Source organism: Ochotona princeps, chromosome 29 (genome assembly GCF_030435755.1).
Source record: "Ochotona princeps isolate mOchPri1 chromosome 29, mOchPri1.hap1, whole genome shotgun sequence".
NCBI lineage: Eukaryota > Metazoa > Chordata > Mammalia > Lagomorpha > Ochotonidae > Ochotona > Ochotona princeps.
The window spans coordinates 16559904-16628535 of record NC_080860.1 but is presented as its reverse complement, the minus strand read 5'-3'; the positions used below and the strand labels follow the sequence as shown (position 1 = coordinate 16628535).

Below are 68632 nucleotides of genomic sequence, written 5' to 3'. Positions count from 1 at the left end.
ATATATGTGTATAGGAATGCGTATGTTCATGTAAAGCATATAAGCATACGCTGACATGAAACTTATGTATTTACTGGAAAGGTAGAATGGCAGAAAGGTTAATTTTTTTCTTTTTTTCAATTGGAAAGACAGATTTATAGAGAGATCTTCTGTCCGCTGGTTCACTCCCCAAATGGCTGATTCATAGCCAGGAGCCAGGAGGTTCTGGGTTTCCCACATGCGTGTAGGGTCCCAAGGCTTTGGGCCATCCTCTACAGCTTCCCTGGCCACAAGCAGGGAGCTGGATGGGAAGTGGGGTCGCCAGGATTAGAACCGGTGCCCACATGGGATGCTGGTGTTCGTGGGCTGAGGATTAGCCAGTTGAGCCATTGGGCCAAGTCCAGAAAGAGGTTAATCCATCTGCCATTATCTTCCCAGATGCTTGATTAGGGAGCTAAGTTGAAAGTGGAGTATTGGCCTCCCAAGGGGAGGTGGCATCTGCTTTGGCACACACTGGCCTCCACTGCTGGTCTTCCAGGCTAGATTTCAGAACCGTTGTGACATCACAGGCCAGAGGGTTCTTTCGTGTGTGAGAGAGAGCTGTCCTTTGCTTGGCAACCCTGCAGAGCCCTCTACTCACTAGACGCCAAGTGGCACCCAAACAGCTGCACATGGCCATGGGTGTGGCTGAGTTTTTCTCCCTTCACACATATCAAGGAAGTAAAAACATCCCTTTGGAAGCCACACCTGCCCTTGGTGTTTAAAGGGATGCACATTGTGACAGAGCTGCATGTGGCCCCTGGGGGCCTGGGGAGCGCTTCCAACACCCAGCTTCTTGAAACAGCTGAAATGCATCTTTTGTGTCCCAGATACACAATCAGCAAATGTCTAAAGGAGAGGTGTGCTGGGCCCAGCAGTTAGGATGCCTGAATGCCACTCAGTGCTGAAGCGCCCGGGTTGTTACCGGACCCAGCCTCCTCACCAGCGCACACCCTGCGAGGCAGCGGTCTTGGTTAAGTCACTGGGCTCCTGTGGGAGATCTGGATTGAGTTCCTGGGGGTGAACACCCACTGTGGTGGACTACCTTTCTCAAATGTACCAGTGCTCTCTGCATTTTCATCCCCGCCCCGTCCCACCTCTCAAATACGTGAAATAATTGTCTGAAGGAAAAGGTGAATGAAGGTTGCATCTCAGGGTTGCTCATACATAGCCGTCTGTCATGCGGAGCGGCAAGTGTGGGGTGGCATGCGGGAACCTGCAGACCAGGCCTCTGCGCTGGCGCCCTCACAGCATGCTGTGTGTTCAGCAGGGGAGAAGAGGGCCTATAGTACACATTTTCTTCTCCTTTTACTTAAGATTGATCACTTTATTTGAAAGGCAGAATTAGAGGGGGGAGCAAGCTTCCTTCCCTCCACTGGTTCGCTCCCCCCACCAAATGATTGCTGTGGCTGGAGGTAGGCAGGTTCGAAGCCAGGAGCTTCTGCCGTATCTCCCACGTGTGTGGCAGGGGCCCAAGCACTTGGAAAGTACTGTTTTCCCTAGGCCATTAGCAAGGGAAGCTGGATGAGAAGTACAGCAACTTGAACCAGGTGCCTACGTGGGATGCCAGCATTTCAGGCAGCAGCTTTTCCTGCTGTGCCCCTTGGCAGACATATTCAACCAGGATAGTATCAACCCCAGGAGAGCAAGATTAGCTTGAAGGCCCTTCTAGGTGTTTATGCTGGTTTGTGGTGCATCCTGGGGGACCACAGTGGATACATGGGTTAGCAATATACACGAAAGTTAGCAGTATTTCACAGGGCTGTGAGGAAAAAGGGTGATGCTAAAGACTAAAGTCTGGTAGTGGTGAGGATGTGAGAGACTGAGAATATTGGCTTCACAGTTAGACACTCAAGCTCTGGGTTCGAATCCCAGCCCCAGTTTTTAAGAACGCTGTGTGACTTGAAGCACGTAATTTCACTGAGCCTGTTGCCTGCCACGGAAGATAGGGGTTCTCAGTGGTCTCCATCTCACTGGCTGTAGCCCAGCAGGCCAGCTCCCACCCCTAGAGCACTGCCCATCCCAGAAGCCCCTCGGCCACCTAGCGGGAAGCCTGCTGAGGTTGACATCCCTGCCTGCGGTCATCACTCATGGACAGTTGGTTTTGTTTCGCTTCCTTCCCCAAGTATGAGCGGGGCTCAGCCACCAACTACATCACTCGGAACAAAGCCCGGAAGAAGCTGCAGCTGAGCCTGGCTGACTTCAGGTGAGCTGAGACGAGAGGAGGGCGTAGGGGTCGTAGGGGTCGCCTGACAGGGTCCAAGCTGCAGGGCTGTCTGGAGTTCTTGCACTCTTGCTCGTTCTCACCCGGCTTTGCCTTAGGGGGGAGCTTCCTGTGCCAGGCATGGCCTGAGGGGAAGTGGGAAGAGAGCTGGGGCTAACAAGGTCAGGCTGGAGGCCCCTGGCCTGGCCGTCCCAGTCCCTGCAGCCCCATCTGGCCCACTGTTAGTCTTTCCGACACACCCAACGATTTGCAAACACATGGCCTTTTCTGCCTGTCCGTGGGTTCTTCTACCTCTTACATGGTGAGAATGACCACCTCTCCCCACGGCCTCCCCCATCTCCCCTGCCTTCCCCTGCCTGTTGTCCCCCGCCAGCCTTCCTGCCTCTTTGCTTTTTGGTGCTCGAGAGAAGCCTGTGTTAGGTTTTCATCAGGGAAGCTTGTGGCCAGCGGACTCCTGTGTTAGGAGGGTTCCGGGCACCATTGCTGGCCAGAGTTCTGTCCCTTTGCCAATGGCATGAATGGCTTCTGCCCTCTAGACGTCTGTGCATCCTGAAGGGTATTTATCCCCATGAGCCCAAGCACAAGAAGAAGGTGAACAAGGGCTCCACGGCGGCCCGCACCTTTTACCTCCTCAAGGACATCCGGTTCCTCCTGCACGAGCCCATTGTCAACAAGTTCCGAGAATACAAGGTGAGGCCTGGGCCCTGACCTCTGGTGGGGCCCCACCGTGGCACATCGACCCTGGGCAGGGCGGGCACTCAACCCCTGCTGAGCTCACCTGTACAGGGCAGGGAGGACTTGGCTAGGATCCACATGAGGCCCCATTAGATGTTTGGGTGTTGTTGGCTCTGAGCCTGGAAAATGCTTAGGGGCTCCCTGGTCTTTTTTTTTCCTCCCATTTTTCCTATTTTGAGTCTTGAGATTGCTGCTATGGGACCAAGCCTTCCATCCCACAAACAGTGGGATTATTTAGTGGTCTCATAGTACGGGAAAAGCAGAGACCTAGCGATTGCACCTGCTGGCTGTTTAGAGCAGACTCCCTGGAAGGAGCTGGTGGTTGTGGAAGCCCTGATGGACAGCGAGGTCTCTGCTTGGGGGGTTGAGGAGCACACCTGATGGTGCACGGGTTACCCAGCCACCTTTGCTGGTGACTTGTAGCAGAGCTGCCGTTGCTGATCCCAGCCCAGGCAGCCCGTCAGCTGCTCTTGGGAGCGAAGAAGTCTGGTGATTAAGTGGGAGGGAGGACCAGTCCCAGCTCCGTTTCTCTGGGTGACTGTGGCACACGTAGATTCACACTGGCGCACCCCATAGGTCAGGCGAGGTGCTTCATGGAGGGGGCTGGGGTGGAGCCTGACCACACAGGCAGGGAGCACCGAGCAGCCTCCTGCCCAGCCAATGTGTCACATGTGGGAGGCAGCACGTGTGGGAACCCACGTCCGGAGCCTCACTGGTCTCTTCTTCTCTCTCCCAGGTGTTTGTCCGGAAGCTGCGGAAGGCCTATGGGAAGAGCGAGTGGAATACCGTGGAGCGTCTGAAGGACAACAAGCCCAGCTACAAACTTGACCACATCGTCAAGGAGCGGTGAGTGGGTCAGCACCTCTCACTGCACTGTCTCTTTCTTCACAGCCAGGCCCAGCCTAGCACTAGGGACATGGTAGGGGACGGGCCAAGATTTTGCATGCTTTGGGAAGAGGCACACCCAAGCAGACAACTGACAAATTACTGGAGTGGTTACAAGTGACCATGGCTGTCATGTGGCAGGAGCTGGGTAGTGGGGTGGTCAGACATGACTTGCAAGCTCATCAGAGGGAGACTTGTGAGCCAGCTGTGGAGGGGCATGTCCCCAGCCCTGGCAGCAGCATGTGCCAAGACCCTGTGCTGGAGGAAGGGCAGAGTTCTGGGCCTGCGGGAGGGCTGAGACCTGTCTGGCCCTGACTGTCCCTTGCCCACCCTTGCCCGGGGCCATGTGAGTGAGTGCTCCTCCAAGGAGTGTTTGGCAATGCCTGGAGATACATCTGTTTTCACGTCTGGGGTGGAGGTACTGTTGCTATGGAGTGGCATACAGATGCCACACAATGCACAGAGCAGCCTGGGGAGGTTCAGAAATCTGGGCTGTAGTGGATGTTCGTCTTCTCCTGGGAACGCTGAATGCCCGTCACCAGGATGGACGGGCTCAGCCGTGGCCAGGCTGACCGAGCTGCTAGACTGCTCATCAGCTCTCCCCAACCCCAAGGCCGCTGGGCTGCATGGTCAGAACCCAATCTGTGGCCTGAACAAGCCCCCTTCTCTATAATCAGGAGGCCGTGGTAGCGGCTGTTGGGGGGGCACAGGAGAGTGAAGCACTTCAGCCATAACCCAAGCTTGAAGGCAGTCAGTGCCTTGGAAACAGCCAGTGCCGTTTCTAGAAAGTGCCTCGACTGTTGGGTTATCTGTAAGCTAGATAGGTAGGAATCTGTAAGGCACGAGCCAGGCCACTGAGGTTCCTGTCCCTGTACCTAGAGCCCAGTTGGCTGCAGCCTCAGGAGAGGTGCCGGCACGTTCTTGCCTGGGTGTGAGCCCTGCCAGGCCACTCCTGACTCAAGGCCTTCTGCGGCAGAGAGGACCTTGACACCTGGTCCTAGCCCTGGGACTGCCAGAGTCGTATGTGTTTGTTTTAACATTGATTCATTTGAAAGGCAGTGTTACAGAGAGATCCTTCCTTCTGCTGGTTCACTTGCCAGACAGCCACAGTGGCTAGGGCTGGGCCGGCTGAAGCCTGCAACCTAGAGCTCAGTCCAGGCCTCCCAAATGGGTTACAGGGGCCCAGGTATTTGGGCCATCATCCCCTGCTTTCCCAGGTGCGTTAGCAGGGAGGTGGACGGGAAGTGGAGCAGCCAGGACTTGAAAAACGAAGCTCCTACGGGATGTAGCATCACAGGTGGTGACTTACCCCATTGCACCATAATTCTGACTCCAAGGACCCAGTTTTAAACCAGCCATGTCTGTTCCAGTGGTGTCATTTCCTGGAGCCAGCTAGGACCAAGTGACCCACAGTGGGTCAGGATTATAGTTAAGAATGAGACCAGAATCTGTCTGACCCTCAGTCCAGTGTCTGTCTCTCAGCACAGCCCCCACATAGTCCGGGATTCCTCACCTTGTCATCTTCCTCCTCTGCCATGTGGTTTTGCTGTGACTCATCCAGGCCCACCCAGGCCTCAGTTCCAGACCTTCTGTTGTAATTGTCCTGCCAGCTAGATACAAGTCTGGGGAGCATGGCCAGGCCCGGCTGCCGTGTGAGGAGCTGCAGCCGTGAGGGTGGCTCTAACTGCCATTTCCCATGTGGGCCTCCTGATAGAGCTCAGAGCTGGCTCGTGGTGAGTGGTGGTCTCTAACAGACCCCCCCATCCTCAGGGTTCAGCAGGCACATTCTGGTTAGATGACCAGCACCTGCCCTCCCAGGTCTGCTCCCAGCTCTGTTGAGGGCCAGGTCAGAAGGTGGTGATGGCAAGACCTGGCTTGGGCTGTAAAGCCTTCAAGTGGCTGTTGGGGTGGTTCAAAGAGGTGGGGACTCCTACTCTGAACCCAGGCTGAAGGAGCCCATGAGGGCCTACCCCTGGCTTGGCAGGTATCCCACGTTCATCGACGCCCTGCGGGACCTGGACGACGCTCTGTCCATGTGCTTCCTCTTCTCCACCTTCCCACGGACTGGCAAGTGCCACGTGCAGACCATTCAGCTCTGCCGCCGGCTCACGGTGGAGTTCATGCACTATGTCATCGCCGCCCGTGCCCTGCGCAAGGTAAGCCACCGTGGGGCCCACCCAGCCCAGGGTCCACCCCGCCCTTCCCACCCGCCTGGGCTCTCACACTGCTGTGTCTGTCCTGCCACAGGTCTTCCTCTCCATCAAAGGTATTTACTACCAGGCTGAGGTGCTGGGCCAGCCCATCGTGTGGATCACACCCTACACCTTCTCTCATGATGTGAGTCTGTCCTTGCGCTGGTCCTGATGGACAGAGGGACAGGGCTTTGCTGGGTGACTGTGTGCTGACTTCTGAGGGTGGGGGGCTAGGTGGGAGCCCCAAACTGGCCCAGCTCCAGCTCCAGCTCTCATCAACCAGGTGACCTTGGCCACATTCCTTTGCCTCTCTGTGTCTCGCTTAACAATACATGTTCACCTTGTAAGCTTCATTGTGGGAACTTGGAGAAGGTCTTCAAAGGTCAGTGCTTGACCTCTGGGGTGCTGGCCAGACAGCAGGGGACAGAGCCACCACCTGGACAGTGGCAGAGTGAGCCCTCTCTGGTGCTGGTGCCTGCCACAGGTAACCCTGCTACCTGGCTTCACTGCCCTACTTCCTCTTCCCCTTTCCCAGGGGGACGAATGTGGATCACACAGGTCCACAGCACATGGCACCGCTTCCTGTGGATCTCAGGAACTCCTGGGGAGATGGGCAGGGGTCCACCAAGAGGAGTGCCCAACGGGACTCCTCACACAGGCCCGTCAGCTCTGGCCTCATTTGGCCTCACTTCCCAGGCTTTTTTGGGTCTGTGCACTTGCATTTGGTCCACCTTCCTCCTTGTTCTTGAGTGGAACCTGATAACTTCCATGGAGACAGGAGCTCCTGGTCTGGCCCAGCAGCGGTCTTGCCAGGCCTGAGGCTGTCCATCAGTGGTTGATGGCGGGACTGCGTCCGCGTTGCATGGCTGGCTGGTCAAAGGTGGACTTGAGCCTCAGCAACTCCTGGTGGCTGGGAGAGCTCCTGTTCCCCCTCCCTGGTGCACGTGTGGGTCATCAAAGGTGGGGCTGCTGCCTCCTCCTTTCCATCTCCTTCCTTCCTGCCTCTTCCTCTCTGACCCTGTCCCCTTCCTTCTCTCTAGTGTCCCCCCCCCCCCAGGCTACTCAGACCACTCTTTGTGTGTCGTATCGTCCTGGGGGTGAATGGGGTCTGTGAGGGGTCCCGGCATACCCATAGCTGTCCTGGGGGCAGGGAGCCAGCCATGGCCACACACTGGCACCGCTTCTCCTTGGCAGAAGCCTGGCCTTCAGTGAACTGCGTTGGGCCTGCAACCAGAGGACCCTGGCTGCCCAGCGCTGCGCTGGGGGAGGAGGGCCTAACACACAGGTGTGCAGCAAGATGCAGAAACACCCAGGTCGTGGGTGTAGCCAGCATGGGAGGGGTGATGTCATCATTGTCCATGTTGACGTTTGTCAGGGAATCCTCCCGTCTGTGGCCCCAGGGTGGGCAGCGCAGGGTTGGCAGGTCCTGGGTCAGGGCACTACTGTGCCTTCCGGAGTCACAGTGCTTCTGTCTTCATCTCAGATCTCTTCCCTGTGCCCTGCCTGCAGGTAGCAGTTCCCAAAGGTGACGCTAGACCTCGGTGCCAAGCAGGTCATTTCCCTGCCTGCCCATCCCCACTATCTCCTTCCCACGAGCCAGGCCAGCAGCCTGAGTGTGTCAGAGGCCAGCTGATAATGCCAGCTCTGCCGTCACTTGCCAGGGCAAGGGTGGGCGGAGTCCTGTCCTGCTCTTCCCACCTAGGCTTTCCCCAGGTGTCTTCATGGGCCGGGGACTGGGGAGGGCTGCCTCCTAGTGCTCATGGCTGCCTGCAGCAGGCAAGAAGCTGCAGGGAGGTGGGGCTGGATGATGGAGAAGGCCTGAGCTCCAACCAGGCCAGGGAAAGCAAGCTAAGGACAAAAGTCCAGGCTGACACTTGAAGGCTTAGGTGGCACGACATTGTGGGACCACAGAGGCCTCAATTTGCCTTTCCTTTTGGCTTCCCCCTTCCTCACCAGGGGGAGTGGGTGGCCTGGCATGTCTCCAGGATGGCCCCCAGCCTCAGGGCTGTTCCCTGGGGCCTCGCTTGTGCTCAGGAGGTCCCAGGCAGCGTTGGGCCATGCAGCCCCTGCTCTCCCAGCAGAGCTGTTGGACAGGAGTCTGTGGTCCTTGGGCAGGTAGACGCTACCTCCCTGAACCCACACTGCTGACTCACGCTCCTGCTGTATGTTCCCCCATCCCCCAGCACCCAACAGATGTGGACTACAGGGTCATGGCCACCTTCACCGAGTTCTACACCACCCTGCTGGGCTTCGTCAACTTCCGCCTCTACCAGTCACTCAACCTCCACTACCCACCCAAGGTAGTACCCACCCAGCCCCTTCTGCTTGAGGGATGGGAGCCACAGCCCTTCTCTCCCACATGGAGGTGGCGCAGGGCTAAGGGTGTCTTCTTCCCACTGACCCTCCCCTGCTTTCCAGCTCGAAGGTCAAACCCACGTGGAAAGGAAGGGCAGTGATGACACCTATGCCCTGGACTCGGAGAGCTCAATGGAGGTGAGGGGGCTATAGGAGGGGTCCCCTGTGCCTCCCCCCAGCTGCCTGGGGGCTTGCTGGGTGGGAGGCACAGCTGCTGCCCTTCCCCCAATAAGACCCCCTCCTGTAAGCCCACGTCTTCTCTTATAGAAACTGGCAGCCCTTGGTGCCAGCCTGGCCCGCGTGGTGGTGCCCACCATAGAGGAGGAGGCCGAGGTGGATGAGTTTCCGGCTGATGGGGTGAGCATTGTACTGGCTTCCAGAAGCCAGGGAGTTGGGGGCAAGATGGGATAGAGTTAGCACATAGAAAATGCAGGGTCTGGAAGGGCACCAGGGAGGGGTTACGGGCCCTGTCCTTCTGCAATGGTGCAAGACCTGGCCGCTTGCCTTGCAGGAGATGGCAGCCCAGGAGGAGGACCGCAGGAAGGAAATGGAGGCACAGGAGAAGCACAAGAAGCTCTTTGAGGGCCTCAAGTTCTTCCTGAACCGCGAGGTGCCCCGCGAGGCCTTGGCATTCACAATCAGGTAGGGGGCTTGAGGGCCAGCTGCCAGCACTGGCTCTGATTCGGTCACACTCTGGCTCAGGTCCTGCCCGGCATCCGTGTCTGCATCCTACAAAGCAGCGCGTGTGGAAGGCGAGTGGCACAGCCACCACTCACGTGGGAAGAGGGTGGGCAGAGGGCTGGAACTGTGGGCAGGTTCTGGGATGGGGAGAAGGAACTGTGCCCCAGCACGATGAACGTGTGTGCTGGGGAATCCAGTAGGACCCAGGTGGCTCATGCCTGGTTGCCCCTGTGGGGTGTCTGTCTGTAGGAGTTTTGGAGGGGAAGTGTCCTGGGACAAGTCTTTGTGCATCGGAGCCACCTATGACATCACAGACTCGCACATCACCCACCAGATCGTCGACCGGCCCGGGCAGCAGACGACCGTTGTTGGCAGGTAGGCTCCTAGGGCCCCACCCTGTTGGCTTCCAGGATAGAAATCCTTGATATCCCCTTGTGTGACCCACGTCCTCCATGTCCCCCGCCACTCTGTGCCAGGTACTACGTGCAGCCCCAGTGGGTGTTTGACTGTGTGAACGCCCGCCTCCTGCTCCCTGTGGCGGACTACTTCCCCGGGGTGCAGCTGCCCCCACATCTTTCGCCCTTCGTGACCGAGAAGGAAGGGGACTATGTCCCACCCGAGAAGCTGAAGCTGCTGGCTCTGCAGCGGGGAGAAGACCCAGGTGTGTGTGGGTGGGGTTGGGGGAGCTCCATGCACGGCAGTGAGCAGAACCCACTTTGGTGGATGGCATGGGGAAAGTGGCAGTTGCATCCTCTAGTCTCATGTGCTGTGTCCCGTGGAGTGACAGCACAGAACAGTCCAGAGTGGCTCAGTGTTGGTCCAGGAGGTGGCAGCTCAGGGCAGGGGGCTGTGGAGTTTCTTTAGAAGCATTGGGGGCAGGGTCTGCAGCTGGGCTAGCCCTGAGCTGCCTTTGACTGGCGCTGTGGGTCAGGCTGGGGTTCCAGAGCCTGCACTCACAGGAAAAAAAAATAGCCCCCCATCTGACTGTCTGTGAATCATTTGCTGTCTGTAGGAAACATGAGAGAGTCTGAGGAAGAGGAGGATGAGGAAGAGGAGGAGGAGGAAGAAGACGACCATGAAGGTGAAGAAGGGGGAGAAAACAAAGAGGAGATGGACAATGTGGAGGCTGGTTTGGAAAAAGAGAAAGAGGCCCGGCTGGCAGGCGTGGAGGAGCAGAAGATGGAGGGGAAGGTACGGAGGTGCTGGCTGGGGCGGGGGGGGGGCGGTCTGGGCTGCAGCGCCACTGGGTGCAGTGGGGCAGGAGCCGGGATACTGAGCCCAGTCACCTGCCGCCCTGTGTCTCCAGAAGCCCCGGGTGGTGGCGGGCACCCTGAAGCTGGAGGACAAGCAGCGGCTGGCCCAGGAGGAAGAGAACGAGGCCAAACGCCTGGCCATCATGACGATGAGGAAGCGGGAGAAGTACCTCTACAACAAGATCATGTTCGGCAAGAGACGCAAGATCCGCGAGGTGAGTGGCTGCTGCACAGGGGAGGCTGCGGGCTGACTTGGTCGCTCTGGGCCTTTTCCTGGGGACACCTCTGTGGCTGGGGTCTTAGCTCTGTCCCTTTCATGCGACAGGCCTCTGGCCAGATTGGTTGTGGTCTCTACAAAGCCACACAGGTTCATTGGTAAATTCTGGCTATTTTTCTTTTGTTTAAAAGGCTGAGAAGGAAAGACAGATGTGCCCACAACATCCAGGGCTTCAGCGAGCTAAAGTGGGGAGGGCCAGCTTTCAATCTGGGTAACCAAAATTCCACTGCCTAAGCTATCGCCTGCTTACCTGTGCCAGAGTGTGTGTTAGCAGGAAGCAGGGCTAAGCCGTGAACCCAGACACCCCGATGTGGAATGTGGGTGTCAACTGCTAGGTCAGACTCCCACCCCCCACAGTTGCTCATTTAAATTGAAAACAAAATGTGTGTAGTTCCCCCAGAGTTCTTGTAAGGGATGGTGTAAAGGTGGCGCCCAGCTGGCCCTCCGAGCACCCCAGGTTTCCTTGGGAGTGTGGTAGCACGTACTTGAGGTGCATCATGGATAGACAGTCACCCTGTAAACAAGCTGCTGCATCAGCTATTCTGAAACACAGCCTCACGTAGCCGGACCCTGTGTGCATCAGGCAGAACCTGGCCTGGCCTTGACACTGGGGGATGCTCTCAGCTACAACACCCCTGGAGCCCGGCCTGGCCTTGCCCTCCGCCAGATGGTTCTGTGGGCTGCTGTCTGAGGCATGTCACTGTTGCATTGTCACATGGGTCTTGTGGTGCCCCCTGCCCACCATTCTAATCCTAGGGCAGGTTAGACTGCTATCCAACTTGCCCGAGTGGAGCGGGGGTCCAGCTCAGGGTGCCTTGGAATCTCTTGTCTTGAGATCTAGGAGTTGGGGATGTCAGGGCCTGTTCCTCTCCCAGCTGTAATCAGCCCTGTGGTCACCCTAACCCTTCCACTGCCCGCACCCATCCTGGCTGACCATCCTCTTCCTCCCCGCAGGCCAACAAACTGGCACAGAAGCGGAAAGCCCATGACGAGGCGCTGCGATCTGAGAAGAAGGCCAAGAAGGCTAGACCGGTGTGAGCGCCCATGGCCACTTTCCAGGTGGCGGCAGAACATGGACCCAAGCCCAGCAACAGAACAGAGGCACTGCCATCCTTCCCTGGTGCCTTAGCCCTCCCCAACACACTTGTGCAGGCTGGCTGGGCCCAGCGGGGGGAGTCGTGCCTGTAACTGGGCAGAGAAGAGCTCCTGTGGCCCCAGGCATCGGGACAAGGGCCCGGCCAGCCCTTCCCCACTCCCCTGGGTCACGCTGGCTTCCTTCCCCTCTTACCTGTGTGGACCCAGGATTCTCAGGGTGTCACGGTGGACTGGGGAGCAGGGGAGCATTTGCTATTAAACGGCTGACTTGCAGCCAGTTGCATTCTGTGCTCATGTGCCTTGCTGGGGTGGATGGGAGAGGGACCCATTTGTGCCCAGTGAGGTGAACCCAGGCCCTGCTGAGCCGCTTTGATGTCCAAGGTCCCTGCTGGGTGTCAGGAGCCAGAAGATGGGTTCATGGGTCCCAGGAGGAGACTTGCCGGCCGGCTGGCCTTGAATCACATTCTAGCCCAGCGTGCCTTTTCCCTGTGAGGCTGCTTACTGGCCTTTTAGTTGTTCGGGGGGAGGTTCTTAGGCCCCTTCAAAGGCTCTATCAGCGTCCAGCGAGACTCAGGAGTGCCCAGGGACTCCAGAGAAGGGTTTGTGTCCCTTCCTGCTGAAGCCAGAAGAGCCATGCCTCAGAAAAAGGGACTTCTCTAGCTTAGCATCATGGACTTGAGCAGAACTGCTGAGTGGCTCCCAGTGTGTGGCTTGTCGGCAGCCTGACTAGGGACCCCCGTGAGGACTGTCCCGGGGTGCCCCTGCAGCAGCTTGAGTGTTGCCAACAGCAGGCAGGATCTGAGAAACACGTGGGTTTTGACACTGGGTTCCTGGCACTTATGGGCATTGACCTTCCTGTCACCAGCTGCTGGCCCTGTAGGCAAAGTATTTCAGGGACAAAGGGGAGCCAGCCAGTCCAAACGGCAGGAAAGTCAAGAGCTTCCGTGACAGGGCCACCGTAGTGACATGGTAGGCTAATTCTTGGCCTATGGCACCAGCATCCCCTATGGACATGGGTTCAAGTTCTGGCTGCTCCACCCCCAATCCAGGCCCTGCTTATGGCCTGGAGAAGCAGTGGAAGGTGGCTCATTGCTTGATCCCCTGCCATCCCCATGGGAGACTAGGAGGCAGCTCCTGGCTCCTGGTTTCTGATCAGTTCAGCTCCAGCCATAGTAGCAACTTGGGGAGTGAACTGAGGATGGAATATCTCTTGTTTCTGTAAATCCTGCTTTCAAATAGAAATTTTAAAAATACATATGTTTATATATTTATTTTGGATTTATTTTATTTTTATTGGAAAGTCATATATACAGAGAGGAAGAGAGACAGAGAGGAAGATCTTCTGTCTGCTGATTCACTCCCCAAGCAGCCATAACAGCTGGAGCTGAGCCAATCCAAAGCCAGGAGCGAGGAGCCTCCTTCCAGGTCTCCCACTTGGTTGCAGTGTCCCAAGGCTTTGAGCTGTCCTCGACTGCCTTCCCAGGCAACAGGCAGGGAGCTGGATGGGAAGTGGGGCTGCTAGGATACAAACTGGCGCCCATATGGGATCCTGGTGTGTGTAAGACAGGGACTTTAGCTGCTAGGCTACTTTTTTATTATTATTAAGATTTGATTTTATTTTTCTTGTGTAAATTTTATTTTTGATGAATTTTACATATTTGATTACCGTGTGAAGGGTCAAAGGCTAGAGGAAAGTGGATAAGACCATTGTTTCCACATTCTCTTCCTTCCTTCCTGTATCTGGGGGAAGGGGAGAGGTAAGGGGAGAAGCCTCACCCAGCCCCTAACCATCCCAGCGTCCCCAATATGGGGCATCCCCCAAGTGTCCTGCTCAAGTGGTTTTGATAGTTCAACAGTTCTATATTGCTGCCGGTCCTGTCATTCCAATCACGATGAAATCTCTCCAGACTCCACTGGCTGACACAGTCCACCTTAGAGATTCCACTTGCCCAAGTATTCACTGCCAGCACTTGGCTCGGGTAGTTGATTGATTTATTCTGTCCCCTTTGCCTTGGCTTTCTTGTGTGTGCCAGTAGGCGATGGTTGATACCAACAATGCGAGCTCGGGTCTCCCACATGAGTGGGCATATTGGTTTGGCCCCAAAAGATCCTCAGTTTTCCCTCCTCTAAACCACCTGGTTTCAGCCCCCTTATTTACCTGCAAATGTAGTAGCCAAGTCAGAGGAAATGTCCCAGAAGTCATCCTTCACTTGTCATGTTCTCCCTCAGCAGTCCTCCTTCCCACACATCTCCAGACCTGCTTCCCTGGGCAATCCACAGCCCCTCATGACTGGTCCTCTGGCGGTGTGCTGTGCCAGCCTTGGGCCCTGCCTGCCTACCCAGGGCCACGCACACTCTGTGTGCAGGTCCCCAGATCCTGTCGGTGTGCCAGACAAACAAACTAGGTGACTATGCTGGCACATATAGTTAACACAAATTTGGCATTAACCAGGCCCAGGATGCCCGCCAGCTATTACCTGCTTTTCTCCCAGCAGTGCAACATTTGCCTAGGTACAATGAAACCTAGGCTGTTGCCTACAGCTGGAGTAGAATATATATATATATATTTTAGAGCTTCTGCTGGCTCCCAGCTTCTTCAGCTGACCAAGTCCTCCTGCAGCTGTAGGGTAAGAGGGCTGCATCTCATGCCCACCCTGGCACGCCCATGGTCATGGGGCTTCAGAGGAGCAGAGGGTCAGGAGCTATAGTAGCAGAGCCAGCAACCCTGCCCTAGTCGGCCTGGGCACATGTCTTGGCCCGGACCACGGGGTCGGGGGGCAGGCCCATCAGGGAGGAATGCCTGGCAGCCATGTTGATGTGGAATTTTCCCCATTCCATAGTTGTCCAGTGATGGCAGGGGAGCGAGGCTCAGACGCGGCCCAGGCTCCACGGGCCAGCTAAGTCCACGCTGCCTACAGCCAGGGTTCAGAATCCCTGGCTGCAGACAGGCACCTCCATCCTGCCCCTTTGGGTAGAGGTGGAGGTGGGTGCTGGCTGGGGCACCCGCATCGTGATGCTTCCGCTCTCAGCCTGGATGTGTGTGCCCGGAAGAGGCGAGCTAGTCTCTCATCTGAGCTCTGTTCTGAGATCCTGGCACGTTTCCACTCCTATGGGTGCCAACAATATGTCCCCAGTTTGCACTGACCCTTAGCAGGAGGCCACACACCTTCCGCCGGGTCCTGAAGGCTCTCCAACAAAAGTTAAACATCTAATCAAGGCTCTCTTTCCCTAGATCTTCGACTCCCCTCCCCACTACCACCACCAAGTCCCAGGCACCCTTGAGTCCCCTCCGAAGCTGTGGGCTCGGCCCAGCCAAAGAGCCGACTAAGGCAGGACAATGGTCCCGTTGGCGCGTCCCAGACAAATGGGCCTTGTTGGACCGGCAGCGGGGGTGCGGCAGCGCGCCCTGGTGCGCTGAATGCGGCTTCTGTGCGTCCTGGAGCCACCGCGCAGGGGCTGGGACCGCGCAGGGAGGGGACCCGGGGCCCGGGGCGCCCATTGGCCGCAGCGCCGCAGGCGGGCCAGGCTGGCGGCCGCACCTGCCTTAGAGCGGGCGCGGCGGCAGCAGCAGCGGCGGGGCGGGGGCATGGACCAGGCCTGACCAAGCGGGAACCCCGGGCGGGTGAGCCCCGCCGCTCAATGAGCGCCCCGGGCGGCGGGGCCCGGGGCTGAGCCAGCCACATTGAACCGGAGGAGGACGGCGACAAGGTACATTTTGGCGCCCACCACCCGCTTATACCATACCTCAATCCACCCTCTGGGAACCCCCACCTGCAGGCTGCGGTAGCTTGTGTGACAAAAAGGTGTAGGGGCGCCTATGCTATTGCTGCAGGAACCAGGTGTCCCTACCAAGGTTGGGAGGTCCAGCTGGGGGCCAAGGGGACAGTAGATTGGTGCCAAGAGGACCTGGGTTTTTCCTCCATGGACCCCCTTTCCAGGGGTTTCCCTAGTCCCTGAAGGTGTGGTGGGTGGAGTTGAAGAAAGCTGGCTGCTGAGGTCCGGTTGGAGGGCAGTAAGGATTAATGATTAATCCTGACCATGGTGGCCTGAAGCCCGGGGGAGGAGAGACAGGAGAGATATCTCCCCACCCAGAGGGGGTTCAGCAAAGTCAAGGTCCCCATCTGCTTAGGAAAGGCCCCACCCTACACCCTTCTAGGAGGTAAAGCCACCAAGAAGAGGCTTAGGGGACAAACCGCAGCATCTAGGAGTGGTGCTCTTGGAAACCCTACAGGCGCCCTGCCTTCTGAGCTAGTGCTGGAGGTGCAGGGCAGGTTTGGTCCCAGGAGAGATTTTTGAGGGCAGGAGAGCATAACTGTGGTCATGTCCCTTTTAGAGATGTTCCCTTACCCACCTGCCCCCCCCTCCAGCTGCCCTAGGCAGGAAAAACTTAGAGTACACATCTGGCTGTGGTTACCCACTCCCGGGAGGGAGGAAAGGAGGAAGGGCATGGGCCTGACACCTGATCCCCCTGGTTGCCGGGTGACAGGTACCATGGAAATCTTGGAGAGGAAAGGGGTGTGGAGGACAGTCCAGTCCTGAGAGAGACATCCCTTCCTTTACTGCAAGGTTTACCCCGGGATCCAGAGAGGGCAAGAGGTTTTTTTCATCCAGGATCATGCAAGGAAGCAGAGGAGGGCAGGTGCCAGCAGGTACTGAGCAGGAGGCATTGCTGCTACTGACTGCCATTCCTCAGAGGGGGGAAACAGGCATGGGGAGATGCTAGTTCAAGGGTGGCTGGGTAGATCCTGCTGGGCCCCTCTCTCAGGACCTCAGCCCCATCCAGGGCGTCTCTGGGGTCCCCCCTGTCTTTTGAACCCATCTCACTGCCCGCCACCTTGCCTCCTTGGCTCCCAGCTCCGCTTGACACCGCAGGAGGCTAGGCAGGTGGCTAGCCCCCAGGCGGGGGGAACTCCGAGACAAGGAAGGCCTGTTCCCAGCTGTTTCAGTCCCCGCTTCTTGCTCAGGCCAGTCCCGTGAGCCACACGTGCCTGCTTGCCTGCATCCTCCCGTCGCTGCTGAGCCCAGCTCCATTCAGTGTCCCCTGGCCTGGGAGGAGTGCATCCCCACCCTCCCAAGCTCGGTTCCCAGGGAGAAAGAGGCAATGATTAACCCAGGAGAAGGCGGCTGGCTCAGATAGAGGAATTCTGGGCATGGAGGCAGGCTTGCTGAGGGCTGCTGCTTCTCTCTGACTGGGTGAAAGGAGAGGACAACCCCTTTGGAGAGCCCCAAAGGGCTGTGGGTGGCATAGGGTGGGGCAGAATGAAGCAGAGGTATCCAGTGGAGACACAGGGCTGGGGCCCCACTGCAGTCACCAGGTGAGGGCTCGGCAGTGGGAGGGAATGGGGAGAGAGGCCCACAGCTTACCAGCTTTCCCACAACTGGTTAAGGGGGCAGAGGTCAAGTGTGGGCTTTGGAGGACTCCCTAGCCCTGGCTGGTGCCACATCCTGAGTTACCATGACTCCCATCTCTGTTTTGCGGGATGTAAAATACACAAGGATTGGGGCAGCTTGAGTCGGGAGTGTGGGAAACACGGGCTCTTCAGCCCTCCGGTGCTCAGCAACTGGCAGACCTTGCTCGTCCCCCTGCCTCCGGCCAGGTCAAGATGGGGGTTGGGGGTGCTGGCAAGCTGACGGCAAGCCTCAGACACAACACTGAGTGTGCGCCAGGCCCGTGCAGAGGGCTCAGCCTTGTGCTGAGCCTCGTGGCAAGTTAGTCACTTATGGGGGAATGGCCAAACCAAGATTGACCACCAGGTCCCAGCAAGGTCCCAGGAGTGGGTGTGCTTGCAGCCCAGGGCACTGTGCAAGAACAAGTGGCCAGTGTCTTGAAAAGAGAAAAAAAAACAAAAAACAAAAACCCTTCCTAGTGTTGTATATAACTTAGGCAAAGTGGTGCATCACCATCCTTTGAAAACTCTTGGAGGCACCTTGTGAAGGATGGAGAATGAGCATCTTCTGAGGGATGGGAGAGGGGAGAGGGTCATGATTTTGAGGAATCTGTGACTTTCCTCTCTGCCCTGCAAGGGGGCAGCTCCTCCCATCCGCCACCAGGAGGGCACGTGATTGTGCTGGGATGAAGATAATGTGGTGGGCACACATGGGTTCCAGGTCCTTCTGATCTTGGCATTAAATCCCTCCACAGCCTGGCCTGTGTGAGCCCCTGCCGTGGTCCCATGGAGCTGACAGGTGTCTCCTAGGCATCTCCTTGGCCCCAAGAGAGGCTCCATTGAACTTATGGGTGTGTGCTTGCCCTGTGTCACGGATAACTGACAAGATGAAAGGATAGCTTTCTGAATCATCAAAGAACATTGCCCTTCTTGGGCTGCCAAGCCTGGTATCACCTCTGATACCTCTGGCCAAGGGGAGCAAAGGAGCTGTGAGATATCAGGGTAACCACACTTGAAAGTGGGCTTGGGCACCAGTGAAGAGGAGCCCAAGGGGCAGTATTCTCCACCCCTTATGCCAAATAGGGGGTCTCCAAGTCTCAACTTCAACATTCCCCTCCAGAGGGGCTTAGCTTGGGAAGCTTCCAGATCTTTTGCAAGTCACCTGCCCCAGGCTGCTGCCTGGAGGGCCAGCCTCACCCAACTATACTTTCACCCATGCAGCCTACCCTGGGGACTCCCTCTCAGGCCTGTGCTGCCCCTTCCCCAGAGAAGTTCAGAGACTTGGCTGGTCACGTAGCAGAGTATGGGAGTGGTTTGAACTAGCACATTAGCATGCAGTCCTGCTTTCTTTACCAGCCAGAGGTAATGGTTCACCATGGAAATATCTTTTTTTTTTTCCTTAAATATTTACTGGCACATAGGTGGCACATAGGTCTGGCACATAGGTGCAGGTTTCCAAGGCTTTGGACCATCCTCTACTGCTTTCTCAAGCCATAAGCAGAGAACTATATTGGAAGTGGAGCAGCCAGGACATGAACCAGTGCCCATATGGGATGCTGGCACTGAAAGGTATGGGATTAGCCTGTTGAGCCACTGCACTGATCCAAATGTCTTTATTTTCTACTTTAATTTGCTCTCCAAAATCCCCCAGCCTCTTTTGTCACTGTGTGTATATGCATGTATATGAGACATAGCTTTGCTTGGATTTCAGTGTCTTCAGAAGCAAGAATAAGCCTACCTTTGGGCTTGGTTTTCTACAAATTTTCAAAGGAGCTCTTATGTGCCATCAGAGAACTGTAATGCAGGACAAAAAGTCAACAAGCATCTTTTCAGACAGGTGTTGGACTTGAGAGCTGATGTCAGGCACCTCTGAGTTCACCTCTCCCTCTGAGCTTGTGTTTTCTCGTCTGTGAAATGGAGACACAGACATGACAGGAACTGGAGACGAGGCTGCGGTGAGACACCGCCCCGTCGGGTGTGCACTGCTCAGATCTCATCTTAGCTTCTGTTCATCAGTCACAGGGTGCGGGAGGGTGGCAGAGGGCACCTGCTGGCTCGGAGAAGGCGCACTCAAAACTCTCGAGGCTGCGTCAGAGTTGTGTTCTGTGTGTAATAGGGACAGACATAGGTGCAGGAGCCCAAGCACTTGTGCCGTCCTCTGCTGCTTTCCCAGGCTGTTATTAGCAGGGAGCGTGATAGGAAGTGGAGTGGCTGGAACTCAAACAGGCATCCATGTGGCACCGTAGCCTTCTGCACCATGGTGCCAGCGCCATTCTTCTCCTCATCACCCTCTTTCCTTGCAACTACGTCTATCTGTTCCTGTGATCTTGCTTGGCGCCGCTGTGCCCATGGCCCCTGATCTCTGGACATTCAGGGAGTATCCCAGGCCTCCCACAGGCTCAATGTGTCCTAAGCAGAGCTGGACCTTGCCCATTCTCTCTCCAGCATCAAGCATGGCCTTTCTCAGCTTCCCCTTGCTTGGGGACTGGCTTCAGCCCCAGACTCTTGTTTTCGACATCCAGTGGTTTAGGTCTTCTCATACCCAGACAGGTGTGCCAAGCCTCTCATACCCAGACAGGTGTGCTAAGCCTCCAAAGAATGCTTCCCAAGGCCCTGTACACCCCACTTGCCCTTGCTCTCCTTTCTGGCTGTGCCTTAGTCTTCCCTGTCCACCTAACCCCTTCGTGGCCTACACATGGACATGCCAGCCAGGCTGAATGATTGAGTTAGTCCACTGCCCTGGGCCCTTGTGGAAGCTTTTCTCTCTGCCGGCTTCGTTCCATGCTAATAGGCTCATTAGCTAATGTTACTGCTGTCACAGATAAGCCCCAAGGGCTTGGTACCATGGCAAATTTGTTCCTTTTCTTGTAATCCTTGTTGGTGTTGGGTAGGCAGGGATGCAGATATCTACACTCCTCCCCTCTTATGGCCCGGCCACCTACATTTCCAGATCTTTGAAGACCATCCCATGTAATTCTGCTCACATCCCATTGGCCAGAATTCAATCACATGAGAACACTGCACTGCAGGGGAGGATGGGAAATGAAGTCTAGTCATGTGGCCATGAAACTATTTTTGGAACTATTTGGAACTACTTTGAACTACATAGAACTACTTTTGTAAACTATTTCTGTCTCCCCTTTAGTGCCCTGAGCCCTTTAGTCATCATGTTATCTAGCGCTGGGTGCAGTGTGCACACCCAGTAAACACTTCAGAAATAGATTCGTGCAAAACTTTATGGTGGCTACAAGAATGTCACGACACATTAAGTAGACAGAAAAAGAACCAAGCTGACCAACAATATGGACCCTGTACTTACACTGTTTGAGACACCTTGACCACGTGGGACGGTCTGTGTTCCACTCTACACTCCAGCTTCCTGGTAATGCACACGCTGGGGGCAGCAGTGACAGCTCAAGTGCTTGGGTTCCTCCCATCAGCTGCACATAGAGCTACAGGCGAAAAAATGTAAGGGGGCTTGGGACAAGATGGCGATGACCTCTTGGGGCACGGTCATTTTATTTACTGTTTTCTTTCTCTTCTTTCTCTCCTCCCTCTCTCCCTTCTTTCCTTCTCTCTCTCTCTCTCTTTCAAAGATTTATTTATTTTTATTGGAAAGTCAGATACACAGAGAAGAGGAGGGACAGAGAGAAAGATCTTCCATCTGTTGATTCACTCCCCAAGTGTCCACAATGGCCGGAACTGAGCTGATCCAAAGCCAGGAGCCAGGAGTTTCTTCTGGGTTTCCTATGCAGGTGGCAGGGTCCCAGGGCATTGGGCCATCCTTGACTGCTTTCCCAGGCCACAAACAGTGAGCCGGATTGGAAGTAAAGCCACTGGGACTTGAACCAGTTCCCATAAGGGAATGCTGGTGCTGCAAGTGGAGGCTTAACCTGTTATGCTGTGGTGCTGGTCCTAAATTTTGTTTTTGATTTGAGAGACAGAGAAAGGGAGAGAGACAGAGATACCATTTGCTAGTTCATCCCAACAAATGACTACATTAGCCAGGCCTGGACCAGGCCAAATCCAGGAGCCAAGCACTCAAGCCAGGTCTCCCCCGTGGGTGGCGGTGATCCAAATACTGGAAGCGTCCTGCTGTAGCCTGCCAGGGTGTGAGAAGCTGGGGCCAGGACCCAAGCCAGGCCTGAAAGCCTGACTGAGCGAGGAGGGCCAGAGCTCTGTGTATCCCCGCCTGGGTAAGCATCTCACCTCTCCCCCAGTTCTGGGGTGGGAGCTGGCACTCCACTGCAAGGATTACGAGGAGCACATGGGTTTCAGAACACTTGGCGTTCAACACCGAATCCTGTCTGGTTCAGAGTCCACGCTCATAAAGCTCTGACCCCTGCTATTGGATGCCAGCTCTGCCCTCTTCAACCCGTCGCCCATAAAACTGTCTTTAAACAAGCTGAGCCCTTAAGGCACAGTTACAAAAACAAATGGTAAAGTGCCTCTATAACAGGGCCTACACCTGACTTGAATGTTGAGAGAGTTCGGGCCTCTGGATCTCTCCCAGGACCGCTTCAGCTCCCAGATGCTGCTTCCCGGCTGGGCAGGTGCCTGCCGTCTTGGCAGCACAGATAACTGTGAGCCTGGGTGAGTACTTGGGTGGAAAATGACCAGTTCCCAGCAATGATGGTAACTTATCAGGGTAACAACACAGGCTCCCTAGAACCTTCTGTCTGGGGAATACCCAAGGCTGGATAACTATATGGCTCACCGTTCGGGGTGCTTCTTCTTCTTCTTCTTTTTTTTTTTTCAGAAAGGCAGTCAAAGAGAGATCTTCCATCTGTTTTTTCACGCCCCAAATGGCTGCAAGGGTCAGATCTGGACCAGGCTGAAGCGAGGAGCTTAGAATTCCTTCTGGGTCTCTCATGTGGGAGACAGGGGCCCAAGTGCCTGGGCAATCTTCCGCTGCCTTCCCAGGTGCATTAACAGGGAGCTGGATCAGAATTAGGGCAGAGAGGGCTTGAACCAATGCACAGGTAGGGTGCTGAAATAGCAGGCAGCAGCTTTGCTGGCTCTGCCACCATGCCCCTCCTCCAGATCTAGAACTTGAAGGGCACAGCATTGGCACAAGCTCAGCTGTGGTGGAAGCGTTTGGCAGATGGCACCACGGTGGGAGCTCACGCAGAGAGGAGAGAATCTGCACCAAGTATAGGAAGCCAGAATTCTGGGATCCCAGGGGGCTGCGTGTCACCCTGGGGTGCAGGTAGGGCAGATGGCGGGGTGGGAGATACATCCTACACTTGCTTTGATGCAGGATTTTGAGCTCAGGGAGTGACATCTCACCAGGCTGAGTCAAGTGCTTGTTCTTTTGGGCTCCTGCAGGGTTGCCATCCCCCATGGGTCCCTGGTTGTGCAGCCTCAGCATCTTCAAGCCTGCTTGTCTGGCAAGTCTGCTATGGCACTCTGGCTTGATCTGTTCTCAACCAGCCTTGGTCTGGGGGAACCCGTAGTTTGTCATCCTGGAGGAGTGGAGTGTGCTAACAGAGGCGCACCGCATCAGGACTTAGGGCAGATGGAGTATCCTGGCCTCACTGCCCCCACCAGCCCTGCCGCCACCCCGCCTCCCAGCTCCCACTGCCTCCCCGTCCCTCCCTCCCTCCCTCTACCTTCCCCCTTGGAACCTGTCCTGGGCTCTCTGCAGAGCTCTCGTGCTTTGCCGTGTCCTTGGCTCAAGGACAATTGGGAGTTTGCTGAGCCCTTCAATGAATGAGGCTGCCTGAATGTCGGATGTGTGTGTGTGTGTGTGTACAGGCAGGCAGCTCCTGAACGCCAGGGTACCAACTGCAGGGTACTGAGGGGCACCTGTTCCCCCACCCCTTTCCCAGGATACTCATAAATATTCATGAGTCAGCCAGCCAACCAGCCTGCCTGCCTGCTGTTGGGTGTCATTGGAGCGCTCTTGTCTCCCAGTGACCACAGGGAGTCAGCCGTGGCTCCGGCAGGGAGAGGAAAGGGACAGCCACAGCTGAGGTGAGTGTGGTCCCTCTTCCCCTGTGACGGGGGGAGTCAGGAGGTGAACAGAACACTCTGGGACGGAGGCCTGCCTGGCGGAGGTGGTCCAGCTCAGATTTCCCATCCTGCTCTCCGTTTCCATGTGCACTGCTGTACTGCTGTTAAACAGCAGGGTGGCTGGGCCTGGAAGCCTGCACTGATGGAGGCTTCCTATGGCTAGGGTAGCACAAGGAGGGGGATGGGCTGGCCGTAGATGGACCCTCCCCACGGGTAGAGGAAGCAGGGGACTCTGTTTCTAGTCCTATGTCTGCTGCTGCTGTGCTGTGCAACTTCCAGGGGGCCCCCTCTGACACACAACTTCTTCTGCCTCTCTTCAGCTCCAAGGCCACGGGGACCCTGGGGGAGCTTGACCTGTATCTAAACTGGCTGGGACCCTGTAAGATGGGGGCAGCAGTGCTGGCCGGCCATGTCACTGACCATCCATCCGCATGAGCAACCCTGGGACGAGGGGTGCGGGCATGCAAAGGTCTGCCCAGCACTCTGCAGGGAGGGTCGATGTCTTCGGTATAGAGAACTGAGGCCCTATGAATGCCATAGGCTTGCCTGGAACACACAACCGGGAGACAGCAGAGCTGCGATTCAGAAGAGGGCCATTGGGTTAGCACAGCAGTTAAACCATTGTGTCCATGCTCTAGTCTACTCTATTTTTGTTTGTTTTCATTTTATGATTTTATGATTTTATGATATATATATATATATATATATATATATATATATATATATATATATTTGCTAAGGGAACTGGTTCCGTGTTACACGCATGCTCCAGTACACACTTGGCTGTCACACATGTGACTCTCGTGTCGCACTCTCCCTCCTGGAGGCGGAGACACCCAACCCATCTCCTGCCTGGTCCGGCTGTTGTCTGCCTGTACCATGCTCTCTGGCCCGCTCCGTGCCTCGTGTGTGTCCACCGTGTATCCCGAGGGAGGAGTCACGGAGTGGGGTCATTTATCAAACATTCACCCTGTGCCAGGCCCAGCAAGGCCCGGGGATGAGTCACTGGTAGACTCAGTGGGAACCTGCATCTGCACGTTCAGGCTCCAGAGCTGATAATGGTGATGAGATTTCCCCACGGTCACTATTAATCATTAAGGCTTATCGATCTTCTCTCCTTGAACCTCACCTTCAAGCCAGGCTCCTGGCTGCCCACTGAGGGAGGCCTCCTGGGGTCTCCGTTTACTCCCCAGGGAGGGGAGCGGGAGGGCTCTGCCTAGGGTTGCAGAAAGCTAGGCAGCTGCCCAGATGTGCATCAGAGAGGCCAGGCACGAAGGAAGCCCTGAAGCCTTGGGGGCATATCAGATGGCCAGCACAGGTGGGACCGTCACCAGAGCCGCCTACAGATGTCTGTTCCCTCATCCTAACTGCTTGCTCAGCCCACCGAGGGCAGACCCTGCTGTGGCTGCCCCCTCCTGGCCATGTGTGGTACCTTCTAGGGCCTCTGCCCCTTTCTGCTTGGGGCTTGAGATACACCTTGTGGGGGTGGCAGGAATCAGGAGTGGGTCAGGGAGTGGAAGTCTGATGCTTGACCTGTTGCTGCCTTGTGGAGCGACCCTGGGCAGGTCACATACCTCTGGAAGTCAGGGTGCACTGAGGGAGAACAGTGGGGTGGAGACGGTGTCGGGGAGGAGTCAGGAAGGTGAACCCTAAGGCTGAGATGACCCGGTCCCCTCCCATCCCCATGTCCCAGCAACCCAGAACACAGCAGGGGTTGGTGCCCAGGTTTGAGGAAGTTCAGCTAGGAGAACAAAATGAATGAACGGAATGAGCCGGTAAGAAGATGGAGGGAGTGGGGTGGGGGCGAGGCCAGGGGAAGTCTTGATTGGCAGCTGGGAGGCCGCTCTGCCCCCTGTGGCTCAGCCTGCGCTTCGCTTAGAGCCTGCACCCACACAGCCGCTTCCTGGAGCTCTGGGACGCACTTTGGTGAGTGGAGCAGCTGAGGCGGGGGGTGGGCCCTGGGCTTTGCAGAGGGGAGCACGCCCCTCCCCAGAGACCCCATCCCTTCGCCCCTAGTTCAGAGGAGAGAATCAGGAGGCCCAGGGATGCCTGAGGCTGGCTGTGTTTGCTGCTGGGCCCCTAGGAGGCAGGAGACCGAAGGAAGTATTGAAGGAGGGTCCCCCAAAACACACACACACACACACACAGTCACACACACACCCCTTGGCCACACCTTGCCCAGGCCTGGGAGCAGACCCCCCTCCCCCCCAGGGATTCAGGAAGCTTGAGAAGAATCCTGGTGCCTTTCCCAGAGCCCAGCTTCTTCGCTGGCCTCCCAGCACTCCCCCCTCTGCCGCCCCAGCATCACAGGACTGTGAAACACAACCCTGAAGTTGAGGGCCTGTGGGCCGGCTCCTGTGCCTCTTCAGCCCCGTCTGGCATCCAACCTTGTTGGGTTTTTGGTTAGTTTGTTTTTAATATCTCCAGATGACTTCTCTGGGAATGGGCCTTGATTTATGTCATGGGTCCTCAATGCTTGCTGTTGTTGTTCCATTTCTGATAAAGTTGCAGTAACCCTCTTTGCCGGGGTGGCTTTGTGTGCTTGCCCAGTGTTCCTTCCTATGGTGCATAGTCCAAGAAGCTCGTAAGGGAAACTGAGGGTTGGAGGACTGGGGCTGAGGAAGTGTGTGTGTGTGTGGGGGGGGGGCTCCCTGTGATTCTGTGACGCCACCACCTCTGGAAATATTCCCCACTCCCAACCCTGACCCCCTTGCCAAGCCAACAAAGGGCCTTGCTTTCCCAGGGTCAGGGGACGGGGGTGTGGAGTATGGAATCCTCCCCTGAACCAGGGAGGCTTCTGTCCCTGGGGATGGTGGCCATGGAATTTCCCATGTGTGTGCTGTGACAAGTGAGTATGTGTGACCTCTGCTTGTGGCCTCAGGGACTTGGGGCCTGGTGCTGTGTGAGCCAAGAGGAGGAGTGGAAAGTTTTGGCAGCTGGCTTTGCAGCTCCCTGAGCTGAGGCAGTGGTAGGGGAGGGTGGCAGTGCAAGCAGTGGGGGTCTCTCCCGGACTGGCCCCTTGGCCTAAATGGTCCCTGTTTTGCACATTGGGTTGCCACATTCAGACTTACCCTTTCCCCCAAACAAATCAAAAGGACAATGTTTAGGACTCACAGTTAAGTTGGAATATTAGTTATTATTATTATTATTATTATTTTATTTTATTTTTAGAAGTATACATAAGTGTATCTCATGCAAGATTTGGGACCTACTTATACTCAGTGGGCTTTTGTTTTTTTCAATCCATCACCTGTCTGAAATTCAAGTTTAGGCAGTCTGACTTGGGGAGGGGGAGATGAAACACTCCCCTGGCCCCTCACTGGGCAGGTGGGAGTGGAGAGACATGGGGCCCTTTGACAGATGAAGGTGCCAAGTTTAAGGCCCCCGTGACCTTGGGAGGAGGGGTCTGCCTCTTCCTTTTTGCTTTCGAAGCCCTAAAGGGGCATGAAGAATGGGGTCATGTCTCAGCTGCCCCCAGAATGGACCCAGCCCCGTGCCAGGGTGTAGTGTGGCTTAGCCTTCCCGGCAGCGACCCCGTGTCTGTCTGTCTATCACTCCCTCCCACCCGCCGGTGCCCCCTTGACCTTGCCTGACAGGAATCGGCTGAGGGGCGGCTGCTGCACAAACAGTGGCACAGTGGCGCCCCCAGCCGGCGGGCGCTCCTGACGCATCTCTCTCCCCTCACAGGTGTCTGAGATGCCGCCACCCCAGAAGAAACGCTGGGAGTCCATGGCCAAGGGGCTGCTCCTGGGCGCGCTCTTCACCAGCTTCTTGCTGCTGCTCTACTCCTACGCCGTGCCCCCACTGCACGCAGGCATGACCTCCGCGTGAGTGGCAGGGCACCCAGGAAGGGTTGGGGGCGGCCGGGGTGGGGTGGGGTGTGTGTGCAGTGGGGAGGTGTGTGGTTCCCTGTGATTTTCGCCGCTGCCGCGTAGGTAATCCTAGCAACCGCTCCCCATCCCCGCCTTGCCCCACCCGGTACTAGGCTGTACCGGGCAGAAATTCCCTGAAGGTGAGGTTGGGGGAGGAAGAGCAAGTGGAGACAAGAACTTGGTGTGCCCACCTGAGAAACGGGAGCAATGGTGGCATCCATCTAACGGGGTAGCAAGGATTTACTCTGCCTGTGGACAGAGCTCCAGTAGCAGGGCCAGGGATCTCCCCTAAGCATCAGGCCATGTCCCTTGCCACGTGTGGGTTGGGGGGGGTCACTCGGTGTAGCCCTGCAACCTTAGGCAGGAAGGTAATGCATGGCGCCAGAGGAGATTGCTGGTCATGGATTCCTTTCAGCTTGTAACAGCATGTTTATGGGAACTGATGGCAGTTTCCCCACAATGACCACATGGAGACTTTGGATCTGCCTCCCTTAACATACTTAACATGTGCCTGTTACTGACACTGCAAAGGGGCGGGGGCAGAGAGGGTTGCCCATTTCACAGATGAGGAAACCCAGGCCAGACACAAGAGAACCGCTGGTTCGGGCATCCAGGCTAGGACCCAGGCCCCTGGTGGTACACCCATCCCATATCTCCTTGTAAGATTTATGGGGCTGGTTTGGTGACTCATCAAGTTAATCTTTCATCTTACAGTGCAGGTATCCCATACAGGTGCCAGTTTGTGTCCCCACTGCTCCACTTCCCATCCAGCTCCCTGCTTGTGGCCTGGGGAAGCAGTCAAGGACGGCCCAAAGTCTTGGGACCCTGCACCCGTGTGGGAGACCCAGCTCCTGGCTCCTGACTGGATCAACTCTGGCTGTTGCGGCCATTTGGGGAGTGAATCAGGGGACAGAATATCTCTGTCTCTCCTTCTTTCTCTGTAAAATCTGCGTTTCAAAGAAAAATAATTATTTTTTCTTTCTTTTTTTAAAAAAGATTTATTTGGGCTCGGCAGCGTGGCCTGGTGGCTAAGGTCCTCGCCTTGATCCCATATGGCTGCTGGTTCTAATCCCGGCAGCTCCACTTCCTCTCTGTCTCTCCTCCTCTCAGTATATCTGACTTTGTAATAAAAATAAAATAAATCTTAAAAAAAAAGATTTATTTATTTTTATTGGAAAGTCAGATATACAGAGAGGAGGAGAGATGGAGAGGAAGATCTTCCATCTGATGATTCACTCCCCAAGTACTGCAATGGCCGGAGTTCAGCTGATCCGAAGTCAGGAGCCAGCAGCCTCTTCCTATACTTACTACCTTGAAAGGCAGAGTTACAGACAACTTCTGTCCACTGGATCCCACTGCAGGTGGCCACAATGGCCAGGGCTGGGAGAGGCCAAAGTCAGGAATCAGGAGTTAGGGACTCCATCTGGGTCACCTGCATGGCTGTGGAGCCCCAAGCACTGGCCAGTCTTCCATTAGCTGCTTCATTAGCAGGGAGCCAGATGGGCACCTTTACCTTCCGCACCACCATGTGGCCCTATCCTCCCCATATCCCAGCTTCCTGTCCGGAGTTCACGCCATGGGTGCTGAACCCCCCGGGGGGGCTCTCCTGGCGCCCCATGGTAGGCTCCCTCGTTCTCTCCTCCATCCCCCTTCACCACTGCTCTGCTCCCAGCAGGCTGCAGGAGGACACAGCACCCTGTTTGCCACCCCCAGAGGAGTCAGAGCCAGCACCCACCAGCAATGGCTCCGCGGCGTGCCAGCCTCGCCGCAACATCGTGTTCATGAAGACGCACAAGACGGCCAGCAGCACGCTGCTCAACATCCTGTTTCGCTTTGGCCAGAAGCACGGGCTCAAGTTCGCCTTCCCCAATGGCCGCAACGACTTCGACTACCCGGCCTTCTTCGCGCGCAGCCTGGTGCAGGACTACCGGCCCGGCGCCTGCTTCAACATCATATGCAACCACATGCGTTTCCACTACGACGAGGTGCGGGGCCTCGTGCCGCCCAATGCCACCTTCATCACGGTGCTGCGCGACCCCGCGCGCCTCTTCGAGTCCTCCTTCCACTACTTCGGGCCGGTGGTGCCCTTGACCTGGAAACTGACGAGCGACGACAAGCTGGCCGAGTTCCTGCAAGACCCCGAACGCTACTACGACCCCAACGGCTACAACGCGCACTACCTCCGCAACCTGCTCTTCTTCGACCTGGGTTATGACAGCGGCCTGGACCCGAGCAGCCCGCAGGTGCAGGAGTACATCCTAGAGGTGGAGCGCCGCTTCCACCTGGTGCTGCTGCAGGAATATTTCGACGAGTCGCTCGTGCTGCTCAAGGACCTGTTGTGCTGGGAACTGGAGGACGTTGTCTACTTCAAGCTCAACGCCCGCCGCGACTCAGCCGTGCCCCGGCTCTCGGGTGACTTGTACCGCCGCGCCACGGCCTGGAACATGCTGGACGCGCTCCTCTACCGCCATTTCAACGCCAGCTTCTGGCGCCGGGTGGAGGCCTTCGGGCGCGAGCGTATGGCCCGCGAGGTGGCCGCCCTGCGCTGCGCCAACGAGCGGATGCGCCGCATTTGCATCGACGGGGGTCAGCCCGTGGATGCGGCCGCCATCCAGGACGAGGCCATGCAGCCCTGGCAGCCCCTGGGTGCCAAGTCCATCCTAGGTTACAACCTCAAAAAGAGCATCGGGCAGCGGCACGCGCAGCTCTGCCGGCGCATGCTCACGCCCGAGATCCAGTACCTGATGGACCTTGGGGTCAACCTGTGGATCACGAGGCTCTGGAAGCTCATTCGGGACTTTTTGCGGTGGTGACATCCCTACCGCGCCCCGTTCCCACTCCCCCGTTCCCCACTCCTCCACCACCCCATCCCCACCCGCCCGCCCGGCTCCTGCTCCCTCCTCCATGCAAGTGCGTGCGCGCTGCAGGAGCGCGGGGGCAGGCACCTACTGGTGCTGGCTACCCCCCCTGCCCCTGCCTGGTGCCTCCCCGGACCCCCCGGGGGTGAGGTGGGGGCTCTTGTGGGGGACACAGCCGGCCGGGACTGGGCTCGCTGCTCACGGAGAGGGTCTAACCGAGGTCAGTATTAGACTAATGATACCGTTTCTGTTTTTTGTTGTTGTTTTTTTAAATTAAAATCTCAAACAAAAAAAAGTTCTAGTTCCTACCTCCCCTTAAAGTGGTGCACCTCAGCAGTAAAGAATTTGATGTGTTTTTGTTAAACAGCCTTAGCGGTGGTGACTGGAGGGGCTTTGGACTGGGGGGACCCCAAAATGGCAGTGGTGCCTGGGGAGGGGATGCCAGGGGTTGGGTACACACGTATACAAGTAGCAGTCACAAACTGCCAACATTTGAAATGGTGCGTGCATGTGTGGGTGTGGTTGTGTGTTTATGGATGTGTGGTACATGTGGCTGTGCTTATGCAGTGAGGGTGTGTGTAATGTGTGATTGTGTTTGCATGTAGATCTGTGTGTTGTGTATGGCTAGATTTGTGTGTGGGTCTGGGTGGTTGTATTTGTGGGTCTGTGTGGTTGTGTATAATGTGTGTGATTGTGTTTGCATGTAGATCTGTGTGGTTGTATTTGTGGGTCTGTGTGGTTGTGTATGTGTGTTGTTTTGTGTGGGTCTGTGTGTAATTGTGTGTGGAGGTGTGTGCTGGCCACGTGATCATCCCAGCACTGGGCGAGGTGCCCTGTGGGCAGTGTCTCAGCCTGTTTTTCCTAGAACTTGGTGTCTTGGGCACTGCTGCTATCTCCCGCTGCCCCTGAGGAGAAATCAGTTGGCCAGGATCACACAGCAAGGAAGAAGGGGCTCTGTGAGGCAGGCATGCACGCACACACAGAGCAGGCCCTGGGCCCAAGCAGCGGCTCACAGGCACACAGTAACCTTCCAAGGCCAGTTCAGCTGCCTCCCTCTTCCACAGATGTGGGGATTAACCTCCTGGGAGGTCAGGGGACTTACTTCCCACGGTCCTGTGGTAAGATACAGCTGACCCAGAATTGAAACCACCCTCTGGGGCGGCTAAAGCCTTCCCACCTCCACGCCCTGTCCACTGCAGCCCTGCTGGCCTCTCCCCCCTCACCCCTACCCTGTTCATTCCTCCTGCTTCTCCTACCCTCTCCCAGACTGCTTGGACTCCACCAGGGTCCTCTACCCTGGAATTCAGTATGATTGAATCAAGAAGGATCTGGTAGCGCCTGAATGCCTGCTTTGCCCTGCTGCCCTAAGCTGTCCCCAAGCCTGGCCTGGCCTTTCCTAGAGACGAAGATGGTTGGTAAGCAACAGTGAGTGGCACACGGAGAGTGATGGAGCAGAGTGGGGAAGCTCCTGGATCTGACGCCTCCTGGCTCCTTCAGCACCACCCCCTCTCCCCCTGGGGGTGCAGGGCACAGGACTTCCAGATTTTCAACAAGCCCCTGTTGGTAGAAACTGCAGTTTTTATAGGAGCCCTACTTGTGTCAAGTTCAAGGCCAAGCGCTGGACGCCTTCTTCAATTACCTGCAGCCTCTCAGCTTCAGAGATCACATCTCAGAGAGGTTAAGTGACTTACACAAAGTCACACAGCAAAGTGGGCCAAAGGTCAGCACTGCAGCTGAGACCCTCCCCGGGCTTGTGTTAGTCCAGCCTCCTAAAGTTGAACCTTGGGCCTAAGCAGGGAAAGGGGGTAGAGGGACTTGCAGGGGAGGGGGGAGGGGGAAAGGGAGAGGTGGGGATGGGGGTGGTAACTGGCCCAGTTTTCTGATGCAATCCTGGTTTTAGATCTCAAAGTTCCACAACCCAAGAAATGCCCTCAGTCCTAGGTACCCAGGACCAGTGGTCACCCCGGGGAGTGATTGGACCTCAACAGTCCCTGGGGGCCACAGCCTCACCTTCCTTATTGTCGTCTTTTGTAAGCATATCCTTGACTTTATTTATTCATAGGGAGAGAAACAAGCCAGAAAGTGCCAAGAACCTTGACTGATTATAGGATGAAATGTTACTGGTCTCCAATGTATGATGTAATATCTTTCCACTTGTATCAGTGGAAGATTAGTGATAACGTATTGACTGGTGTTGTGGCATAGCACGTAAAGCTGCTGCCTGCGGCACCGGCATCTCATAATACAGGTGCCGGTTCGGGTCCTGGCTGCTCCAGTTCTGATCCAGCTTCCTGCTACTGTGCCTGAGAAAGCTGTGGAGGACTGTCCAAGTGTTTGGGTTCTTGTACCCGCATGGGAGAAGTATCTGTCTGGCCCAGCTCCAGCCATTGCAGCCACTGGGGAGTGAATCAGTGGATGGAAGATTGATCTCTCTTTCTCTCTCTCTGCCTGTAACTCTATCTTTCCAATAAATAAATGCTGTTTTTAAAAAAAATTAGATATAACTTAGTGATCAATATACTAATATCCTGGGCTTGAGGAATCTTGTATCATGCCAATAACTGTATTATATTCTATTAAATTATTAGTATTGTTGTTATTGGTCCTTAGGGCTCCAGTGAGAGAAATCTAACAGATGGCAGATGCCAAAAAAATAAATGACTGTCAGCACTGACAATCTGTGGCTTTGTTCGAAGAGCATTGCAGCTACTCACTTATTTGATACATTGATACTTTAATGAGTAGCCTTAGCTTGGTGCTAAGAGGGAACATGAGTGATGGGCCCCCTTTCCTCCCCAAGACGGTGACCAAAACTTTCCGAGCAATTAGCCTGGGTCACAGAGCCAGGTGGCCATGCAGGCAGGATGCAAACTCAGGACTGAAAAACTACGGGTTCCCTAAGACCTTCCCAGCTGGAGCTCGGCACAGCCAGGCTGCTCTTACCACAGCTGGACAGCAGGAGGTGCCAAGCAGCCATGTTAGGGCTTGTCCCACCCTTCTTGACAGGTTGGCATTGGGGCCACCCACAGAAGCCAGGCATCTGTGAGAGTCTGATGCCTGGAAACTAGAGCAGGAAGCATTACTGTCTCTTGCAAAAAAAAAAAAAAAATAAAAATTTGGGCATCATGGTGTGGCATATTCAGTCTCTGCCTGCAATGCTGGCGTCCCATGTGGGCAGAGATGGGTGTGACGCAGCAGCAACAAGCTGAAGAATGCCAGGTAGCAATGGCCACCACCAGAAACTGAGAAGAGACCAAGGCAAGATTCTTCCCCAGCATCTTCAAGATCCCGTGACCTGGTTTTGACTTCCGGACTGCAGGGCGGTGAAGGGATGCCTCGCCATTGTTTAAGCCACCTAGCTTGGGACACTTCCATTACAGCTGCCGCAGGGAGCTCATAATCTCTCCACGCCTTCGCCTGCTTAGGTGCCAGTCGCTCGCCTGGCCCCTGTCTTCTAGGCTCACCCTTAGGTGCCACTCTCCACCTGCAGCCCGAGGCTGCCCTCTGGCCCTGTGGAGGTATGGGGCTAGTGCACCTCTGGGGTTTTGCACCTGCTGTTCCTTCCTCCTCCCCACAAAGTCCCCTTCCCTATGCATGCACTGCTTGTCTACTGCACACAGCGAGGGTGGGTGGGTAAATTTCCAAGCGAGCTTTGGGGAAGACCAACCACATCCAAGCTCACACAGAGAGAGCTATGCTGGGATTTACACAGGATTTGATCCCCTCCAAACTCATTTGGATGCTTGCTTAGTTATTTATTCACTAACATCTTTAACTTACCTTCAAAGTTTACTTATTTTTATTTATTTAAAGGCACACACAGGGTCCAGTCTAATAGCTCCATGGCTAAATCCTCACTTTGGAAGTGCCAGGATCCCATACAAACACTGGCTTTTGTCCTGACTACTCCGCTCTCCCATCCAACTCCCTGCTTGTGTCCTGGGAAAGCAATTGAGGATGGCCCAAAGCCTTGGGACCCTGCACCTTGTGGGAGACCTGGAAGAAGCTCCTGGCTCCCGGTTTTGGATTGGCTCAGCTCCAGATGTTGCGGTCGATTGGGGAGTGAGCCAGAGGATGGAAAATTTTTCTGTCTCTGTCTCTCCTTCTCTCTGTATATCTGCTTGGCCTTTCTAATAAAAACAAGAATCTTAAAGAAAAGGCACACACATAGAGGTCTTCCATCTGCTGTCTCACTCCCCAGCTGGCCATAACAGTGGGGGTTGGGCTAAGCCAATGGAAGAAACTCCTTGTAGGTCTCCCACATGGGTGGTAGGGAATCAAGCACCTGGGGCACTGTCGGTTGCTTTCCAAGCACATTAGCAGGAAGCTGGATGCAAAATACAGCAGCCAGGTCCTGACCTGGAGCTCCAATACAGGATGTGGTCACCTCCAGCAGCAGCTGAACCTGCTGCGCCACAGTGCCTGAGGAAACACTGATTTTTTAAAATAAAAGATTGATTTATTTTTTTATTGGGAAGGCAGATTTACAGAGAGGAGAGAGAGAGAGAGAGAGAGAGAATTTTTTTATCTGCTGGTTCACTCCCTGAAAGCTGTAATGGCCAGACCTGAGCCAGGAGCTTTTCCTGGGTCTCCCATATGGCCATCCTATGATGCTTTCTCAGGCCACAGGCAGGGAGCTGGATGGGAAGTGGAGCAGCCGGGACATGAACTGGTGTCCATAGGATATGCTGGCATTTATAATTAGAGAATTATCCAACTGAGCCACTGTGCCAACCCCTAAGAGTAATTTCCTTTTAATACTGAATTGCCAACTTTATTTTTTGTTGAAAGCTGAAAGAGAGAGAGAATTCCTGTCTGGTTGCTCACTTCTTACAGTGTCTTCAATAGCCGCGGCTGGGCCAGGCTAACACCAGGAGCCCAGAATTCCACGTGAATCTCCCACATGGTGGCAGGAGCCCAGTCATCAAACTGTCACCTGCTGCCTCTCCAGGGTGCACACTCAGCTGGAATTGGTGGCAGAGCCAGGGCTCTCAAACCCAGGCATCCTGGTCAGGGGAGTAGGAACCAGGGCTTCACTGCTGCACCAAAGATCCACCTAAGAGAAGATGTATGAAATGGACCTCAAAGGAGGCTGGGAAAGGAACCAGGGGAACACGGGCCAGGGGGTGTGCAGTTTGCAGTTTCTCTTAAAGGTCACAGGGAGCCCTGGGATGCTCTGGAGAATGGGAGGACACACTCCAGGGGCAGGACCAGCACTCTGTCACTCCAGCGAGGGAGTTGGCAGGTGCACCCAGGCCCCAGCCAGGGTGAGTGGGAGGGACAAGGGGAGTTGACAAAGGCTCAGAGGTGATTCCTGTGCACGGGTGACCACGGCATCACTCCTCACTAGCAAGGAGAGAATGGTTCTTCACCCACAAGAGAAGGCTGCAGAGAGGAGAAATGACTTTGGTGTGGGAATGCAGTTGGCATACAAGAAATGCAAGTTTAAACAAAGAAGGAAGCTAAAGGGGGAGGAGGAGAAGGAGCAGCAGGAGGTGCTGGCAGCAGGAACCCAAGGTAGGGGAGGCCCACCCAGGGCTGTGGTCAGGTTTCTCTGCATTGGCTCCCCCATGACTGAAGCTCCAGCTTACGGACCAGTGGGGAACCCCTATGCCTTTAGCAGGAGCTGATCTGCTCTTGGGCAAGGCTAAAGGGAACCTGTCCTGGGCATGACAAGGTCACCCACACGCTGCTAGTACCAGGTGCATGTGAGCCAGGGTCATGAACCAGCACCAGGCAGGTCTAGACGGTCCTGAGTGCCCCTCAGTGACTCCCCTGACCTCAGGCACACTCCTTCCCTCTGTCCCCCGATGAGGAAGGACAGTAGAGGACTCAACAAAGCCCATGCAGACTTTGACCTTGAACCTGACATGGTACCCAACAAAAGGTCACTGTCTGTATCACTCTCCACTGAATCACATAATGTAGCACCTGTTTCTCTGGCCCAGGCCTCTCTCCAGCCTTCAGGGTCAGGTGCACAACCGGCCAGCCTCCGCGCAAGCAGAGCCTTCAGTCTCAGGAACAGCTGGCAATTGAAAACTGGCCAGAGCAGGTATATAAACACTCCTGGCGGTTTCTCCTACTCTGCCCAGGAAACCCCACGAGACACAGCCCTCTGCCACCCCGAGGTTCCCTGGGCACTAAGCTGTTCACTTCCTGTACAACGGCCTTGCATCCCCTGCCTTGTTTCCTCATTCTCTCACTAGTGTTGCCTAGGAAACACTCTTTCCCTGGACCCCTTGTCCGGACTTACTCCAGCTTACTTATGACAAACACCCATGGTATCCTCATCCCCACGCACACAGTGGTGACCTCACATGTCCGCGTCGTGGGACCTGGCTTTCTGTGTGTTCCAAAGGTGGCAAGGGGAGCAGGTGAAGCCAGCAGTTTGTGTCCTCTGGCCTGGGCACTGGTCCCACTTGCCTTTCACCCCCATCCCTCCAGCTAAGAGGTGGGTGTAGATTCATCCACTTGGGTCTGTCCTCTTGGCAGTCTCTCTCTCAACCCCTAGACCGCTGCTCTAATAGCTGTGATGAGTCACGGGTGGTTGCTCTGGACATCTAGGCAGTAAAGAGAATCTGGGAACATATTGGGGCACAACGACAATGACTTCTTCAGTTTGGGGTGACAGATGACCTGCCCTGGAAGCAGGATGGGGGTGGGAAAAGATGAACAGAGCAGCCTCCCATTCTGTGCTCTCTGTTTTGACATGCCTACATCAACCCTGGGAGCGTCACTGTCCTTGCGTTAGAGAGGAGGTTTTGGACCCTGCGCAGCCCGAGTCCAGGGCCAACGCCTTGGGCACCTGGTAAGGAGTCAGCCCTGCCAAATGTCCCAGGTCGGGACTTGAGATGCAACCAGGAAGGCAGGTTTCTGCAGGGGCAGCTGTGTGGGTGGGGCTGCCAGACAGGCAAAAGGCAAGCCGCCTGGAGGAAGCCACAGAGCAGGCCGGGCCCTAGGGCTGGTGGACAAGGGCCTACCTCCAGCATCTCAGGCAGCATGAGCGGACAGGTGGGTGACCTGAGCCCAGTTCAGGAGAAGGTGTTAACCCAGGTGAGTGGGGGACAGGACATGAGACAGCTCCCACCACCCTAAGGTCCTTGAGCTCTGTGGATCCAGTCTCTGGGGCCACTCTGAGGGTCTGGGTGGCTAGCGTGAGGTGGCAGGGTGGCAGGGGGTAGGCGTGGGTGGCGCTGCGCCTGCCCTGGCCAGAGGAAATCCTAACATGGATATAAACTGCATGCGTCATTTTCCATCTTCCAGGGGGGATGTAGAAAAATAAGAAGGCACACGTGGGATTTCTTTTACTGAATATTTGCCTTCGCCCATAGCCAGGTGCTAACTCTTCCATCTGTATGCAGCATGCACAGTGTGATTGAGATTTCTGTCCCCTCTCCCTGCGCCCCCCACTGACTCTTTGAAGACCTGCGAGTGTTTCATGCTTCGCAGGAGCTTTTGCTCTGAACTAGCTGTGCCGTGATCATCCGTGGCTGCTGTCTCTGCTGGTGTGGGGTGGTGGGGAGAGGGGAAGAGGGAGGGAGGGAGGCAAGCGGTCCCCACATGGGGGAGGTGGTTCCGGGTGCAGCCTCAGCCTGAGCGGACAGGTCCCATGTCTGCCCTTGGCGTTCTGCGTGGAGAAAAGCATGTTTACCCACATCAGGGAGACATCTTCTTCTTTACAAGGGCATTAGGTCAAGATTGAGGTCAAGCATCAGGCCAGGACCTGCCTCCCCGCCTCCCAGGTTCCTGAATGCCAAGGTTTCCCTGGAGGATTTAGGGGAAGATGGAGATGGGGGACGGGGTGCTCCCAGAAGGTCCTTGACAATATCACTTGGAGAAACCTGAGGGACAGAGAAGGAAGGGACGTGAGCCAGGCAAGGCAAGTTGGATTCTGAGGCTCGGGACTGCCCAAGTCAGCATGGCCAAGGGCGTTTGCCCTGGGAATGGCAGCTGAACCCTCAGCTCCTATGGAGTGAATCTGAGGCCCATTGAGCTGCCCTGGATGACTCCAGAGGGTCTGTCTCCGTCAGACTGAACCAAGCCCGTCCCTCCCTGGGGCCTGGATGATGGGCTCCATGCCAGACTTGTTGCTCCGCCCCTTTTCCTGGCGGTATGACGCAAGGGGTGTTGCACGACCTCCCTGAGCCACAGGCCATCTGAAGCTTGCCCTTTCACCTAATCCAACTTGGAGGTTCCCTGAGGGTCAAGAACATGACTTTTCTTCTCCAGAAGGTCCTGCTCCCCACAGCCCTGGGTTCACCGTCTCCACTCTGAATCTTTAGCCAGCTCCCTCTTTTGAGCTTGGGACAGCTGAGGCATCACCACCTGATCTCCCAGAGTGGGGCAAAGGCTTTGTCACAATTTGCCGCAAGCCCTGCTGACTACCCACACACCCTTCACTCACATTCCTCCCTTCCCAAGCCTGCAGGACAAAGGATGGGCAGCCATTGTCCCCTGAGGGTACCAGGACCCTGTGCAGCACCCCCCAACACGTGTAAGTGTGTGCATGCATACAAACACACACTTTGGTCTCTCTCCGCTCTGTCCTCAGTTCCGGGAGAACATTCGGGATGTGCTGCCTGCCCTGCCCAACACCGATGACACCTTCCTCCTGCGCTGGCTCCGAGGTAAGCCTCAAGGTCGCAGTGGGATGAAGGTCAAGGGTACACGGAGGAGCGCTATGGGTCCCTGTTGCTGCGTAGAACAGAGCAACCACTCCTAGGAGTCCCCTGGAACCCATTCCAAGAACCATGCTTACAATCCCACCGTGTGGACACCAAACTCTGCAGGTGCCCAAACACCTTATATACAATGATGCATGGAGTCATTTCTTCATCTTAAAATTTACTTTTTTTAAAAGAGTTATAGAGTGAGGGAGAGGCAGAGAGAGCTCTCCCATCCACTGGTTTACTCCCTACATGGCTGCAATGGCAAGGACTGAGTCAGAATGAAGCCAGGAGCTTCTTCCAGGTCTCCATGTGGATACAGGGGCTCAAGCACTTGGGCCATCCTCTGCTGTTTTCCCTGGATGGGAAATAGAGCATCCAGAAGGCATTGAACTGATGCCCATATGGAATGCCAGCAGGCATCGCAGGTGGCAGCTTAACCTGTTAAGCCACAATGCTGCGCCCAGGGCACAGGACGCAGTCCTGAGGGGCAGCTATAAGAGGCAGAGGGCAGAATCTTGGGACATAAAATTCATCATATTCTTAATTGGGGTTCAGTGGGCCAAGTGTGACATTAGCTAGTCATGTCCCAGTGGCCCAACAAGTCCTAACCTATTCATACACAGAAAAGAACTTTAGGTATTGCACAACAGAGAAAGGGTTCTGGAGTGGAGGGAGAACCTGGGGAAGTCCCATTAGGAAGGGGTGTGGCCAGGGGATTGGCCAGAATGGCAATGCCTCCTAAAGGGAGAATTTCCAAGTGGGTTTGAGAGAAATTTTGAACTAGTGACTAGAGGAACTGCCCTAGCTCCTGAAGGGATGAAGGGAAGATCTGTGAGGGAAAATGGAAGAAACAGGAGGGGAGACAGTGAGAGGAGTGAAAAGAGGTGTGTCTCCAGGAGGGCATTTGCAGCCAGTTGCTCCTAGGTTCCATAGAATTCCAGGCTACCTCATCTGCCAGCTTGCCAGCAGTGTCCTGCAGGAGTTGGGACTGGCTGACATCCAGCCGGCATTCTTCCCCTGAAAATAAACATCACCTACTGCTGGCCATCTACTGCTGGCAGGTGCAGGTCCTGGCAATTCTGTCCATCTGCCATGGATGGCCTGGGAGTTGGCTGAGCTGCCTTAATGGCTTGAGAAAAGAAGGGATCTTGTTTCCCACTGTGCCTACCCCATCAGCCTTCCCTAAGCTAAGAGCGGTATTAGTGTGACTCCTCTTCTCGGGCAAATATTTGTGCTTAGAGGAATCTGTAGGAACGGGTTAGTAGGACCCTCATCGACACTGGGAGGACAGATAATAGTTCAAGTTCAAGAGCCAAGTGGTACAAGTCCCACATGCATTGGAAGAAAGGATCTATCATTTGAATTTCCCAGCATGTACTGCACAGGAATGGCCCACACAGACCTGGGAGTTGGGCTTACAGAGAGAGTGGGAGGGACCAAGAATAGGACTGGTGGCCTGAATTCGCCATTAGCCACAGGCTGTGGGGGTGGCTGGGAATGTCAAAGCTCCCTGCTAATGCCCCTGGGAAAGCAGCAGAGGATGGCCCAAGTTCTTAGGTCTTTGCATCCACGTGGGAGACCCAGACGGAGTTCCTGGTTCCTGGCTTTAGCCTGGCCCAGCCAGGCTGTGGATGGGAGATCTCTCTCTCTGTCTAACTTTCTTTCTTTTAAAAAAATACTTATTTTCATTAAAAGGCAGATTTTGCAGAGAGCAGGAGAGACACAGAAAAATCTTCTGTCCGCTAGTTCACTCCCCAAGTGGCCCCAAAGGCTAGAACTGAGCCAATCCAAAACCAGAAGCTTCTTCTGGGTCTCCCATGTGGGTGCAGGATCCCTTTGGTCCATCCTCTATTGCTCTTTCAGGCCACAAGGCAGGCAGCTGGATGGGAAGTGGAGCAACCAGGACAGGAATCGGTGTCCATATGGGATCATGGTGCTTGCAAGGCGAGAATTTAGCACTAGGCTATTGCACTGGGCCCTGGAATGCATTCTTTAAGATGCTGCAACTACTGTTCTCCAGCCTGCCTTTTTCATTAGACACTAAGGCTTGCCAATCCATCCGGAGGAGTGTGTTTTGCTCTGTCTCCTCTCAGCTACTTGTTGGATTTCATTTCATGGCATGGAACCAATCCCTTGAGGATGGACATTTAGGCTGTTTCCAATTCGGGGTCATACAAGCTCATCAGCGTGGACAACCCTTGTAACCCTACCCAGGGCACAAATGGGCAAATGGCTTTCCTGAGTGGTGCTTAAGAAAACTGGGTCGGGCTTGGCGGCGTGGCCTAGTGGCTAAGGTCCTCGCCTTGATCCCATATGGCTGCCGGTTCTAATCCCGGCAGCTCCACTTCCTCTCTATCCCTCCTCCTCTCAGTATATCTGACTTTGTAATAAAAATAAAATAAATCTTAAAAAAAAAAAAAAGCTGTGTTAGTTTAAAAAAAAAAAAAGAAAAAAAGAAAACTGGGTCATGGCTGGTCTTAGTGCAGAAGTAGGGACATACACGCCAGGGGGAAAGGACTGGCCCGAGGTCACACACTCACCCCAACCTCTTGGAGGTGGCCTCCTCATCTAAGGATTGGTCAGTCACATGCTGTGCTACCATTTCTCAAAGTGTGGCCCAGGAACCCTTAAAGGTTCCTAAAATGACTTTAGATCTAGAGCCTAAAGTATTCGTATAATAACATCCCAGTGTTCCTTGCCACTTTTTTTACTCTCAAATATGCATGAGCTTTTCCCATAATTTCTATGACGTATGATGTTTTTAGAAGATTTATTCTTATTGGACAGTCAGATATACAGAGAAGAGGAAAGACAGAGAGGAAGATCTTCTGTCCATTGATTCACTTCAAAAGTGGCTGCAATAGCCAGAGCTGAGCCGATCAGAAGCCAGGAGCCAGGAGCCTCTTTGGAGTCTCCCATGTGCGTGCAGGGTCCCAAAGTTTTGGGCTGTCCTCAGCTGCTTTCCCAGGCCACAAGCAGGGAGCTGGATGGGAAGTGGGGCTTAGAACCCGCGCCCATATAGGATTCCGGTGCGTGCAAGGTGAGGACTTTAGCCGCTAGGCTACTGCACCGGGCCCATGATGTGTGATTTTTTAAAAAAATCATTGTTCCTAACCCAAAGTATGTATGTTCTTATTTTGTATGTTCTTATTTTGAGTGATTTTTTAAAAAATTCTATTTGAATGTCTAATGTGGCAAAGATGGATAGACACAGCCCAACAGGGTGGGGGCAGGGGACTGTCTGACCTCTGCAATGATTATTTAGAAGCCAAAAGGCTTACTGAGACTGGGAAGGTGGGAGAGCTGTTGATGGGACTCCCCTGGCCCCGGACTGCCCTGGCCACTGCCCAGGGCTCCCTGAGCTCAGGATTCAGCTGGCCTATGCCTAAGTCTCCCGAAGAGCACAGGGTCCCTGGGCTCTGACTGGAATCCCCCTATGGCTCCTGGAGTATAGAAGGCAGTGCTGGGCTGGAGGGGCGCAGGGTGGGCCGTGCGTCTAGGACCACCCACACTACAGGTGCCCCCACCCCTTCTGTTACAGCTCGGGGCTTCAACCTGGACAAAGCTGAGGACATGCTGAGGAAGGTGAGAGCTCCTGCCCAGCCCAGCCCAGTTCCATCTCCAGATTGGTTTATTCCCAGAACAACAACCCACTGAACCCTGGCCTTGAACCTGCCCCCCACCCCCTCTCCCCGCTAGGCACTGGGAAGATTGTGGTCCCTAAAAGGGAGCAACATGAGACCAGCAAAACAGACACGGCAGTTCCTGAGAGGGAAGAGGATAAAGAACAAAATGAAACAGGGGAGGGTAGGGGTTAGAAGTGGAGAGGTAGGGAGGGGTAGAAAGAGGAAAGAAGAGGAGAGGGAAGAGGGGCAGAAATGAGGAGGGGAGAGGAGGGGAAGGTAGAGGGGAAGGGAAGGGATGAGAGAAGGAAGATGGGACTATTCCAGCAGGGACACAAACTCCCACACAGAGCAGAGGCCGCAGGGTGCAAACTGTGCCCAGCCCCTAGGGTAGGAACGACCTTATGGAGCCCATCCTGTTCCCATCTGGGCTCACTTTGCTGGAATCTGGAGAGAGGGTTGCCTAGGCAAGCCCTTGGGGTGCAGGCAGAGGGACCTGGCCTGGAGTCCCCAGGTCTCTGCAGAGGGTCAGGCAGGGATCCCAGCTCCTGCTGCACACATGCCCCCCTGCAGCACGTGGTGTTCCGCAAACAACAAGATCTGGACAACATCCTGGAGTGGCAGCCTCCTCAAGTGAGTCGAAGTTAGAGCCTGAGCCTGGCTGCCCCGTTCCTCCCTCTCCCCTGCACCCTCCCCCTCCCTCTCCCCTGCTCCCTCCACCCCTGGGGCCCTGGGCGCTGAGCCTGTCTCTGGTGTATGCGCGCAGGTGCTGCGGCTCTACACCTCCAGCAGCCTCTGTGGCCATGACCGCGAAGGCAGCCCGGTGTGGCTGCACCTCATCAGAGGCCTGGACCTCAAGGGCCTGCTCCTGTCCGTGACCAAGCAGCAGCTGCTCCGAGACAAATTCCGCAACTGCGAGCTGCTGCTGCGGGAGTGTGCGCAGCAGAGTCAGAAGGTGTGGGTTTCGGGGGTCCCTCCCACCCCGCGTGGTGTAAGACTCCCTACAAGCCAGAACCCACCTCGGTCTGACAAAGGCGTGATGATGTGTGTTCCAACGGACAGACGTGGGCGCCAAGGGCCAGGACCTGTGCCCCTCTAATCCTGGTATCTCCCTCACAGTATCACCTTCCCTGCACTTGGATTTTTGGCGTGAAACCTTCATGCCGGCCCACTTCCTGTGCTAAGTGGGGCCCCAGCAGCCCCTCGGCTTGGTTGGGTGGGGGCAGGGCTCTGCTCCCCCCCAGTCTCGTCCAGGATGTTGCTTCCCTCACAGCTGGGAAAGAAGGTGGAGAGAGTCACTACTGTGTTTGATCTGGAAGGGCTGGGCCTGAGACACCTATGGAAGCCCGGCGTGGAGTTTGCTCAAGAGGTGAGGAGGGCTGCCCCCTGGGCCCCTGCTCACCAGCTTGGTGCTATGTGACCCACCCCCCACACCTGTATTTCATGAGCCTCCCAGCGCTGAGTAGGGTAACATCACATCTGCACCCAACATGTCACCCTCCCAGGGGCCCTGTGGATGCCCGGCTCCTCATACTCCTGTCTTGGCCTCTCCCCTCCTGCTAACCTCTATTCAGTGGGTGGCAGGAGCCAGAAGCTTCATCCAGGGCTTCCACATGGGTGCAGGGGATACAGGTGTCCATCCTAAGCCCCTGGACATCTGTCTGTAGCGGCGATGTTGGCTTAGGATATCTGTAACTTACGGTGGTCCGTCACAAATCAGGGAGCAGCAGGTGATGCCCAGGATGGGCAAGGGCAAAGACACAGAATGGAGAGTGATTGACTCCCTGCGGCTATCCGGGTTCATTTTAGGGAGGCTGACAAAAATACTCCAAATGGGCCAGCATTATGGCACAGTGGGTTAAGCCGGAGGCAGGCATCCATGCAAGTGCTGGTTCAAGTGCTGGCTGTTCCACTTTTAGTTCAGTTCTCTTCTGCTAATGCTCTTGGGAAAAGCAGCAGAAGATGGCCCAGGTGCTTGGGTCCCTGCACCCACATGGGAAACCCCAAAGTTGTTACTGGCTCCTGGGTTCTGCCTGGACAGCCCCAGCCACCATGGCCAATGAAACCAGCAGGTAGAAGATCCTCTCTCTCCTTTTCAAATAAATTCAATAAAAACTTTAAAATATTTGTCACTGAATAGAAGTGATGGTTGTACAACCTTGCGACTGTAATAATAATTAGGGGACTGTGTATTATGAAAGAATGAAACTTAGGGTATGGAAATTAGATCTGACTTTTTAAAAAGATTTATTTATTTTTATTGCAAAGTCAGATATACAGAGAGGAGGAGAGACAGAGAAGAAGATCTTCCATCCTCTGATTCACTCCCCCCAAGAGCTGGAGCTGAGCCAATCTGAAGCCAGGGGTCGGGAGCTCTTCCAGGTCTCCCACGAGGGTGCAGGGTCCCAAGGTTTTGGGCCATCCTTGACAGCTTTCCCAGGCCACAAGCAGGGAGCTGGATGGGAAGCAGGGCTACCAGGAATAGAACTGGCACCCAAATGGGATCCTGGCACTTTCAAGGGAAGGACTTCAGCCGCTAGGCTATCGCACCAGGCCGCAGGAACTTCTTTTGAGCCTCCCATACAGGTGCAGGATCCCAAGGACTTGAGCTATCCTCTGCTGCTTTCTGAGGCCATAAGCAGGGAGCTATTTGCAAAGTGAGGCAACTGAGACACAAACTGGCACCCATATGGGATGCTGGTGCTAGCAGGCAAAGGATTAACCTCTTGATCTACAGCACTAGCCCCTGAAAAAAAAATTGTTTTTTTAGAATCATGCCTTGCACGTTTGAATACAGAGCCACATCCTGCTTCACCTCACTCCAGGAGTTCCAGTCACGGGGGAGGGAATCTGGCAGAGTGAGGCAGGGTTTTTTTTTCCCCTGCCTGTTGTGTCCCTATCTACCTGTGAAGCAGATATCTGTGACTTGAACCCCACCACCCAGGAACTGGTGGCTTTTGCTCTCTCTCTGGCTAGATTCAAGGTGTCTGTGCTTTTATGGTTGTAGGACTGTGCCCTTGGTTGGGGTTGGGGGAACCGGGAATTGTAGGGGGTAAGGGGTGCCACCAGGGGGCAGTGCTTGGGCACTGACCGTGAGTGCATTGCCCCTGCAGTTTTTCTCTGCACTCGAGGCCAATTATCCTGAAATTTTGAAGCATATCATTGTTGTGAGAGGTGAGTGAGTTGAGGGGGAGGATGGAAGAGGGTGCAGTGGGGACAGGCTGAGCACCCGAGATCCCCGGCCTCGTGCCTGTTCCATCCAGCCCCCAAGCTGTTTCCGGTGGCCTTCAACCTGATCAAGCCCTACATGAGAGAGGAGACCCGCCAGAAGGTGGTGATTCTGGGAGGTGAGTGAACCAAGCTCTGGGCTCCTAGGCACCTAGAAGCCAGAGCTGCACCAGAGGGCAGAAAGGCTCAGGCTGGTCTGGGAGGCCCTCCCCAGGCGCTATGCCCAGGGCCGGGGGTGGAGCGGTCATCAGCTAGGGGAGTGGGAGATAAGAACTGATTGACTTTGTGGCTTTTTTTTTTTTTTTTTTTTTTTTTTTTTTGTAATTGGAAAGGCAGATCTACAGAGAGGAGAGACAGAGAGGAAGATCTTCTGTCACTTGGGTCCACTACCCAAGTGGCCAGAACGGCTGGAGCTGGTATGAAGCTGGAGCCTCTTCCAGGTCTCCCACGCAGGTGCAGGGACCCAGGGCTTTGGGCGGTTCTCCACTGCTTTCCAAGGCCACAGGCAGGGAGCTGGATGGGAAGTGGAGCAGCTGGGATTAGAACCGGCGTCCATATGGGATCCTGGCGCTAGGCTATGGTACAGACTTTGTGGCTTTTCAGCTGTGGATAGGTGGACTGTTTCCTTATCTATGAAACAGGGGGAATACGATTTAGGTTTCCCAAGTTCAACACTGTAAGACGCGCCTTGTAAATTTGGAAACCATAGAAAGGCGGGGAGGAGCCCATGGGGGGAAGCTACCATCTGTGGGATTATGACTGGATGCCTCTAAGTCAGAATCCTGCCCAGACGGAACGATGCGGCAGCGCCAAGGCGCCTCGGTTGGCCTGGATAGCCGGTCCACCACAGTCCTTGCCGGCGGCCGTGCCGCGCGTGGGGCGGGAACGGGGTCCGCTGCAGAGAGTCCTACGTCCTGGGAAACAAGAACAGGTTCGTGGGGAACCTGGCGCTTAAACCATTCCTAAACGACCTGCTTCTGGGTCGGGTTAGGTAGCAGAGCAGCTCCCTTGCTGCGACCTATTGAAAGTCAGCCCTGGACACAAGGGTTGAAAAAAAAAAAGATAAAAAAAGAAAGGCGGGCAAGGTCCTGTCACTGGCTTTAACACGTACTTTTTAAAAGGGATACATATTTAAAAAATAAATAAAAATGAGTACCCTGCCACTACTCTTGGGTAACCACTTAGCATGGGATGTTTGCTGTCCTGCAACAAACGACTTGGTGCATGGAGACGATAATGACTCGCGTGGACTACTGACTGATGGTTAATAGCCAAAGTTTACCATGGCATCAGACTTTTATAGACTGAGGGTCACATAGGATAAGGGAAGAGGTAGTGAGCTTATGTGCTGAACCTATCAATTGTTTCCACACTCTTGTTTGGAACTCTTGTATATCCCAACAAGCATTCTGATTCCAATGCTATCCATTTAGTTGTTCTCACACAAATCTTATCCTATCAATTGTAATCCTATGCTCGCTGACCTTCAAGGAATCACGATGTCCCTCTACAATGGGATAGACATGTTTCCATTTTGATGAAGTTCTAAGTTTAGGTCATTTCTGTTTTTGGTTTTCCCAGTAGGAAGAACTCCATTGCCTTGTGACAATCCTTTTTTTGATTTTTTTTTAAAAGATTTATCCATTTTTATTTGAGAGGAAGATTTACAGAGAAAAAAGGAGAGACACAGACATAGATCTTCCATCCACTAGTTGACTCCCCAAATGTCCGCAAGAGGCAGAGCAGAGCCAATCCTTAGCCAGAAGCCTCTTCCAGGTCTACCATGTGTGTGTTTAGGAGTCCAGATCTGGGTCATCCTCTACTGCTTTTCCAGGCTCTGGGCAAGGAGCTGGATTGGAAGTGGAGTATCTGGGATTTGAACTGGTTCCCACTTGGGATGCCAGCACTGCTGGTGGAGGATCAGCCTGATAAGCCACAGCACCGGCCCCAGTCATGACAATTCTTGGAGTTAAGTCATTGTACAGTTTCTGCAAGCTTTTCCATAGGAAAAATCCTTGAAACAAAAGCTGTGTTTTGTTTTTGTTTTTGTTAACAGTGCTTTCCTAGCCCATGGTGTGTTGGGCACCCCCCTCTAACTTTGTTCCTGCAATGCCCTTGCCTTGTTTATGAAATACCTCCTGGCCATCTCAAAGCAGCTTCAGGGAACTGAGCCAAGCTTGGCCCAGCAGTTCTGAGGGTACTGGAGCCCTGGGATGGAAACAAATTTAATGTCTAAAAGAAAGAGAGGGGAAAGCCCAGATGGGAGCCAGGGATTACTGGTCTGAGTCCTGTAGGTGTGGCTAATGGGCTGACACCTGTTAGAAGGGGCGGGGTCTGTTGGTCAGTGCCAGTGGAGACTAGAAGTGGCCAGCACAGTAACCCCTGCTGCACCCCAGGACTAGACACAATCACTCAATTTCCATTCTCCAGAGCACCTGTTGGAGTTTTAGAAGCGGGGCTAGGGATCAGCCACCCTCACCCTCCAAGCCCCTTGGGGGATCCCCTGTCCCCACCTCATTTGCTCCCATGCAGACAACTGGAAGCAGGAACTACACAGGTTCATCAGCCCCGACCAGCTGCCCATGGAGTTTGGGGGAACCATGACTGACCCTGACGGCAACCCCAAGTGCCTGACCAAGGTACAGAGGGCCCCAGAAAGAAGGGAAGGGAGGAGATGGACAGCATGGCACAGCCTTTGGCTCACCCACACTCTCCCGCAGATCAACTATGGGGGCGAGGTGCCCCAGAGCTACCACAGGCGCAATCAGGAAAGGCTGCAGTATGAGCACTCAGTGTCTGTGGGACGTGGCTCCTCCCAGCAGGTGGAGAATGAGATCCTGTTTCCGGGCTGTGTACTGAGGTGGGCACCTTGGTCCCCCATGCCTGGGTGCAGCTGGGGGTGGGGCAAGCTCCTGGACTGGTGGTGGTCATCAGGGCTCCATCTCCTGCAGGTGGCAGTTTGCCTCGGATGGTGGGGACATCGGTTTTGGGATCTTCCTGAAGACCAAGTTGGGGGAGCGGCAGCGGGCAGGGGAGATGACGGAGGTGCTGGCCAGCCAGCGCTACAATGCCCACCTGGTGCCTGAGGACGGGAGCCTCACCTGCAACGAGGCAGGCGTGTGTGAGTGTGGTCAGGAGCAGCTGCTTTTGTAACTGGGCTGGAAAGAAGGATCCTAGATGTGTGTTCGTGGGCCCGGGCTCCAGTGGGCACGATTGTCAAAGCAGTGCCTCACTAAACTGGCCTTGCCACAGTGGAGGGAGGGGTCCTGGGTGGGAGTGTGTGGCTCCCGTCGGCAACTGTGTTCTGTGCTACAGACGTGCTGAGGTTCGACAACACCTTCAGCCTGCTTCACTCTAAGCACGTCAGCTACACCGTGGAGGTGCTGCTCCCAGACCACACCCTCATGGAGAAGATGGAAAGATTCTAGAGAAGCCCTGTGACCACCACACCATCCTTCCTGCTTCTGGATCTCCAAGATCACGGACTTCCCTCCCCCAGGGAGGGGCGTTGGGTCGAAGCTGCTCACAGCCTGCCTGGCACAACTGGGCTGCTCCTTGGAAACTGTGGCATCATTGTCCTATTCCTGCCCATACAGAAGCAAACACAGACACTGCCCCCGTGTCACTTCCACCCATGCCAAGAAGTGAGTTACTGTTCTAAAATATAGGATAGGGGATGGTGCTGTGGCATTGCGAGTTAAGCCGTTGCCTGCAGTGCCGGCATCCCATGGTAGGCACTGTTTCAAGTCCCGACTGCTCCACTTCCAATCCAACTCCCTGCTAAAGCAGTGAAAGACAGCCAAAGTGTAGAAGGACATTGTGATTTGTAGGACAGCGAACATAGGATAACAATTGATAGGATATTATTTGTGTGAAAACAACTGATTAGATATCATTTATATGAGAACAACTGATTGGATATTATTTGTATGAGGACACTTGATGGGATATACAAAAGTTTCAAACAAAGGTGTGGAAACAATTGATGAGTTCAATAGACAGGCTTATGGGAACTACGTAAGCTCCTCAATACCTGCTCCCTTATCCTGTGTGAGCCTCAAGCTATAAAAGCCTGATGCCACTAATAAACTTCACCTATTAACCATCACGGTAGTCCACGAGTGTTATCGTCGGCTCCATACACCAAGCGCGTCATTGCCGGACAGTGAACAAGGGACTTGAAAGAAGAAAAGAAAGCGTGACAGAGACTCCCTCAGCAAGAGGTGAGTGGGAATAATGGATCAGAACAAGTCTAGAGCGCAGCCTTTTATCACAATTATAGAAGGGGAAGACACGGATTCCTCTGATGACTGTGAGTTAGATGGGGAAATGATGGAAAAACCTATATGGAAAAATAAGAAAATATTACCTATGTCTCATACCATTCCCTCTGCGCCCTCATGTTCTGGCTTAGTTCTTCCTCCTCCCCTCTGTCACAGTACAGATCAGGAGGATGAGGAAGGGGAATCCGTGTTAGACTCCCCTCACTGGGGAGGCCACTGTTATATGGCCAGGAAGGGGATCCCTCACAGTACAGATCAGGAGGATGAGGAAGGGGAATCCGTGATAGACTCCCCTCACTGGGGAGGCCACTGTTATATGGCCAGAAAGGGGATCCCTCACAGTACAGATCAGGAGGATGAGGAAGGGGAATCCGTGTTAGACTCCCCTCACTGGGGAGGCCACTGTTATATGGCCAGGAAGGGGATCCCTCACAGCACAGATGTGGAAGAAAAAGAAAGGGGACTTGTGAGAGGGCCCTCAAGAAGGAGAAAGTGCTGTGAAATACCTAACAAGGAAATGTCACATAGTGCAGATGAGGAAGAAAGAAAAAGAGAACTCAGAGGTTCTCCAAGTGGAAGATATTACCGTAATGTGACTGAAGATGAAATTAAAAATAAGAAAAAATTTTCCAGTGTCAAATCACAGGATTTCTCTAGTGAGGAAGATGAGGATGAGACAGAAGAGTCGTTAAGTACCAGCCTATACCTCCTCACCCTTAAATCTGATCGAAGACGTTCCCAAATGCCCGATATTCCCCGGAGACCTCATGAATTTCTACTGCATCTTTCAGTTCTTACTATAGGAGATAATCAACCTATACGTGAAGTCCTAGCTTCCAACACCATGGTAGTTTTTAAAAAGGCTTGTTTGTCCTATGGGGCCACTTCTCCATATGTGAGGGGATATTTAAATGGCTGGAGCCAGGGAGAAAATTGGATTCCCTATGATTTTGAACTAATAGCAAACTACGGGCTTACTCTTCCTCAATATTCACAATGGAAAATGTTGAGGAGTGATGTGGCTAAGGAAAAGTTGCAATCCTTAGGACCAGCAGGTCGAAAACTCCCCAAGGGGGGACAACTGACTTATGATATGCTGGTGGGAGATGGACAGTGGAGTACAATAGAGCAGCAAATACAACTACCTCAAGCTGCGTTTACTCATATACAGGACGTAGCATTGTGGGCCTGGGAGAAAGTTGACACCGGGTCTGAATTTGCAGGCAGTTATACAAAAGTCATCCAAGGAGCCAGAGAATCTTACGCTGACTTTATAGGACGATTGACTGACTCCATAGAAAAACAGGTTAGGGAAGCCAGTACTAGAAAACTATTACTCCGACAACTAGCCTTTGATAATGCTAATGAGAACTGTCAGGCTGCTATTCGTCCTATAAAAGAGAGAGATCTTCTGGATTACCTAAAAGCCTGCAGTAACATAGGGACTTTCAAACATCCTGCCCGTTCAGCTGCGACAGAAACCTTTGCTGTTCAGAAGCAAACGAAGGCGAAATGTTTCAAATGTGGCAAGCTAGGTCACTTTCATAAGCAATGCCAAGCACCTCCTTTAACTCCAAAAATTGGCGCTGATACTGCTAACAAAAATACCCCTGGCATATGCCCCAGGTGCCGTCGAGGACGACACTGGGCAAGAAACTGTAAATCCAAAACAGACTGCAATGGCCAATTACTGCCTCGGGGAAACTCCTGGCGGCGTCAGCTCCAGGCCCCGAACAACCAGGGGTCTGCAGCATACCAGTGTCTTGTTCAGTTCATGCCCACTCAACCATTTCAGAGTTAAAGCCTGCTACTGCTGGAAGTGCTGCCTTCGACATTGGTATCTCCCAGGATTTCACTATTGCACTCTCCCAGCGTCCTTGTAAAGTGCCCACTGGAATTTTTGGACCCATTCCTGAAGGAATGGTTGGCTTAATAATCGGGCGTGGTAGTCTCACCTTGAAAAATGTTAAAGTACATTTAGGGGTTATTGATTCTGATTATAAAGGAGAAATTTCTGTGATTACAATCCCATGCATTTGGTCTTTTAAGGCAGGAGAAAAAAATGCACAGCTTTTGCTTTTGCCATATTATATGCCTAGTTTCTCTAATAACAAAAGAATTGGGATTTGGTAGTATTAGTAAATATGTAACTTTGACAACTCTTACATCTGAAGGAAAACAACCCACACTCGAATTGACCATCAATGGCAGAAAATTTTCTGGGTTATTAGACAGTGGACAGATGTTTCAGTTATTTCAAATAAGGAATGGCCTTCTAATTGGCCCACAGAACCTGCTGAGTGTGGGCTCAGGGTGTAGGTGCAATGAGTGCCACTATGCTTCGTGTTAGTACAAAGAAGTTAAAAATGTGTTGGTCCTGGAAATTTACAAGGCATCATGCAACCTTATATTGCTCCAATTCCTATTAATTTGTGGGGGAGAGATTATTACAACAACAGGATGCGGAAGTTTATTTACCTGCCCCATCTCAGCCAGTAGTGAGCAACATAGACCACTATCCTGGTAAAATTTTAGGAAGAAGCTCTCAGGAAAACATAAAGCCAGTTCCTATAAAATAAAATCACAGCCAATATGGTCTGGGTTTTTCTTAGGGGGCATTGAGTTTATGAAACCATCACCAATACCTATTCTATGAAAATCTGATTTGCCTGCCAGCTTCAATTGTATTGCCCTTAACAACCAAACAACTTCAAATCCCTGATTCCAGCCACCACGTGCACATGGTGAGCTGTCCCCGGGCCTTCCTGGGCTCCAGGAGCTGTTCCCTTGGGGTGAGTACACGGGGGTGGGGGGGGGAGGACTTCCAGCAGCCTGCTGGCTGCTGGCTGCTGGAGGGTATCAGGCCAGGGCGTCTTCATGCTCAGATCCCTGACTCCAGTCACCGTGCGCACGTGGTGAGCTGTCCCCAGGCCAGTGCACCATTTGGCGCTGGGCAAAGTAGCTCCAACAGCTGGCTAATGTGTGAATTGGTAATGGAACGGGGTGTACTGGGCAGGACTGAGCGCTAGGACAGGAGGTGAACTGAGTAGGGCTGGCTCATGGACCCCCTGGTATGCGTGAAATCTGGCATTGGAAGAGGTTCTGATGGAGGAGCCTGGGCAACTCCTCTGGCAGGACACAGACCCAGCAGGTAAGCGCAAGAAACATGATAGGAAACAGCCCAGAACAGGCCATGGAAAGTTTTCCACTGGCATACATTTGGCATGGGTCAGCGGTAAACCAGACTGAATCAGTTCACGTCATCCACTGGCAAATCCGAGCACCAGAACAGAGTGTGAGTCGAGACAGGTTCGGTTGCGACAAAAACCAGTGCACAATACGGAATGCCAAGGTGAGGTTGCCTGCACTGGATGTGACCGCAGCGTCCAACCAGCACACGTGAGAACCAGGAAGGGAGGGGGCGGAGCCGGCAGGGGGAATATGGGAGGGGTTCCCTTGCTGGACAGCTACTCCCACTGGAGAGCATGAGCTGGGATGGGGGCAGACCAGACTAAGCAGGGCTACAACACCTGTGCGCCTCATGTGGACTAGATCAGGGAAAAGCCTAGGCTGAGCTGATTATTCCTACTGGTGCAAACAAAATTAGAGTGGGTGAGGGTTGTTTGGGTTTAGCCGCAGCATCAGCTGGCAGAAGCTGGCACTGGGGGCTAATTCTGTCAAGTCAAACCACAGAACTACTTGGAGAGTGCATGATCCGGAAGTGGGAGAGGCCTGGGAGGGAAATAGTGGGCTCCTCCCTCTTGGGTTACCACTCCCACAGGAGAGCACGAAAACTAGGACCGGGGCTGGGGTGGCTAGCCAGAGAGGCACCCAACAACATCTGTGTGGGCTACATAGTTGAGCTGGTTAGGTGGAACTAATCTTTAATACCCATTGACATGTGCAAGAGCTGAATGGGATGTGGGACAGACTGGACTAGTCTGTTACACATACTGGTAAACCAGGGTAGGGGGCGGGCCTGGTGGGGGTTATCATGGGTCGCTCTGACTAGGCTGCAGCTCCCACTGGTTTATGTGAGGGCCGAGTATGTGCTGGGCAGAATCAGGCTGGACTGCAACACCCATTGGTTCCAGTGGAAGTTGAGGCTGAAAACAGAACCAACCCAGCAATTGCAACCACCAGCTGACCGGGGCAATGGACTGTGCCAGGCCCTGTACTTGCTAGTACATACAAGAATCTGGTCTGAGAACACCTCAGACAAAATTTCTTTGAGGATCTCCCCAATCAAAATGGCAGACTCAGAACCCTAACCAAGAAAAGACAGAAGACAGAACAGGTCAATCAACCACCTCAGCTATATGTTGACAGCAAAATACTGGGTAAACGGAGACTGTATGATGGACTATGTCAATCAGTGGATTCTTCAACGACCTCATCGTGCTTAGAATGGCAAGATTGGCAGCGATTCATAACTGGTGAACTATCAAAACCACTTAAGCAAGAATCTTGGAGCATGCCCCACATCCAGGACCTGGGGTGGGTGGGAAACTGGGTGGGGCTTCTCTCTCAATATCCCCTTTGCCTCAGATACATGAAGGAAACAATATGGAAATAATAGTCTTATCCACTTTCCTATAGCCCTTGAACCTTTTTACCCTAATTAACTATGTAAGATTGTCAAAAACAACTTCAACAGGCCATAACATTTTCTGCTATGTTATAAGTAGCCTTGACTGATTACTATGGACAACTAGGAAACTGCTATGCAGCCAAATTTCCTGATGGATCCTCTGAAAAACTGTGGGTCCCCTATGGTTCATCAGGCCTTGGAAGTACAACGCTTGAATACAACGCTGTCCCTGGAGAAGATGGAATCCCCAGTGTAACTGCCTGTAAGAACTGAAAAACCAGATTTGTTTATGATGTTTTATGTTCCACAACAGGTCAGGAGGGCAGAGAAATCTTCCAGTTTCTTAGAATATTTGAGGAAGACTTTAAGTATAATCTATTATGATTGTAATAGGTGATTTATAGATAACAGATTCTTAACTGCCTTAGACATTAGAAAAATTATGGAAACTTGCAATGGGATCCAAGAGCAACCCTGACAGTGTCTTGAAGGAGGTCATGTGCACAGAGCAGGAGGGGATCCCAGAGCGGAGCAGGAGGATAAGAGGAGGTCTGTATCCTAGTCCCAGTGAGACCCCCGGAGGCCTCCCAAGTGCTTTCGCTGCAGAAGCAGCGCATACTTCATCAAGGATTGTCAGTGAGGACACCAAGGGCCATATCCCAACTGCCAAGGAGATCACAGGGAATTTGAGTGCCCTCATAGGCCAAGAACTCTGAGGTCACTCATTTGCTATCGGATTTCCCACATGGGATTGAAGCAGCCCAGTACCCTCCTCATGTGGTCTGGTGATAATGAAACGACAGCCAGGAGCCCTGGGTGGTTCTCAGAAATAAAAGGATTGCAAATTTCCTTATGGGCTCAGGAGAGGAGCTTTCTCTAGTCCTTACTTGGTTCCGGCTTTGGCTCCCAGTCCTCTCTTACACTGACCATCAGGGTTGTTCAGGAGTCCCTAAATTACTTAAGACAGATAGAGAGATTAATATAGAAAGTTTGTAACAGCCAGGAAAAAGGCCAGCTAGCCTATAATTGCTCAGCCTGTACTTGCTGGTCAGGCTTTCTATTTGGCTTTTCCTAGACTTTACAAGGTAGAATGTAGAGTTCAGTTCTTCCTCACTTGCTAAGTTATTGGGGAATTTCTCTGCTCACTTGCCTAAGACTTTTCTATTCTTCAATTGTTAGAATGATAAAATTGTTTTGATTATCCTAAAATGCACAAAGTTCTATAAAGTACTATAAACTGCAATGTTTAAGTTATTATGGGTTCAGATTCTCCCAAAAAAACTTACCAATTCAAAACTGTTAATTCTAAACAAGATGTAACTGCATAGAAACTTTGATGTTAAACTTGTATTCAACTGTTATATATGATGGACTTATAACCTGATGTTAATGTTGATCCTTTCACTGTTCCTGTGCCACTCTGATTTAGGTTACTATTTGTACAGCTCAGGAAAGCTTCATGTGTTTTGTTGCCTTTATTGAGTTGTTTATATATCTTAAACTAGGCTGCTCAGGGCTCATGTTTACTCTGACAAAGATTTAAACCTGACATCTTTCATATCTAAACTCAAAAACATGTTAGTTCAGGAGAAATTGTAGCTGTTATTTTTCTACCTTTTACCAGGTACCACTAGATATATTCCCTAGAGAATGCCCGGCTGCTGTGGCCCCCTCTCTCCGTCCCTTTTCAGCATGAAGAAGCCAGAGCGGTCGTCAGCCCATATTCCTGACAGCAGCCAGGGTTCATTCTCCTGGGAAAAAGGATGTTGAGGAGTTAGATGGGATAATAGGCAGTTAGGGTCTGTGGTCCCTGGTGAAGTTATCTTTGTATAATATATAATATTGCATCTCCCCATTTTCTGCTCGTCCAACCAAGAGTATGTTCTCCCTAGCTACATCTTTCAAGCCTAATTTACAAAACACAAAAGGACATTGTGATTTCTAAGACAGTGAACATGGGATAACAATTCATAGGCTATCATTTATGTGAAAACAACTGATTGGATGTTATTTGTATGAGGACACTTGATTGGATATAGAAAACAAACAATTTAAACAAGGGTGTGGAAACAATTGATGGGTTCCATAGAAAGGTTTATGGGAACTATGTAAGCTCCTCAATACCTCCTTCCTTATCCTATGTGACCCTCGGTCTATAAAAGCCTGATGCTACTAATAAACTTCGAATATCTCACCAACATGGTAGTCCGTGCGTGTTATTATAGGCTCTGTGCACCACGTCCATCGTTGCTGGACAGTGAACAAGTGTTTGGGCTCCTGCACCCACATCAGATCCTGGAAGAAGGTCCAGACTCCTGGCTTTGGACTCTCCCTAGATACTACTGTTGCTGGCTTTGCGGGAGGGAAGGGATGGGGGGGGGGAACAGGTGATTCAGTAGATGGAAAAATCTCCCTGTCTTTATTTCTGCCTCTTTGCCTCCCAAATAAAAAGTTTTTTGTTTTTTTTTTTTTAAATAAAATGTGTTAGGGGCCCAGCGTGTTGGCCCAGCGTGTTGGCCTAGTGGCTAAAGTCCTTGCCTTGCATGCACCAGGATCCCATATGGGTGCAAGTTCATTTCCTGCTGCCCTACTTCCTTTCCAGCACCCTGCTTGTGGCCTGGCAAAGCAAAAGAGGATGGCCCAGGGCTTTGGGACCCTGCACCTGTGTGGGAGACCTGGAAAAGACTTCAGGCTCCTGGTTTCAGGTTGGCTCAGCTCTGGCCATTGTGGAGTGAACCAGCGAATGAAAGATCTCTGTTTCTCCTGCTCTCTATAAATCTGCCTTTCCAATAAAAATAAATAAATCTTTCAAATGAATAAAATGTATTGATGAAAAATCTGACATAAAACCAATGGGTCAAGAAATGATTAACATTGAGAAGACAGTTTGACACAATTCCCTAGAGGAGGGGGTGCACCATGCCCTAGGCGGGTGCCAATGTGGGATCTTAGTGTGAATGAAGTGGAGGAACTCTGGGTAAACGCTATTCATGCAGTTTCTGCTGGAGGGGTCAGGCCAGGCAGTGTGAGCAGGCTTAGAGCAGCCGGTGTGAGAATTGTAGGAAAATTGGGTAACAGGGGCTGCCCTGGCTGTCCAGTACCTGGGCCTGGGGTGATGAAGGCGGCTGGCTAGCTGCCTGGGTTGGGAATCCCTGGTAAAGTAGGTGGTTGGGATGTGGCTTGATAATCCACTCATTTGTAGTGAGACATCCTGCTTCTCAGTTGAGGCATTGACTATTGCTAGGAATTGGCTAACCTGGAAGAGGCAGCTACTTTTTCCAAGGGACAGCAAAACACCAAGGGTTAGTGCAGCGGGATCCAGAGAACAAAAGCCATTGATGCCTACAGCTGTGCACTCCCTGCCTAGATTGGAACGCCAACCTCACGGATACGCTGTTTAGAAGTGTCCAGGTATTGTCAGTGCTTTTCCCCTCCTGAGGTCACAGCATCCAGGGACTCGGTCACTCCCTGCATCTCCATCTGAGCTGATGATGAAGATGTCAAGCTGAGCGTCCGAATGGGCTTTTAAAGCATCCTCCTCCTGCAATCCGACCAGCTGGGGTCTGATCTTCCCCAGGCAGCCCTGCGCCCACATCGTGTTTCAGTATGCCTGCCACACAACTTGTCTGAGTGGCTGCTTTGCCAGGAGTCCTGTCTGAGAATGAAATGATGGGAACTCAGCAGGCCTTGCTCCTAGTGATGGTTGACTGGATCTGGAGCTCCCTGCCTTCTCCCCCGCCCCTCCCCCATGCAAAGATTTGTTTATTTATTTAAAAGGCAGAGTTAGAGAGAGAGAGCACTTTCATCTGCTGGTTCATTCCTCAAACATCTGAGCATCCAGGACTGGCTCAAGCTGAAGCCAGGAACCAGGCACTTAGTTCATCTGGATCTCTCAGGTCAGTGGGGAAGCAGGGACATAAGCACTTGAGCCAGCACCTGCTACCCCCTTTGGGGGTGTTTGCTTTAGTAGGAAGCTGGAGTTAGAAACAGAGCTGGCATTTGGACCCAGGGCATCTGTTATTGGCTGCAAGTGTCCCAAGCAGTTAATTTCTGCTAAAGGCAAACACTCATTGCCCAATTTGTCTACTCACATAGAAGCAAACAAGGCCCTGACCCCATGTCGCCTCCAGTTACCTTGAGTTTAGTGAGCAACTCCAGGCCTTCTTCTATGAACAAATGCCAAGTGTAGGGGGTAATGCTGTGGCATGGCAAATTAAACTATTGCTGGCATCCCATGGTGGGCACTGGTTCAAGTCCTGGCTACTCCACTTCTAATCCAGCTCCTTGGTAATACACCTGGGAAAGCATACCAAACTAGATGGTTCAGATATCGGCTGCATCCATCACCATGGGAAATTCCATGGGGCAGTGATGACATCATCGATCTTCTAAGAGCGGGTCACCTGAGCCACAAGAATCCTCCATCTCCTCTCCAAAGGAACCCAAAGAATGAGGGAGGAGAAGGGTGTGTGTGTGTGTGTGTGTGTGTGTGTGTGTGTGTGTGATTTATTCACTTGAAAGAGTGACAGAAAGAGGGGGGAGGAGACACACTACAGCTCCAGACACGAGTCCCTGCTTGAAACCTTTTCTGTGCCTGCATCCTTCTTCACCTCAGTCTCAGGGTCACTGCCCTGGCACAGGTGACCTCTCCCACTGACCTCTCCCTCTCAAACCTCCCAGCTGCTGAGAGGACAACACCCCCAGGCTGGCCCGAGGAGACTCTGACCTGACCTCAGTCCTCCCAAGCACCTGCCCTCCTGCTCATTGCATCTGTGAGCACCTACCTGTGCTCACTTCTACTGAGAACATCTTCTACCATCCCCACGCCTCCTGAACCTCACTCTGACAAACCACCTCCTGGGCCCGCATCGTTGGTGCAGCACGTTAAGCTGCTGCTTCGGATCCTTCAGTACCACGTAGCAGCCTGCAGGTCCAACTCCTGGCTGCTCTGCTTCCCATCCAGCACCCTGCTAATGTGCCTGGGAAAGCAGCACAAGATGGCCCAAGTGCTTGGGCCCCTGCCACCCACGTGGGAGACCCGAATGGAGTTCCTGGCTGAGCCTGGCCCAGCCCCAGTTGTTGTAATCATTAATTTGGGGGAGTGAACCAGCCAATGAAATATCTCTTTTGCTGTCTTTCCTTTTCTCTCCTTCACTCTGTGTTTCAAATACATAAATTCAAAAAATCATGTCTACCAGAGGGTATCCTTCCACCCCTACTTCAGTACTCTGGCTTAGTCTTTTTCTAGAACATTCTGTCTTCAGGGAGCTTGGGCAGAAGCTAATTAGGGATGCAGGCCTTGGGTGCAGATGGACACAAAGATCCACACCTAGGTTTAGGCCTTTACCAGAGTCTTCACAGGGGTAACTTGGGGACATGGGGCACGACATTGGGTAGCACAAATGCACTGATGCCTTCACGGGGCAGGCAGCGTAGGAGGTGCCCAAGCAGTCGCAGCAAGCTGTGTCTGAAGACACAGTATGAGAAAGGAGCGGGGAGTTGTGTGGACATTGGACTGAAGGCTCAGAGGAAGCAAGGACTTCCCAACGAGGTAGTGCTGGGGCTGGACAAGGGTGTGAAGGAAGTGGGTGTTCAGGTCAGAGAACAGCTCATGCAGCAGCCCCATGGGTGGGTGGGTAGGGGAAGCTCCACACCCCACATCTTTCCCACCCAGCGCCATAGAGCTTTAAAGGGGCCTGGGACTCCCAGCTTTTGCATTAAAAGACAAACAGAAATCCCAGTGTGTGTGCTGGGCCCCAGACCACTCAACCACTCCTCCTCCCTGACCTCACCTGACCTTGGATTCCAGTTTTTCTGGCTCCCACTGCTCACTCTCTTTTTAAAAATATATATATATATTTATTTTTACTTGAAAGGTAGACTTACATAGAGAAGGAACAATAAGGAAGAGATCTTTCATCCTCTGGTTCATTCCTCAAATGATTGTAATAGCTGGAGCTGAGCCAATCCAAAGCCAGGAGCCAGGATCTTCTTAGTCTCCCATGCAGGGTCCCAAAATTTTGGGCCATTCTCAGCTGCTTTCCCAGGCCATATGCAGGGAGCTGGACAGGAAGTGGAGCACTCAAGACTCAAACCAGTGCCCACATGGGATGCTGGCACTTGAAGGTAGAACATTAGCCAGTTGAGCCATTGAGCCAGCTCGCTGCTTAGCCTTCTTTCTCTCACAGGTCCTTACAGCCTTCCTAGGTCCTGCCTGGGAGTAGGATAGGTATAGCCACACCAGACCCTACCTTTCCCTGGGGTCACCCCATGTTGTTGAGGGGAAATTAAGAAACTCTTTCTACCTCCCTTCCCCCATCCCCAGCCACCCGTCACCTCATCTCCACCTCCCAGGCAGGTTAAGGTATGAGGCCACCTTACCCCGGGGAACCTGTTGTCAGGTAGACACTCACTGGCCCTCCACCCAGAGTCAGCCCTGCCAGCTCCTATGTTCTTGGCGGTGACATCTGTCATGTCCCAAGGCCTGTGGGACAAGGACTGCTATTGCCACACTGTAGGGCAGGGCCAGCAGCAGCATCATCTTGCTGGCCACAGGACAGATGCCATCCCCCCCTTCCCCAGGTCAGCAGGTTGCAGAGTAGAAACAGGGCTGCCCACAGGACACCTGTGGCCAGTGAGGGACCGTAGGGTATTTAGGTGCTTAGTGAGGTGGGTGGGAGAGGCCCACAGGGTGTGGGCTATGCCCCGTGGGGTTAAGTCCACGATGACACAATCATGTCAGGACTGCTTCTCAGTGCCTGGGCCAAGAGGGACCAAGGGCAGCAGCCATACTTTGGGCAGTGGGAGGTGAAAAGGCGCACAGAGGTGGACCACTCGTGTTCCGATGTGTAGAATGCAGTCCACCGCACCCAGAAGCAGCTGAGAAGTGAGGCGGGTGGAGGTTGAGAAGGCACCATGTGTCGCAGGCTCCTGGGAACTGTCCATCTTGTGTCGTCAAGGCAAGGACTGACTCTGGGTGGGAGGGCCAGTGAGTGTCTACCTGAAAGCATGCTGGGACAGGCACCTGGGCCTGTACACCTGCCGGGGCTACAGTCCTGGCCCTGCTGCTTGTTAGTGCTCATATGGGATGCTGGCATTGCAAGTGCCACAAGGCAAGCCCATGGGTACAATTGATTTTAACCATGTATGTATTCACATAAACACTTCTTCAACACATTTTCACTCATGCAACATTGCATGGTGGTGTGTCTTAGCCTTTTGGGTGCTAAGTCACTGAAATGTGTTCTTTTTTTAAAAAAAAGGATGTATTCTTTTTTGTTTTTGTTATTTTGTTTTCAGTGGAAAGGCAGGGAGGAAAGGCGAGACAGAGAGATCTTCCATCCACTGGCCCATGTCCCAATGACTTCAATGACCAGGGCCCAGCACAGTGGCCTAGTAGCTAAGTCTTCACCTTGAACACACCCAGGATCCCATCTCGGTGTCAGTTCTAATCCCGGCGGCCCCGCTTTCCATCCAGCTCCCTGCTTGTGGCCTGGGAAGGCAGTTGAGGACTGCTCAAAGCCTTGGGACCCTGTACCCGCATGGGAAACCTGGAGGAGGATCGGAATCCTGGCTTCAGATCGGCACAGCTCCAGCCATTGTGGCCACTTGGGAAGTGAATCATTGGACGGAAGATCTTCCTTTCTGCCTTTGCTCCTCTCTGTATACCTGCCATTTCACTAAAAATTAATCTTTTTTTTTTTTTTTAAAGCACTGACTGCAATGATCAGAGCTGGGCTGGCCTGAAGCAGGGGGTTCAGGAGATTCCTCTGAGGCCCCCATGTTGGGCACAGGGGTCCCAGCACCTGGGCCATCCTTTGCTGCCTTTCCCAGGCATGCCAGCAAGGAGCTGGATGGGAAGTGGAGCAGCTGGGAGACCTGAACCAGTGACCACATGGGATGCTGGCGCTGCAGTTGGTGGATCACCCTGATATGCCATCGCTTTAGCCCCAAAAATGTGGTTTGTGCTTCGCACAGGCAACATATCTTTACCTGTTCCTGCTAGTAATGAACCTGCTCCCAGCTCTCCAGTTACGTGAGACTCGTGGCTGTGCGATCGGGCAGCCCCAGGCCTGGAACTTGGTTAGAGCCTACAGGAAAGAGGAACCCAGGGGAGATTCATGTCCAACTAGCCCTTCCTCTGTCCTTTGTCACTTTCTGCTCACTGCAAAATTTGAGCGAGCCAGCTTGTGCTTGGTTACCCTGCCCGGTGATGTCTCCTGGCTGTCACCAGTCAGCCACCTCCCACTCCTTGACCTTCAGTAGGAGTCAATACTCTCTCCCTCACCCCCACCCCCGCCTGGACCCTGTCCCAGTCTCCACCAACTGATGACCTCAGGCACAATAGCTAGGAAACGGCCACATCCCTGGTGCACTGTGCCAAACACTGTCTCCCCTAGTCATCAGCTTCTCCAATCCTCTGACCATCTGGAAGGCTTCAGTCATTTTGTATATTGACAGTGTCCAGCTCTGAGTTCAAGGCCAGGGGAGGCTCCTTGGGCAAAAGACCTGGGCACTGAGGATTGCGCCACGTAAATGTAAAAATAACAACAACAACAACTAAAATTTCCATTTTACTCAAAAGGAAATCCAGGGGTGTTCCCTGGAACACAGGCCAGCTTCATCTTCCTTTTAAAAAAAAATTTTTTTTTTTAATTTTATTTTATGATACAATTCCAAAGGCTCTGGGATTTCCCTTACCCTCTCCTCAAATTCCCTCCCCACCCCAATGATTTTTCCCTATATTATTACAATAGAATAGTTCTTCATAGGCAGTCATGAGTCCATAATTCCGCTATTTAAGTGTAGGCAGGGCCCACCTTTCTCCGTGCTCCGCCGCTCCCCCACCCAGCTCCATCACCTGCACGCAGCTACGAGCCTTTGGGGTGAGAGGGTTTGGGGGTGGAGGCCACGAGCTGCCCGGAACTCCATTCTATGTTCGGGGAGTGCGCGCCGCGCCCGCCCGGTGGCTCACCTGCCTGCCCCAGGTAGGATGCGCTGGGCGGTCCCGGCAAACCACACCCCTCTCCTAAGGGCGGGGCGGGACTCGCCACTCTCCCGTCGGGGCGGGACCAACAGCTGATTCCACCAGGGCAAAAGCAGGCTACCAAGCCAGGCCGGCAGACGCGTCCAGCACCCCGCACCCCTTTGTGCGCAGGGGCACCATGAGCGGCCGAGTTGGGGATCTGAGCCCCGCGCAGCAGGAGGCACTGGCCAAGGTGAGGGACAAAGCTGGCGGGGAGGCCTGGGGAGGAACCCAAGCACCATGTGTCCTCATGGTCAGGACGCCAGTCCGGAAATCCCAGAGCGCACCTGCAGGGCGCGCCGGTGCCAAGCGCACCACGGGCGGGATCCTTCTCCCAGCTGGTGACTGTGCCCCCGTCAAGACCCCGGCCACGCTAGTGCCACCTCCGAGGCCTGACCCTTGTTCCTGACCCTGGGGCAAGGGGTGGTACGGCCATCAGCCTCAGGGCAGCTTGCAGGCTCTCAGATCTTGTGCCCAGATTGTGAAATTTGTTTGACTGGTTTCTCTCTGCCAGATTCTCTAAGTCCTTAGAATGCAAGGCTGTTGGCTTATGGCTGGCTTTTCTTCCTACTTTTTAAAAATTTGTTTTTATCTATTTGGAAAGGAAGATTTTACAGAGAGGAGAGATGGAGAGAGGTCTTCCACCTGCTGGTTCACTCCTCAAATGGTCACAATGGTTGGAGCTGAGCTGAGCTGAGCTGAAGAAGAGAGTCAGGGACTTCTTCTGGGTCTCCCACGTGGACACAGGGACCCAAGGACTTTAACTATCCTCCACTGCTTTCCCAAGCTATAAGCAGAGAGCTGGATCAGAAATGGACTGGAACTAGTGTCCCTGAGGGATGCAAGTAGAGGATTAGTCTACAAAGCTACTGCACTGGCCCCTGGCTTTCCTTATTAAAGGAAAATGGACAGGTTTTGTTGTTGTTTTTAGCGGTTGTGACAGCGCAGCAGGCTGCATGTGGGAATGTCACAGTCACTGGCGAAACGAAGACCACCCACTCCTCAGGAGTCACAACAGCACTGTGGTCAGTAGATGGCTGGTAGCTTCAAGCCTGTGCCTGAGGGGACATTACAGACCTTGTTCACACCATGCACCTGGCTCAGGGTGGCTTAGGGTGTCTGGAACAAGTTGCTTTGGAGGCTCCTGGTCCAGGACTGAGGACTCTGGAGAAGAGATGGGGTCGCTGATCCAATTCCCAGGAAAGGAGCAAGGGAGTCCCAGGTGAAGGACTGTGATCCCCAATGAATCCCCAGGTGAAAGGGGAGGGTCTAGGAGAGGGCAGTGACCTTGGCAAAGCAGAGGCATGACCTTGGTCCGTCCTGTCTCAGTGAGTCCTGAGGTTCCAATGGTGCAAGCAGGTACCTTGGGGTGACTCTACCTCCCGTAGCTGTTGGGGTGTGTAGGAAACTCTGGGCCCGGTGCCCAGCCAAATCATTCTAGCAGGCACTGTGGCCAGTGTTACTCATTAACAATAGAGATGTTGCAACTGATTGTTCATGTGCAGTTGTGTAAACAGCATAGGAAGGAATGCTGACTTTAAACGGCCCCCTTAAAATTGGGAGGGTTCCATGGGTTGCCACTAAGACGGCCTTATCAGGTCTCCCTCTCACCTCTTTCCAATCCCAAATTTCAATTCTCAGAGCTCCTTTCAAACCCCACTTTTGATGGACAGGCCTGGGCATCTCCTCAAAACTCCCCGAACTCGCAGCAGCTCCCCCAGTGGGGGATTTGCGACAGGAGTAGGCAGCCCCGTGCCTGGACCAGCCTTTTTTCCTGTAGCCCAAATAGCTATTCCAATAAGACTTTCCTGGCCTTCTTTTAGGCCCTTTTTGCTGATTTCCCCCCACCCCCTAAGATTCACTTACTTTTTATTTGAGCGGCAGATGTACAGAGAGAAGGAGAATTAGGAATCTTCCATGTGCTGGCTCATCCCCCAAATGGGCCACAGCGGTCAGAGCTAAACTGGTCCCAGGTTAAGAGCCAGGAGTTTCTTCTAGGTCTCCCATGGGATTGCAGGGGTCCAAGCACTTAATCCATCTTCTGCTGCTTTCCTAGGCTATAAACAGGTTAAAAGTGTATGAAATGGGTCAAAAGTGGGGCATCCGAGACTCGAATTGACCCCCATATGAGATGCTGGATTAGTGTGCTGTATCACCATGCCAGCCACCCCCCTGCTGATATTTCCAAAAGTATGCCCACAAAAGTGTCACTGTCCAGGACGCTAGCCAGTCCTTGTTTGTTGAGTGAGTACCCTTGCTTATCTGGCACCTGCTCTGAGCTAGGCCTGATGCCATGTACTTTCTGGGTCCAAATGCCTTTGATTGGCCCAAGTTTCTCATTAATCCCGTTTCACAAGTGAGGAAACTGAGACTCAAGGAAGTTAAGTCACCTGTCTCCAAACCAGACCCTCAAGATGACAGTGTCCCTGAAACATCGTGGCTGGTCTGTGACAGACTCACTCAGGGATCTTGGTCTTGCAGGATGAGAGTCTTGGGGTGCAGAGAACACCTGGAGTTGGAGAAGGGCCCACCCCTTCCTCCTAGGATAGGCTGAAGGGTGCCTTATTGGAAAAGTGATGGCAGCAGCAGCTGTGTCTAACCATGCATGCCCCAAGGGTCCCAGGATGGGGGAGGGCTGTGGCCCAGAGGTCTCCAGAGCCTTCTTGATCAATGTGTCCCCCACTGTACCCCCTCTTTAGTTCCGAGAGAACCTGCAGGACCTGCTGCCTGCGCTGCCCAAGGCTGATGACTACTTCCTGCTGCGTTGGCTTCGAGGTGAGGCCAGTGGGGTCAGGAAGACTGGGAGGGGGAGGGTGTCAGGGGAAGGGGTGAGCAATGTTGAGAAGAGGGCTTCAGAGGGGTCAGGATCAAGCGCTCAGGATCAGAGTTCAAACTCCCCTGTGTTGGTGCCAAACAGCCCACTGAGCCCCAGCATGGAAGTGGGATTCGAGTCAAAACCAGGCTAGCAGCGTGTCCGTGAGCGTTGCCAAGGACGTTGTGAAACTGGACATGGAAGATCACACTGTTATCTCAGCTAGGGCAGAAAAAGCTGTGGAAGATTCAGATCCTTTTCTTTTTCTTTTTTTTTCTTTTTTTTTTTTTTCTTTGAGATTTACTTATTTTTATTGGAAAGTCTGATATACAGAGAGGAAGATCTTTCACCCACTTATTCACTACCCAAGTGGCCTCAATGGCTGGAGCTGAGCCGATCCAAAGCCAGGAGCCAGGAGTTTCTGCTAAGTCTTCTATGTGGGTGCAGCATCTTAAGACTTTGGGGCCTGCTCCACTGCTTTCCCAGGCCACAAGCAGGGAGCTGGATGGGGAATGGGGCAGCCAGGACATGAGCCCATGCCCATATGGGATCCCAGCATGTGGAAGGTGAGGGCCTCAGCCACTAGGTTACTGTGCTGGGCCCCAGACCTTGTTTTAAGACAAAACTAAACAACACTTAGCAAAGCTAGAACAGGAGGAAGTTCCTGGCCTGCTAATGGTTACATGGCAAATATTCTCTTCCAAATATATACTTTTTAAAAAGGATTTATTTTTATTGAAAAGGCAGATTTACAAAGAGAAGGCGGAAGGAGAGACAGAAAGGACTTCCATCCACTGGTTCACTCCCCAAGTGGCTGCAATGGCTAGAACTGAGTTGATCAAAAGCCAGGAGCCAGGAGCCAGGAGCTACTTCCTAGTCTCCCACATGGGTACAGGGGCCCAAGAATTTGGGCCGTCCTCTGCTGCTTTCCCAGACCACAAGCCGAGATCTGGATGGGAAGTGGAGCAGTGGGGACACAAACCAGTGCACATGTGGGACTGGGTTTTTGCAGATGGAGAATTAACCAGTTGAATCAACACAGCGGCCCCCAATTATACACTTAAGGAAACATTTTAGATGCTTTTTTTTTTTTTCCAGATCAGCAACAACAGGGGAAGGATAACATCAGTCAACACTGCAGGGTTTGTTGTTGTTGAATTTATTTATTTTACTTTAGAGAACTGCAGAGAGAGGAGGAAGCAGAGAGATCTTTCTGGGGCTGGTGGTGATTCCCCAAACTGCCACACCGGTCAGAGCTAGGTCAGTCCAAAGCCAGGAGCCAGGAGCTCATTCTGGGTCTTCCATGTGGATGCAGGGGCCCAAGAGGACTTGGGCCATCCTCTGCTGCCTTCCCAGGTTATTAGCAGGGGGAACTGGATCAGAACTGGAGTAGCCGGGACTTGAACCAATATTCTGACAAGGGGTGCTGGCAACACAAGTGGTGACTTAGCTCTCTGCGCTATGACACCAGCTCCCTAGGAGATGAGGTTTGTCATAGACTGGAAAAAAGAACATTAGCAGTGAACTTGATATCTCGTCCTCAAGTATTTGCAGAGGTCCCACATGGGCGAGAGGGATTCTATGTATTCACTGACCTTGGAACATGGGACTGGAGTCACTGGGAGGCGGCTTTGGGCTCCCTCCAAGCTGCTGAGAAATGCAATGGGTGGTCTGCGTAGCTAGCAAGCACCTCATCGCAAGAGATAGCCAAGGTGGTTATTTCTGGGGCTGGTGGTGATTTTGTGCCTGGGGGTCCTGGAGAGGCTCTCAGATCTTTCTGACTGTGATGAAATTCCTCCATGATTCAGTAGTTATGGCATTCTTGACGAACAGCAGTATGTTTCCAACTGAAGCGTAACTATTTTTTTTTTTTTTTCCAAACAAGCCAGCACAACAACAGCCATCATGGATTGAGAACTTACTGGAAACCTAGTGCCCTGTCCAGCACTTTACGCCTTATCTCATGTTTTCCTTCAAGTTACTGAAAAAGATAGGTCCCACATAACCAATTAAAAAAAAAAGAAAGAAAGAAAGTAAAAACTAAGGTTCAGCAAAGAGAAGTGACCTGCTCTTGCTGCACAGCAAATAAAAGGGAAAGGAGTAGAATTCAAGTTCAAATCTGCCTGATTTCAGATTCCACACTTCTCATGCCTGCGGGTCACTGTTCCCTGGGGAGAGGTCAAATATGGCAACTGCATCAACTTAGGGAAGGGCTCTTGTCTTTTTTTAAAACATTTATTTTATTTATTTGGGAGGCAAGATTGAGAGAGAGCGAATATCTCATTTGCTGGTTTGTTCCCTAAGTGGCTGCAATGAGCAAGGCAGGAGCCTGGAAGGAACTCCACCTGGGTCTCCCACAGGTTGCAGGGGCCTAAGCACTTAGACCATCCTCTGCTGCTGTCCCAAGGGCATTAATCGGCAAGCTGGATCAGAAATGAAGCATCCGGGACTTGAATTGGTGCCAATATGAAATGATGATGCCACAGGAGGAGGCTTAACCTGATATGCCACCGCACCAGCCTCGTCTAGAAGGATCTAAAAAGGCCCAGACACT

General features: G+C 53.4%; 4 protein-coding genes across 11 annotated transcripts in view; all 4 read left to right on the top strand.

Annotated features, from left to right (window-relative positions):
- Positions 1-11992, top strand: part of PES1 (pescadillo ribosomal biogenesis factor 1) — a 13392-nt gene extending 1400 nt beyond the window's left edge. Inside the window, exons 2-15 of the mRNA XM_058656746.1 lie at positions 2145-2224; positions 2779-2932; positions 3714-3823; positions 5847-6018; positions 6110-6199; positions 8238-8354; positions 8473-8547; positions 8677-8766; positions 8921-9051; positions 9340-9465; positions 9567-9751; positions 10103-10281; positions 10397-10558; positions 11575-11992. Coding sequence (XP_058512729.1) covers positions 2145-2224; positions 2779-2932; positions 3714-3823; positions 5847-6018; positions 6110-6199; positions 8238-8354; positions 8473-8547; positions 8677-8766; positions 8921-9051; positions 9340-9465; positions 9567-9751; positions 10103-10281; positions 10397-10558; positions 11575-11658 — 1755 coding nt within the window. The 3' untranslated portion in view covers positions 11659-11992. The remainder of the gene's footprint in view (positions 1-2144; positions 2225-2778; positions 2933-3713; positions 3824-5846; positions 6019-6109; positions 6200-8237; positions 8355-8472; positions 8548-8676; positions 8767-8920; positions 9052-9339; positions 9466-9566; positions 9752-10102; positions 10282-10396; positions 10559-11574) is intronic.
- Positions 11993-15269: 3277 nt separating this feature from the next.
- Positions 15270-29865, top strand: GAL3ST1 (galactose-3-O-sulfotransferase 1). Of its 6 annotated transcripts, XM_058656787.1 has the most exons (4): positions 15284-15423; positions 22934-23078; positions 26805-26944; positions 28662-29865. In XM_058656787.1, the coding sequence occupies exons 3-4, from the start codon at positions 26814-26816 to the stop codon at positions 29800-29802; spliced, it is 1272 nt and encodes a 423-aa protein (XP_058512770.1). In that variant the 5' UTR covers positions 15284-15423; positions 22934-23078; positions 26805-26813; the 3' UTR covers positions 29803-29865. The 6 variants fall into 6 exon arrangements, with proteins under 6 accessions (XP_058512771.1, XP_058512770.1, XP_058512769.1 ...); XM_058656788.1 differs by lacking the exon at positions 22934-23078 and having other exon boundaries at positions 15270-15423; XM_058656786.1 differs by lacking the exons at positions 15284-15423; positions 22934-23078 and adding an exon at positions 16965-17030.
- Positions 29866-36846: 6981 nt separating this feature from the next.
- SEC14L6 (SEC14 like lipid binding 6) lies at positions 36847-48795 on the top strand. The gene is made up of 12 exons (XM_004591985.2): positions 36847-36900; positions 38399-38474; positions 42058-42101; positions 42713-42772; positions 42906-43094; positions 43413-43508; positions 45253-45313; positions 45403-45486; positions 47900-48006; positions 48088-48227; positions 48319-48488; positions 48683-48795. Exons 1-12 carry the CDS (start codon positions 36847-36849, stop codon positions 48793-48795), a joined length of 1194 nt encoding a protein of 397 aa, XP_004592042.2.
- Positions 48796-63313: 14518 nt separating this feature from the next.
- Positions 63314-68632, top strand: part of LOC101531277 (SEC14-like protein 3) — a 28417-nt gene continuing 23098 nt past the window's right edge. For all 3 annotated transcript variants that reach the window (XR_009244383.1, XM_058656712.1, XM_004592112.4), the window contains exons 1-2: positions 63314-63459; positions 65966-66041. Coding sequence is in view for 2 of the 3 variants with exons in the window: in XM_058656712.1 (XP_058512695.1) it covers positions 63406-63459; positions 65966-66041 (130 nt within the window). In the remaining variant the exon portion in view is untranslated. The remainder of the gene's footprint in view (positions 63460-65965; positions 66042-68632) is intronic.

Bases quoted from the DNA above. Each gene is read 5' to 3' on its own strand.
- SEC14L6 (XM_004591985.2), top strand. From the start codon at position 36,847: ATGAGCGGACAGGTGGGTGACCTGAGCCCAGTTCAGGAGAAGGTGTTA. The intron at 38,475-42,057 runs GTAAGCCTCAAG...CTTCTGTTACAG, and splicing joins CCTCCTGCGCTGGCTCCGAG to CTCGGGGCTTCAACCTGGAC. The intron at 48,489-48,682 runs GTGAGTGTGGTC...TCTGTGCTACAG, and splicing joins CTGCAACGAGGCAGGCGTGT to ACGTGCTGAGGTTCGACAAC.
- GAL3ST1 (XM_058656788.1), top strand. From the start codon at position 26,814: ATGCCGCCACCCCAGAAGAAACGCTGGGAGTCCATGGCCAAGGGGCTG. The intron at 26,945-28,661 runs GTGAGTGGCAGG...CTCTGCTCCCAG, and splicing joins CACGCAGGCATGACCTCCGC to CAGGCTGCAGGAGGACACAG.